This window comes from Ailuropoda melanoleuca, chromosome 3 (genome assembly GCF_002007445.2).
Source record: "Ailuropoda melanoleuca isolate Jingjing chromosome 3, ASM200744v2, whole genome shotgun sequence".
Taxonomy (NCBI): Eukaryota; Metazoa; Chordata; class Mammalia; order Carnivora; family Ursidae; genus Ailuropoda; species Ailuropoda melanoleuca.
This window is the reverse complement of record NC_048220.1, coordinates 112,853,516-112,925,604: the sequence shown is the minus strand read 5'-3', so window position 1 is coordinate 112,925,604 and position 72,089 is coordinate 112,853,516.

Below are 72,089 nucleotides of genomic sequence, written 5' to 3'. Positions count from 1 at the left end.
GCGTGTTGCAGGTTAGCACATTCTTCCTTCCTTTAAAGCACTATGGAGTGGCCTGTTCCAAAGCTGTAGCTAATGGAATAGTTTATGTATTTCTTTGCATATCTGTGTTATATACAGAGTTTCTTTTCCTTTAGGAAATAGATTCTTATTAGTATCAGAATCATTTCTTCTTAATCATAATGAGCCACATCTGCTCACAATCTTCATTTCCTTGAGGTCTATTTTCTTTAAACAAATAAATGAAAAGCAACACAGCTTTGTAGCAGTGACTCTCTTTAAAATAGAAGCAAAGAACATCAGTAACTCCTTCTGGGAAGATTAAAATTTTTCCTTTCTGGGTTTTTGCCCTGAATAAAATATTAATTTGCAAAGCACTGCTTTTTAAACACACATTTAAAACAGCTTCTCATGTACCAGACATCACTAATAATAAGTCTCATAGCTGAGTCAGCTATAACATTTTGGATTCTTCTTCTCTGTTCACATTTGAATGAGAGTCTAACTTGTTCCTGTGAACTTGGGAAGAAAATAAGAAAAACAAAAAGGGAAGGCAAGAAGAAGTTGGGTTTTGCTGAAGGATGTTTGGTATTCTCTAAACTTAAATCTTCATCCAATCCTTCCCCCTCTCTCTCCTATTCCACTTTATGTACTGTGATTGCAGAATCTCAGTCCCTACCCCAGACCAACTAAATCAGACTCGAGTTTAATATGATCCCTCATGATCCAAATGTATATTGAAATTTGTTAATAGTTGTTCTCCAACACACTGAATATCTAAAATTATGATTAACATCAAATAGTCTCACCTGGAAACTCCTATTGCCTTACTCCACCTGCCACTTCCTCTTCCTTTGCCCAGACCTTCTCAATATTAATTTTCTTCTATTTTCAACTCTTGGGAGAAACTATGTAACTTCAATAGCCTTGCATAGAATATCCTGGCTTTTCAGGCCTTTGGCTTTCCCTCTTCCAATCATCTTATCCTCCTCCCTTCTCATGATTTGGTCCCATGATCTTAAAACTCTGAAACTCTGCCATTACTGAAAACTGCTAACTCATCCCAACACCATTTTGAGCACCCCATGTGTTATTATCCTCCACACCCTTTTGGTTTCACTCCTTTTGGTACTACTCAAACATTAATGAATTTTTGATCCCACTAGGATCTCCAATCCATCTGATTCTTCCACTCTTCCATGACTCTTCTCACATCTTGGTGTCCCTCTTATCAGTAGTACATTCCATGGCCCATCAATAATCACTCCTTTGAACCGGTCTTTCATAATCCTGCACTTGGTCTTGTTTTCTCACTCTCACTTTCCAAAAGCTCATCACTGGCTAAATTAAACCCTTCATCTACTCCTTTTAAGCTTTAGCATATTCAGCTTGGCTCATGAAAAACACAAAATCATGCTAATGGTCTTACCTTAAGTTAAAGACCATTAATCACAAATACAACCTTAGGGCTAGCTGACAATTTTGTATTTTTCTGTCCCTTTAGACAACTACTATTCTCTCTCTACTCAAATTTCCAAACATCTTCAGCACATCTTCTTTTCCAATGATCATCTCTTCCCCTATCTTCAGTCTCTGTTGATGACCTCACTCCCTATTTCCTAGATAAAGTACAGAAGCAATGAGAAGGTTTCTCTCCCCCCTACACGTATATCCATATACCTACATCTGATTGCCTTTTTCCTGTTAGGAAATATGAACTGTCCTTACTCCTTTAAGTCCAACCTCTTCACTTGGGCACTAGATGCCATTTTTATATCCTACTTAAAGACTTAGATCTGGAAATTCTCCTCTCTCTGTTACATGATCAATTTTTCTCTTCGTATTGGATTCAACGAACGATGTAGTATGATCTCTCCCATTTCTCTCTAAAACTCAAAACTTGAAAGTTATTATTCCATTTTTCTCCCTATTATAGAAAAACTCCTTGAAGAAGTTATCTGTATTTGCCTCCAATTTCTTCTCTCCTCTTTATTAAATCCCCTCCCATAAGGCTTTAGCTCTCCACTAAAACTTCTTCTTTTGTCAAAGTCATCAATTATCTCATGGTTTCTAAATGCAATAGTCAATACTATTGATAACAGTCAATTATTTTGCTTGATTTATCAGCAGCACTTGACACAAATTGACAATTTGATTGATCTTCCTTGAAACAATTTCTTTAGTTGGCTTTCTGGATATCACTCTCTCCTGGATTTCTTACTTAATTGGCTCTTCTTTCTCAACCAATCTTACTGGCTTCTTACTGTTTCCCTCACTTCTAAATTTTCACATGTCCCATGGCTCAGTCCTTGATCTTTTCTTTATCTGTATTCTCATTCTTAGTGATATCATTCATTCTTAATTTCCTATCTCCAGCCTTGGACTCTTCCCTGATCTCTAAACTTGCACAGGCATCTTCCTACTCGATATCTCCAGTTGGATGCTGAATAGGCATCATGTACTTAACATGTCCAAAACTGGACTCAATCTTTCTCCCCAAATCTCCTTCCACCTACAGTCTTCCACATCTCATTAGCTGGCAATTGCATCTGTCCTGTTGCTCAAGCCAAAGACGATGTCATTCTTGGCTCCTCCACCAGCAGATCTTGTCAGCGCTATCATCAAAATGTATCCCAAACAAGACCACTTTTCTGCTATTACCTCCTGCATCCAAGCCTCCACCATTTCTCACTTGTATTAATGCATAAGTCTCCTGACTAGTTTGCCTACTTTTGCCCTTGTCAACCCACCTTTTAGTCTCCTAATACAGAAGTCACAGTGATCCTTTAAAATAATGTTAGATCCTATATCCCCGCTCTTCAAAATGCCCCCAGTGTATCTGACATACCAGAGAAAAGCTAGACTCTTTACAAGGCTCCAAATGATCTACATCTTGCTGTTTTTCACCTTATTCTGCTCCTTCTATTTTTCATTTTAATCTAGCCACAGATGTCCTGCTTCAGGGCCTTTGTACCTCCTATTTTTGCTACCTGAAACCTTTTTCTCTCAAGTTCCCCCCAACTTTTTGGAAGCTTCGATTTCTCTACTCTAATTTCTCTTTATTGTATTTATCACACTAGTATCTGTCTATATATATCTCTGTCTATATCCATATCAATAACTATTCTTATTTAAGATCTGCCTCCATTGTCAGAATTCAACCTCCACACAGTAATGGTTTAAGAAAATTTTGTTCACTGCTATATTCTCAGTCCTTTGTTCAGTACCAGACATGTATTTGTGTTCACTATATATATATATATTTTTTTTTTAGTTGATAGAATGAATATATAAATTATCTATTAGCCTAGTTCTGAAGTGCTAGAATTGATTATGGCCCAGACTTTCTGAGTTATTCCAAGATTTCCCGCAATCATAGACATATATTTTTTTTTAACTTTGTAAGTTATCTAATTCAATACCTCTTAGTGATGAAATATTTAAAGGTCTGTTTTCTTTGATTGGGCATTGAACAGAATTGTTTAATGGCTGCTCACTGGTGGCTGTCCTCTTCTGTATGTACTCAGCATTGATGAGCCACGGGGAGCTCAATGTTACTTTGGTGGAGAAAATCTCTGTTATTAATATATGGATTTTTACAAGAACCTAGTAAAGTGCTGTGTACTCTGTGGGTGCTTAATAAATAGTTGAGTAATACTGACTACAGTAATTTAATCCACCTGAAATTAATTATTCTTATCTTGATCATTATTTCTCCAGTTTGACAACAAGGCAAGCCTGTTGCAATTTGTTTTTAGTTGTTATATACATGCATAATGTTCCCTGGAGATCCCAAATATATGTTAATTGATGATAAGGTGGATAGTACTCTTACTGGCATCTGTTATGGATTTTCAAAGAAATTTCCCTAGTATATTATCATAGAATTTATTAAATCTAGAAACATTTCCAAAACATATGTTTATAGTTTTATATTTTGAACTGTTCCAAGAATGAATTCTCCTCACTGGTGTTCCACCCTCCTGACTGTCTCCCCTCCAATCCATCCTTACATCCTTGTTGAGTTACATTCCCGAGTCTTGGCTTCAATCAAGCCATTTTCCTGCTGGAACAGTGTTGATAGTCCCCTATTAAATGTCAAATAAAGTCCAAATTCATCAACATACATGTAAAGTGATGAGCCCAGTAGCGACTCCATTGCTTATATCCAGTATTGTCCAAACTCTGTTTTATAAAACACTTGAGTCACATGGGATGTTAACAGCTATTCTGTGAAAAAATGATTAGAAGCCAAATAAATTTGGGAGCTGCTGGGTTAACATGAAGCCAGCTTCTTGACTTCAGGACTTTTCATAGCCTTTAAAATTCTCAGTGTGAATCACTGAAAGGAGATTATTTTCACTATAGAAGTTTTTTCCCCCCAAGAGAACCTGCTGTATTCTGTAGAATTCTAGTCATCCTCTGTAACACAGTTTGGAAGATGCTAACCATAACTTAACTCTCAGCTTATTATCATGCAGTACAAGATTCTGCTCATTACCTAACCAACTTGCCCCACTCCTGATACTTTTCATAGCCTTTTAGAGATACTAAAAGGCTATTCATAGAATAGTACTTTACGCTTCTATCTGAAATGACTTACAATCATTGGGTTAATTTATACTCACCTTCAAGCATTTGGCCAGAGATAAACTCATCGTGTAAGCCTTTCTTGAAACCAATATGTGTCATAATACCTCTTATCAGAGATCTTACCACATTAGATTGACACCTTTTTAGGTGTTCATTTCCTCCACTGCCTCCAGCACACTGGGAACAGGGATTGTGTTTTATTCATATTCACGTACTTATTGCCTAATACAGTATCTGGAAAATAGCAGGCACTTCATAATAATTTGTTGAACTAAACTAAAGATAGCAGATGACTTATATATTTGGAAAAGTGGAGTATGGGAACTACTTGTAAGTGATACTTTACACACACAAATACATTCTCCAGTTTTATGGCTATATGTCTTTGTGAAAATGGAGGGAATTAGGATAAATAAAATCATTGCTAGCAAATGTACTCCTATGTAAGGTAGGCACACCGTATTTCAATAATTTGTCATAGTTCTTTCCTTTTGGGATGTGCATTGTGGGTATTGATAAAAGAGCACTGAATGTTATTGAAAAATGTTTTGCAGTGCTTCAGAAACCATGTCCTTGGACTAAGGTTGCTAATAAGTTTAGTAGGCAGTGATATCATCAGCTCTTTTGCAGCAGTGACCTAAGATGATTTGGCAGATGGTGGAAGAGAAAAAGGTAATGGTGATAGCTAAAGCAGCTACTCTTTTTGTTGCTTCTTAAAGCTTGGCTGAAGCTTGAATGCAGAGCGTAGATGTAGGAGACCCAAGCTGCAAATCTTTTCTTGCTTGGTGGAATGATTCCCAATATTCCCAAGCCGAGGGTACCCACTGTGTTCAAGAATATTTCTCCTGTACCACGAAGGCATCATGATCTGATATCAGAAAACCAAAAAGTAATTCCTTAACTCTATGACAGTTGGGTTTGACTGTGATAATTCTGAAAATTATTATTTCTCATACTTTCTAAATAAACCTGTGTTTAATGATGTGGGAGACTCAAAGATGGGCTAAATAATTTCTGCCCTCAAAGAACTTCAATGTTAATTGGGGAAATAGGGTAAAACCTCAAATAACTACAAAGCAATGCAGCATAATATACCTGCATTTTGAATGATACAGAATGCTTAAGAATTCAGTGCATGGGAATTGTTTCCATATGGACTTCTCAGGGAAGTCTTTGTGGAAGAGACTTTGTACCAGATTGTGGTTCCAGTTGGTTATAGAAATTTGAAGACTGAAGAGGGAATTGAAGGCAGAAGTAGAGAATAGATACAGGCATAGAGATGGTAAATGATGGAACACGTCTAGGAAATATTCTGTAATCTAGTTCTTTTGAAGTGTATATTTTGAATAGGGGCATAGTGGAAAGTCAGATTGGAAGATGCATTAGATTAACATTGATTACATGTTAGACTTAAACAATAGACTAATTTCATGCTTTTTTTTATTTTCAAGAAACTATGAAGCCATTAAGATAGTAAGGGGAAAATTTTTTTATTATCTTAGCAGGTACCAGAGTTTCCTTTAAGACAAGGATTGTCTGTGATTGGAAAAACACCATGACTTCTGAAAAAGGATGGCAGAAAAAAAATATGCTAAAAGTTCTACCTCCCACAACAAATATATAATAATGCTAAATGAGGGCGTTGGGGGAATTGTGGTGGCAGTTGGGCCATGTTAAGATGTAAAATAGCGCAAAATTCTCCACTCTTTTTTTAAATAGGGACACTGGTTTTTTAAAAGAAATATGTTAATCTCCAAATTTAGAATATAAAAGTAATAATTAGTGTTTTTATAAATAGATTGGTAGAGGAAAATACGGCTAATTCAATAGATGCTAAAAAAGGAGTAAAGCAAATTCTTATTAGTACCTTTTAAAGTAACAATAAAAATCCATTATATGTTGATATAAATAACTTTTTTTGAGAAGTGACTGTATTTCCAGTACAAACAATAGATTAGTGTGAGGAGTTGCATTAGTTAACATTTTTGCAAATCTTTCATTTCTTAGTTTATGTAGGATAACTGGATTCTCATATCTGTGTCTACATTCAGTATGCTGTCATGTTACTTGTCATGCAGTCTCTGAAAACTCCACTGTTACTGGTGAGACACTGAGAATAAAAGAGACAAAGAACATCTTAATATTATTAACAAAACAGTTTTTCACCCATACAACTTCTGAAAGAGTCTTAGTGACACCCAGGAATCATAGGACCACACTTTGAAGTGCTAATTTTAAAAAAGCTGGAGGGCAATATAAATGGCAGAATCATATTTAATGTGAAAAACATTAAAAAGAACAAAGGGGAAGAATTTTGGTGCATAAGTGAAGTAATCCACCAAGAAGATGTGATTATTACTAGATGTTCATGGACCTAATATCAGAAACTGCAAATAAATGTATCAAGAAATATTTAGCAGTTACAGAGAATTAATTAGAACTTCATAATCATTCTAGGCGATTACAATCTCACAGAATCAGCAGGTAAGAAACAAATATTGACATCAGTGGCTTAGCGATATGATTGATAACTCTGACCTGATAGATACACGTAGATATTTTAAGGGTCCAAACAGAGCACACGTTGTGTAAAAACATACCTGAAAAATTTTTTATGTGTATACATTTGAAAACCTAGATAACACCGGCAATTTTCTAGAAACATGGACTTTACTAAACAGGTTAACATGTTTAAAAAAATACAAAACTTGATGGTATATTAGGCCCTAAAGGGAATCCCAACAAATTCAAAATATTAGACTTTTACAAATTACTTTTTCTGAACATGATGCTTTAAAATTAAATACCAACAACTATAAGATAGTGATGAAATTCCCTATACATTTGAAACTTTATGGACTTCTCAATGACGCATGGTTTAAATAAAAAATCATTAGGATGATTATGTGATCTTTATATCATTTTAGAGTAAAATTATTACCTTAAATTTATTTCTTAGGAAACAAGAAATACTGATAACAAATAAGCTGAACATTCAACTCAAGAAGTCAGTGGCATTGAAAATAAATAGAATTTTTAAAAAGGAGTAAATATTAAGGATTAATGAACAAACTAACAAATACAAAAGCAATTGGTAACAAAACCAAAAGCCCTTTGTTTTTCTTAAACAATCAGAGACAAAACTGGCAAGATTGCAAAAAAATAAATATAAAAGAATGGAGACAAATAATATTAGGAAGAAAATGGGTTGCACAGGAAAAGTAGTGCAGAAATTTAGAAAAAGGGGATATTGTAAACAACTTTGTATGTGTGAAAAACTAGATGAAATCAACAAGTTTTTGGAAACATGTAAATTACCAAAATTGATAAACATGTTTTTAAAAACCTGAATGAACAAACCAACATATAAGAATTGAGTCGGTAGCCAACAATCTTTCCGTTTTTTGGCCTGCCAAGATGAAATGGTGCTATAGGTAAGTTTTGGTAAAATTTCAGGGATGGAATTTCTGTTACATCTAACATATTTTCTAGATAAGGAAAGAAAGGAGAGCTACAAAGTCAACTTAGCAGGACAGCATGACCTTGATAGTCAAACCAGATAACACCGGTTAGCCAATTTCATTTAACGAAAGTCCTGACTAAAATGTTAAATTAAATCCAACCATATGTTAACAACACGCAGACTCATATGCACACGCACATATACCACATTACCTAATAGACTATATCCTAGGAATACATGGATGACACAGTATTTTAAAAAAAATCCATCAATATAATTCACTATATTCAGAGATGATCAGAAAAAAACATACTATCATAATAGACCAAGACTTTGAAAAAGACAGTAATTATTTATTGCAAGAACTCCAAACAAATAAGAGCTAAGGGGAACTTCTTAGCCTTGTAAAATGTAGCAACTAATAACCTATAATAAAAGACACACTTTTTTTTTAAAGATTTTATTTATTTATTTGATGGAGATAGAGACAGCCAGCAAGAGAGGGAACACAAGCAGGGGGAGTGGGAGAGGAAGAAGCAGGCTTCCAATTGAGGAGCCTGATGTGGGGCTCGATCCCAGAACTCCGGGATCATGCCCTGAGCCGAAGGCAGACACTTAACAACTGAGCCACCCAGGCGCCCCAAAAGACACACTTTCTAGTGAAACTCTGGAAGCATTTCTATTAAACTCAGGAATAAGATAAAATTACACCTTTACTGAAACAAGTCCACTAGTATATGGGGGATGAAGAGGTAAAGAAAATGAAAGAAATAGATAAAATTAATATTATTTTAGGTAATATCTACATAGAAAACCCAAGATCATAAATGATTGAAACCAGAAATTATTAGAGAATTTGGAAAAGTGATCTGTGCAAAATCAACATAAAAATAAAAATAATAGCACTTCTGTATGAACATGAATACTGCTCACTGCTTTTCCTTTCCTTCTTAGATAACTCAAAGAACTGTATTTCCCCAGCTTTCCTACAGTTAAACAGTTGCATTAGACTATATCTTATTTTTCCCAGAAATGTTATTTTTCCCAGAAATCCTTCCCAGAAACAGGACTTGTTTTATTTTTGACTGACAAATTCCACATACCTGGCTCATCACTTTAGGAACAATTCTCTTCTGGGAGGCTCTTCAAGCCTAAAGCAAAAGAAATTTTGTAGAACTCTTTCGGACCCCACCAATTAACGTTCAGACATACTTAACCCTAGCAAGTGGATATAGTTTCAGTTCCATCTGGTAAACTTGGTTCTGACCCGTTTCAACATTCCTACCAAAATAGAGTTAAAGACTCTAAATACAAGCAACAAATTGAGAGTTAATCTGGGAGTTTTCCTTAAGAAGCTTTCCAGTAAAAGCACTTATAAATTTGAATGCAAAAATCTATTGTGAGGTCAAGCATACAGTGTATGCCCTTAAATGACAAACACATGTTTACCTTTAATGGATATAAGTGGCTGTGGCACAATGTAAACCACAGAAAAAAATTTATTTTAAAACCTCAGCATTATTAAAAGTCAACAGATTCATAATATCTGGTGTTGGCTTGCTTTTCTCTCCTAATTCTACTCCTAGTTGTAGTTGCTTTGTTTCTGTATTCTGTAGCTTTTCAAGACGTTTGGTTGTGCAAGTTAGTTGAGATTCCTTAGGGATGCCAAGGCAGAGTCAACGTTTATTTTCTTAATCACTGTGGAAAAGATGACTACTGGTTTTAAAAGATGCTTGCCGTGGCTATATTTGAGCCACTTGGGATGTGAACATTAGTTAGTGTGGGGGGCAGAATGCTAAAAATGTCCCCCCTCAAGTTACTCATTCAATATCTAGGCACTGCTGTGAAGGGACTTTGCAGATGGAATTAAGATTACTAATCAACTGACATTAAAACAGATTATCCTGGATTCTCTGTGTAAGCGCAATGTCTCTTAGGAGCTCTTAAAAGCGGAAGAGGGTGGCTGTCAGTGAGATGTGCAGAAGGGGAATGAGAAGGACTGAGGGCACTATCGCTGATCTGAGGTGGGGAGGCCCAGGTGCAAGAACTGAAGAGAAGCCTCTAGGAGCTGAAGGTGACCCCATCTGACAACCAGCAAAGAAATGACATCTCAGTTCTATAACCACAAGGAACTGGATGCTGCCAATGACCTGAATGAGCTTAGAAGCAAATTCTGAGAGACAGTGAGCTGACCCAACTGATAATGTCCTCATGGGATCTGGAGCAGAGAGACCAATGGAGCCAGCCCAGATTCGGACCTATATGGAGCCATGAGAATTAACGGGAAGTTGTTTTAAGCCCTTACATTTGTGGTAATTTGTTACGGCAGCAGTAGGAAACTAATACAACAGGCATCACATCACTTTGAGGCAGAGTATGAGACAAACGAATATGGTAGTCGATGTCATTATGGGAGAAATTATAATAAACCTTTCTTTTACTGAAGAAAACCACAAGTGAGAATGCAGTTAACTTAATACCTATCATTTGATTAAGTACATAAGTATAGCTCAACTTTGTATATCAATTTGATATGTGAAAACCCAGATAAAAAAATTAGGGAAGTGCTTTCTTTTCCCCCCTGCGGGTTTATTTGTATAAAATATTCACTCTTGGGGCACCAGGATGGCTCAGTCAGTTAAGTGTCTGCCTTTGGCTCGGGTCATGATCCCAGGGTTCTGGGATTGAGCCCCACCCACATCAGGCTCCCAGCTCAGCAGGGAGTCTGCTTCTCCCTCTGCCCCTGCCCTGGCTTGTGCTCTCTCTCTCATTCACTCTCTCTCTCAAATAAATAAATGCAATTTTATTTTTTTTAAAGATTTTTTATTTATTTATCTAAAGAGATAGAGACAGCCAGCAAGAGAGGGAACACAAGCAGGGGGAGTGGGAGAGGAAGAAGCAGTCTCCTAGCAGAGAAGCCTGATGTGGGGCTTGATCCCATAACGCCAGGATCACGCCCTGGGCTGAAGGCAGACGCTTAACCGCTGTGCCACCCAGGCGCCCCAATAAATGCAATTTTAAAAAAATAAACAAAAAAATAAAATATTCATTTTTTCTAAGAATCATTTTGGATTCCCTGTACCACTGAATATCCTTAATGCATTGAATATGATTCTTTTTTCAAAATTTATATTTGTTCATAACTTTTTGAAACATATCTATTGAATATGATTTGCCAGTTTGTGTCTAGTTCTAATATTCATTATTTTTCAAAGTGCTTGACTTTTGAAAATTAGTTACAAAAAAGGAAGAAGAAAGTAAATGTACTAATTTTACTGATTGCTGAATGTTGTGGCACTATATCTAGAATTATTGGTTAAAATAAAATTCAAATATCTATTTTTATTTTTATCTAAAGGGGAAAGTATTTGCTTTACCAATGTTTTAAAAAAGTATGAACTATTTATATGTTGATTGCACAAACAGATTAAAGACTCTACGCGAATCTTTAATGTTAAAAATGCAAATAAAGGGAAGTATCTGCTCATATAGCTTAGTGACCATTTTAGTTAGGTACTTAAGTCAACTTGACTGAAGCAAATGCTTGTGTCACTAGTAATTATATGAGCAGACTCTTTCAATGGTGCTGGACTACCCCGGGGAGTAATTGGCAGAATTGTTTGCTGGCCTGTGGGGTAACCTGCACTTTCTGACTTTACTCCATTTCCTGTACCTCTAAAGAAAATATGACCTGACGTGCTTAGAAACTCTGTCTACTGATTATGACCTTGTATAATGTGAGTTTGCTGGGCCTGCTTTGAAGAGGTGGCCTGACTCTGAGCAGATCCCCTTGACTTAAAAAAGAAAGCTAATTAGGTCCTAAGAAAAGTCTCATTCTTTTGAGACTGAAAGAAATCTATTTAGTTTGTTCACATTCAATGGTCTGACTTAATAGTGGTTTTTTTTTAAGAATGTCTCATTGAAAACTAATAAAGATTTTGCATTTATTTGGGTTATTAGAAGAAATAAATTTGAAATCTATTTTCCTAGTACATACTCAAATTTAAGGGTAATCTACTCTATCTAGGACAGCTATCTTGACATCAGTTACTTTCTTAGTAAGTGCATCAGGTTTTTTCATTTGATCTAAAATGTGAATGAATCATTGACTAAGTTAAGATGTATAGCTTTGTTTTGCTTTGCATACCAAACATACTGAGAAAAGTTAGGTAAAATTCTCTGCCTAAAGGCATGGAGGTAAGGGAGATTTTCAGAAATTGTGTAATAAAGCAGATCAGAACAAATAGTCTTTTAACATTAACAATGTCTTCTATTTCCTTCTGTTTTCCTTCAAAAGACCTTAACAGATATCAGAGGACATATCTTATTAAAATGTCTATATGAGAATTGTAAAGGAGAAAGACCATTTACCTCATTTTAAAGCTAGAGAAACTTAGGTACTAGGAGATTTCTGTTATATAAAATAAATATTAGATACTTTTTTGGTCTATTCTTAGAGAAACTGTTGGTCTGATTGTAAATTTTAGCCTGTTTCTGCATGAGATGACCTAATGAAATCTGATCAAAGCTTCCCATTTGACCAGTCAGCCTGCCCTTCCTCTACAGCTCTCTGTTTACTTCCAATTAAAGCTGGTGTCAAGCTCTCCCTGGCTGATGACACAGATATTTCTACACTTAATCTTGCCTGAAATGGATGAGGATGAAGTTTCTATTCTGTCCTTCTTGGCCTGTTCCTTTGATGAGCAATGGGCCCTGGTTCTAATTATCGCAGAGGTCCTCCATCTTTATCCACCGCGGAGGTCCAGTGCCTGGACAGACAAACATAAGAAGGCCCCTTTCTCCTTCATTTGATTTATTTTTCAACTTTTAATAAAAGTTTTTATCACTATCACTTTTTTTTAGTTTTATTGAGAAATAATTGACATATAACTATAAATTTAAGGTGTCCAGCATGATTTGATTTATATGTTTTGTGAAATGATTAACACAAAATAAGTTCAGCTAATATCTGTCTTCTCATATAGGTACAATAAAAAGAAAAAAAAAGGAAGAAACAAGGAAAACATTTCTCCTTGTCTTTTTTTAAAGATTTTATTTATTTATTTATTTAAGAGAGAGAGAGTGCGAGCGAAAGAACCCAAGCAGGGGGAACAGCAGAGGGAGAGGGAGAAGCAGTCTCCCCTGCTGAGCAGAAAGCCTCATGAGTGGCTTGATCCCAGGACCTGAGCTAAAGACAGCCACTTAACCGACTGAACCACCCAGGTGCCCCAATACTTCTCCTTGTGATGAGAATTCTTAAGATTCACTCTCATAGGCCAAGTTGGCAAGTAACTCAGACCGTGGAAATTTGCTATGGAGCATTAAGGCACTACGTAAGTTACCAAGGGAGGTAGGGTGTATGATACAGTCCATTACAAAAGGACCATACTTTTAGCTGGTCAAGCATACACACGGAATCCTGAAGAAGGGTTAGTCCTTCCTTCTCTCCATGTTTAAGTTCCTTCTCTTTATGGGCCACCTGATACAGAGTCCCCAGTGTGGTACAGATTAATTGGAGACCTCTCTATACTATAGTCCTTGCTCCTGAAAGGCATTGGGACATCAGGTTTCATGTTACTCTCTTCAAGAGCCACAGATTGCCACTCCTGTTTGACAAGAAACACTGCTTCCTCTGGACCTTCTCTCTTTCATCCTCCCCACAGTGCTCTAGTTCAGGCTTCTGTCATTCTGCCTCCATTATCTGCTCTGTGTATGGCAACTGTTGGAGCAAGGGAGTGGGAGATGGGACGAGGTGAGCCTGAAAGGAGGAGTTCAGATTCTGAAGGAAGTGGAAGGGAAGAAGAAGGCTTTGAGATGATTTAGCCTCAGGAAGGAGTACCTACAGCAATCTGGACTTTAACTCTCAAAAATTGAACATCAGGCTCAACCTTAAGATAAAAAAGCATGTCTGTGGAGCATCTTTCCTGGCTTTAACTTAGATAACAGAAGGAAGTGGGATTGGATATGGGGGCGATTGTATACTCAGTGAGAAAGAAAAGGACAGTAGTGCTACAGCATTTGCCGGTGGTTTACATAACTTGCATTACTTATGTTATATATGAATGCAAACATTTGAAGTAGGCCGTACATTTGTAGGCATACTCTTGACTCTCGGAATCATTAAGAGCCAAGTGATATACTTGGCTAGAATTGTAAAATAAAAGGAAAAGCTGAGACCTCCGAAGAGACCTCTGTATTTTGCCACAATAGAGTATTTCCAGAATACTTCTGGAGGCTGGAGGTCTAAGATCAACATGTCCACAGGTTTGTTTCCTCCTGAGGCCTCTTTGGCTTATAGCTGGCGTCTTTCTTGCTGTGTCCTCACATGGCCTTTTCTCTGTATGCCTGCATCCTGGAGTCTCTTCTTCTTATAAGGATCTGGTCATACTGGATTAGGGCCCAATCCTTCAAGAACCCTATATCTAAATACAGTCACCCTGAGGGTTAGGGCTTCAACATATGAATTTGGGGGGATGACACAACTCAGTCCACACAACCCCTCACTCTCTCACTGTACACTGCTAGGTTACTGTTTCTGCAAATCTCAGAGTGATTCATGCCTGGACCTTATTTCCTGAGTCTTGCCATCTAATACTTGTAAAAGGAATCCTCTGATTCCTACTTATGACAACAACAGTCACTGGAGACAAATTCTACATGATCCTTGGTTTTAACCTGGAAGGGAATTCTGTAGTCTTGGATCAGAGCCAACTTGGGCCACCCTGTGACAATGGAATATTTCCATTCGTGAAATTTGCAGGCTTCTAAAATGATCAATTAGTACCCAAATTCATACATGGCACATTTGAAGAGTCAAAATGTCAAAGGAATCTCTGTTGGTATTTCTCTCATTCTGTGGGAAAACATGGGAGAGGAGAGAAGCTCATACATGATTTGGGAAGAAGTGACTATTGACAAGAATCTATTCTCATGGAAAATGCTATTGTAGCATTACCATGTCTTACCACGAGGAATATTTCAGAGATTTAAAAAAAAAATCTATCTGGATGTAATCAGAATAGGTTAATCTGGAAATCAGCAGAAAGCCGTATTTTATCACTTAGAAGTTGTTGGACGCTGAGATTTGTGCCAGGCCATGATATAGAAAAGTGAGCCAATTGGATGAAATCCTAACTCCTTGTTATGCTTTATTAGTATTGTTTCACATAGGTAAAATATAAAAGCATATTTGGTAAAAAGTAATCAGTGATATTTTCCAATTGTAAATGATAAAATAAATACTATTATGCACAGAGAGATAAAGATCCAGAGTGATGATGAAGGTTCATTTTGTGATGAGAGTTTAAGTTGAGGTTGATAGTGAATTGAAGGAATGGCAGAAGTAGAATTCAGAGCAATTACCCTTTTTAAACTATACTCTAAGAATAGGGAAATATATTTAATAGGAAATAAAGAGTGTTTTCTAGGGGCTGTTGTGAGAGTTACCCATCTGAATGTTTATTGCTTAACACTTCTATGGCTTGGTTGTGATTAATTCTAGGGGACACATAATTTCTTTATACAGTATATCACTAAATTGTATTAATCTATTAAATCTTATTAACTTATTGTTATAATTTTATTAACAATATTAATAATCTTTTGTGAACTCTGCTGGCTTTATTGCTAGCAAAGAAGAGGGGAAAGTATTTATTAGTTCTGCAGTGTCTATGTCTTTTTTGGAAATTCCTTCTATCTTCCCTGCTACTCTGACCTAGATTTTAAAAACAAATAAAAGAAAAGCCATGTTCAATTCTCGATCCCAGAGTTGACAGTCAAAACATTTATATCCCAGGAAAGCAAGGGCAACAGTCCATCAGGATGGGGCACTGAACAGCTAGGCTTGGTGCCAGCTGTAGGCAACCATTGTGGCCGAGCGAAAGCTTACTGGCTGATTACCAGCTTGGCAAATGGCACCTCTCATTTTGTTTCAGTATTTTGCACTCTTCCAAACAAATGAAACAGAAATTAATGTCAGATTCTGCCCTTAGCTGCCTTTTGTTAGAAGTCAGGGTTGGGGGGAAAGCTTTTGTTGATTTCAGTAAAAATAGCCTTTGTCTTCATACAAGAGAGGGTAGAATTTGGCATCAAAAGGCCTGACTCCCTGTGTATGCATTATCAGCAGCTGTCTGCTACCAATCTTGATGAACATTTGATGTAGCAATATTAATAAACAAGGCATTCTTCCAAATACAAAATGCTTCTTGCTTCACAGATTTCAGAAATAAATAAGAAAATGTAGAAAAAATATTAGTGGATAGCAAAGCAGTTTCTATTTGAAGCAGAGAATATTATAAAATTCTAAGCCAGGTTTTAATAATAGAAACACATACACACACACACAAGGATCTGTCTTCTTCTTCCTTAAGTTCTTTGCATCACATGCATTCTCATGTTTGCTTAAGGAGGACACTAGTACCTTTCAAATATCCAATAAACAGATGAAAGAAAACCTTTTAAAAAATCTTCTGTAATTATAACATTATTTGTTTGTAATTGCAAAATATATTGCTATTAAATATATCCATATTTATGTCCATTTCCACATCTACAAGTACAAATCCATCTACACCTACATCTATATCTGTATCTACATCTAACTACACATTTAGAAATAAGGCTTATTGATTCAGTGCTTGGTGACTCTATTGATAGGACATGAAAACAGGTTTGTGAAATTTTATCCCTATTTTACCCTAAATCCTCTCGTGAGACTGGATACAGGCCCTGGTTTCACAGCCAAGGAATATAACCCCTGGCCCTCAACAGAGTCAACTATTTTTCCTTCATTTTCTAACCAAGCGAAGGAAACACTTGGAGATTAATAAAATTGTGATAGGGATCAATTTTATTTGCACAGTGCGTCTTGGAAAGTGAGTCAGATCATATCACTTCCCTGGTCAGCTCTTCAAAGGGGCTTCTCATCTTACTCGGAGTTAAAGGTATATCCTGTAGTGACTTAAGGCCCTACGTGATCGTGCCCCTTACCCTATTGCATGTCACATCAACTACTCCTCTTCTCCCTTGACCACTTGCTTGCTCAGCCATACTGGCCTGCTTGCTGTTCCTGGAACAGGGTGTGCATGCTTCCACCTTAGACCTTTGCCTCTGCTATCCCTTTGGCCTGAAAAACTTTTGCTCTGTATGGCTGCTCCCTCTTCTCCCTCAGGTGTTTACTTTAATGCCAACTTCTCAGACACTTTCTGGGCTACTTTATCAAATTTATGTCACTCATCTTACTTCTCTTTCCTGCTTTGTTTTTCTCCTTAGACTTTATCACTAACGCCCAGTGCCTTTAACTTATTTGTTTTCTGTTTCCCCCACTATAATGTAGAAGACTTCATGTGGGCTTCATGAGAACAATACTGCAATGTTTTGTTCACTGCTGTGTTCTTCGTGCCTAGAACAGTGACTGTCACATGTAAGTGATCAGTCGGTAACTATGAAATCCATCCTCTGCTCTTTGACCCTGTATTTCCCATAGGGTATTCCCTGCTATGCTACTAGGGTAATAAAATATCCATGGTGGGTTTTTAAGAAGATTTTATTTACTTATTTGAGAGAGCGAGAGAGAGCATGAGTGGGGAGGAGAGACAGAGGGAGAGGGAGAAGCAGACTCCCTGCCAAGCAGGGAGCCCAACTCAGGGCTCAATCCCAGGACCCTGGGATCATCACCTGAGCTGAAGGCAGACGCTTAACTGACTGAGCCACCTGGGTGCCCCTATCCATAGTGGTTTTATTTCAAATTTTGATAACTTGTTCACCATTGATTTTTTTTGCATTAATTTTTATTTTTAAAAATATTGTATCAAAATATCATTTATATTACTGAGTTTTTTGGTGTCCCCTTAAATTTTATGCCTGAGGGAAGAGCCTCATTTGTCTCATTCCTTTCTCCATAGTCATAGCCCTTGATGAAAAAAGGATTCCTTGGTCTAGTGCTGGGTTAGATAATCAGTCTTCAAAATACTAATCTTCACTTTGACTTCTTCTAAACCTTGCTTTCATTTGGAACCCTCCAACATGGCATGTCTTGTGAAGCTGGGACACCTTGATCTTTCAAACCAATATTCTCCTTTATTCTGCTCAAATTCTAGGTCTTTTATTGTCTTTGTAAGAAAATTAAAAAAAAAAACTATTGTTGAACAAATAGCTGAAGGATAAAGCTAAAGAATAACAGATTTAGGAGGATGTGTAAGTGACACAGTTATTAATGAGAGTTGTGAAACATAATTTGTTTTATACCCTCAATATATACACACAGGAATAGCTGAAGTGAACCTCTACAAACCTGCAGCTGGGGCCTACCCTACCTCTCAGTTCTTTACACATCAGGAAAATAGCTCAAAATCCTCCAACCTCTGTGATTCAGAAATTATTTTGATACACACAGGGGAAGGAGTCCCTTGTATTCAAATACAAACAAACTTATACATTTGAAAAATAATTCAAGTTTACAAGAGAGTAGTAGTAAACAGGTGAAATATACATTCAAAAGGAGATTAGATATATATTAGAAACCAAGAGGAGTCACGGTAAACAAGGTGATATATACATCTAAAAGACTATTCAGATATACATCTGAAACATAAGAGAATTATAGCATATTTTCAGAAGAGAAAGGGGTGCTTTGCACCGAGGAAGTAAATTATTGGTTGAAGCTTTAATTTTTGGAATACTTTACCTGACTATGGAGGGGATGATTTTTATTTTTTCCATCATTGTCCCCTCAGTGGATGGGCAAATCATTAGGTTATCATTGCACTGTAAGAGATGCTGAAGGAGGGAGTCAAGGTGGTGGGTTGGGAAGGAAGACCTACCTTCCTTCTAGGCAGCAGGAAGACTATTAATCCTCCTATTAGGATTATTCATGATTTCCCTGGCCTTACCAGTAGTCTCGAGGTTATTTACTCTCTATCTTCCTAGTTCTCAAAGACTTCATTTTGGTCTTCATTCAGTCTTAGGTATTACAAATTAGCCTCTTCGTTTTCTTCTTCTAGTCAATGGCAGCGCTTGCCTTCCTATAGGGAAAGCCTTGGAACATTGGAAGAATACCCATCGTGCAGCTGGACATGGGAATAACCTATTTCCTATTTAGAGTCAATAAAATCAATTTGCAGCAGGTTGAAGGACCCTAACCTCTCAATTGTACTTGATCTTGTTTTTCAGTGTTACAAGAAGCAGAAGTAGCTAGGGCCCATAATGAGAAACAGCCCTATTGGAAAACCCAGGAGCACATCCAATATTTTTAAGTGCTATGTAACCCTTCTTTTTGAATACAATGTCTGGATTCAGATAGGGAGGAAGAATGTGAGGCCATGGGATGCTAGTCTGGGTATACCCAAAGTTCATTTAGATTTAGTCTGATGACAGTAGGGCAGATACTTACAAATCTGCCATTGAACAGTCTAATCATTGTTCAGTAAAGAGTAAGAAAAAGGCAGTTTAAGAAGAAATGGAAAAATCTTATGGGTAGTTATAGTTAAATAGAAAATGTTTACATTTATTTAATTATCTTAACACTTACATCACTAGTATTTGTTTTGTATTACTGCCATAACAAATCACCATACTTTAATGGCTTAAAACAGTTTATGTTCTTAAACATAAGAAGAATGCTTATAATTCTTCAATAAATATTCTTTGGATACAGAATAAACTCCAAACCTCTAAGTGACAGAGATTTCTCATAATCTGTATAATAGCTAGACTTCCATCACAAGGCTCTCTAATATACAACCTTCTATTATCTCACATTTCTTTTTTTTTTAAGATTTTATTTATTCACTTGATAGAGCAAGTGAGCACTAGAAGGGGGAGAGACAGAGGGACATGGAGAAGACTCCCCACTGACAGGGAGCCCCAGCTCAATCCCAGGACTCTGGGATCATGACCTGAGCGGAAAGCAGACGCTTAACCAACTGAGCCACCCAGGTGCCCCTATTTCATGCTTCTATGGGTTAGGTGCTTTCTCTGCTTCAGATCTCACAAGGCAGAAATCAAAGCTGTGTTTCATTCTGGTGGCTCTATGTCCCTTTCCTTGAGGACTCTCAGCTGTGGCCATTCCCAGCTTCTGGATTCTACCCAGATTCCTTGGTTTGTGGCCTCCTTCATCTTCAAAGACAGCAACAGCAGGGCAAGTCCACCTCATTCATTTCTCCTGCCTCTTCTGTTACATTTCTTTGACTTCAGAGGGGGAAGGCCGTATGAGTTGGCTTTCAGAAAGTTAAAAATGGCCTTATAAAAATTGATTAAACTTGCTTGGAAAAATCTGAGCATTTATATACTAATCATTGGACACGTATCCCAGGGAATTCTATATAATTAAATCTTAACTAATGAGCAGAATAGAAGTCTGGACACGATTTTAAATATTCTAGAAAAACCAGGAAAATTTTAGGATGTTGCCAATGGGAACAAAGTGTAACTCCACAAATTGGAAGATCTACATTCTAAATACCCCCTATCTTTGAAGGCCCCTAGAATTATAGCAGGGACTATAAACTTTCCAACCCCAGTCTCTATTTCTCAGGTCACCTTTTGTACCATCACCAAACTAATTTTTAAAATTTAATTCAATGCTTTCTCTTTCCTGCTTATAATTCTTCAATAAATATTCTTTGGATACAGAATAAACTCCACACCTCTAAGTGACAGATAGAGATTTCTCATATTCTGTATAATACCTAGACTTCTATCACAAGGCTCTCTAATATACAACCTACACTCTAACTGCCCCAAGCTTCTTGCCTTTCATGAAATGTGTCATGTTTACTCAGAACTCATTCCTTTGCAGATGTCACTTTTTGTTTTAGTAGAAATGAATAAGAACATCTCCCATTCCTTTTTTTGTTTGTTTCAATATTCAGCAAACTTACTGTCCATCAACTTGGTGCCAGACACTGAGAATACAAATCAAAGACACACTTGTTCCATAAAGAGGCACAGTAGAATGTGAATAACATCTGTGGTAGGCAGAATAATGGTCCCCCTAAAGATGTCCGCATGTTTACTTGTTTGGCAAAAGAGACTTTGAAGATGTGATTAAATTAAGGGTCTTGAAATAGAGAGCTTAAACTCAATTATCCAGGTGGGTTCCATCTAATCATATGGGTCCTTAAAAGTGGAGGATGTTTCCCAACTGTGGTCAGAGAAGGAGATGTCCTGATGGAAGGAGGATCAGAGAGTTGCTGTGTTTCTGGCTTTGAAGATGGAAGAAAGGGGCTAAAACAAAGCCAAGAGGCAAGGGAGACCTCTAGGAGCTGGAAAAGGCAAGAAAATAGATTCTTTCTTAGAGCTTACAGAAAAGAATGCACTTGCTGACTGCTTGATTTTAGCCCAGTAAGACCATCATTGCACTTCTGATCTACACAGCTGTAAGATAATTGGTTTGTGTTGTTTTAAGCCAGTACGTTTGTGATAGTTTGTTTGAGTAGCCATGAGAAAACCAACGCAGGCTTTGTAATAGAGTTTATATTTACTGTACTTCATTGATTCCAACATAGACTTTCCCGCCCATGTCGAACAGCTGTGAAATTGGGCCCTGTCTTCCAGTTGCTGTAATCCAGGAAACACTTATGACACAGTTGAAATTATTATTGCCTGCCCATCAGAATTTGTAGAATAGGCGTCAGTGGCTTGCAAGAGAATCCTGAAAATGACGTCAGACTATATTTAAAAGAAATGTTTTATTACCAATGCTCTTGATGGAGCAGAGGACACTACTATGTGGAAAAATACTGCTACTGATAACTCTGAGTAGGAAAGTGATTACAGAAATTGAACTTAAAATGTGAAAAAGTTATAGAGAAAAGCTGAGCCAGTTTTATTTCACTTATATTTTTAAATATATACACTAGAAATATATTACAAACGATATAAATAAGTCTAAATGAGCCCTTTCATAGGTATTAAAATTCTAAGTGATAAAGCACTGTATAGTAAGTAGTGTATTTTGCAGTGTTAGTTACTGTCTGTATTTGATAACTAGTAATATCTATAAAAGTAACCACCTTGTTATGGGTTGAATTGTGCCTCTCCCCAAATTTATATTTTGAAGTCCTGACCCCAGCACCTCAGAATGTGACCTTTTTTGGAGACAGGCTCATTGCAGATGTTAATTAGTTAAGATGAGATCACACTGGAGTAGGGTGGGCCCCTAATCCAATATGACTAGGATCCTTATAGAAAAAGGAATTGTGGGGGCGCCTGAATGGCTCAGTTGGTTAAGTGTCTGACTCTGGATTTCAGCTCAGGTCATGATCTCAGGGTCATGGGATTGAGCCCCACAGCAGCAGGCTCTGTACTCAGCAGGGAATCTGCTTGAGATTCTCTCTCTCCCTCTTCCTCTGCCCCTCCCCCTACTGGTGCATGTGTGTGAGCACACTCTCTCTCTCTCTAAAAAAATAAATAAATCTTTTTTAAAAAGAAAGAACAAGGAATTGTGGGCACAGAGACAGAAAAACAAACAGGGAGCATGCTCCCCTCCCTAAACCCTCTGTTGACTGATGGGTTTGGGAGGAAAGCTGGCAAATGTTTCAGTCTTTTTCTCGTCACCTGTCTGGTTGCAGGAACATGGGTTCCTACTTGTTTCTGGCCAAGTAGTGAGCTTCTCAGCTAGGCTCTGTCCCTGTGCCAGCTCGTGCTGCCTATTTCATGAGTACATGTAATTGAGAGGTAAAATATTAAAAAGCCCACCTGGCACACAGGTCTGAACCATATTCCTTTATATCACTTTCATTAACTAAAAGGGTGATATGTTGACCTCTGTCTGCTTGAATTCTGTGCTTGTCAGTTGGTTTTGACAGGCAGGGAAAAGGGAGCGCCATTTATGACCTTTCTGACCATCAGCATAGGCTCTCAAACACAGTGTGCAGAACAGAGATATAAATCCACTGATAGAATATAATATAAAACAGAAATATGTAAAAGGGCCAAAGAGATATCAATGAAGGTAGAGGTAACTTCTGTAGGGAATGTAGAAAAAGGTTTTCCAGAGGAGGTGAAATTTGACACTAGAATGATGACTAGGAATTCTTCAGATGGAGAAAAGGGTAAAGATAATCTAGGATGAAGGAACAAACAACAAAGTCATAACACACACACACACACACACACACACACACACACACACAGGGCTGGGCATCTCCAGAAAACATGGACAAATTCATTGTGACTGAACCAAAGCTCAGATAAGATGTGATTGGTATGAGGCAGGGTGAAGCAGGAAAGATGGGTGCAAGAAACCACGAAGCACTTTGAAATAAGAAATAGTAAGATTAAGTTACACTGGCGATAAAAAATTCTGGCAGCAATGGGCTGTAGTATAGGAGACAAGGAAGGGTGGCTAGTCCAGGAAATGCCGTAGGGCACTTGCTGCTGCTGATTTGCTCTTAAGTGGTGATGGGGTGATACCATGGGGAGTAACACTTCTGCCACTCAGGAATATTTGGTTGGTTTTATTCTTTTTCAACAAAGGAACAGAGAAAACAGTGAGGTAAACTTTTCATGGAATGATATTTTAAAAATTTTACTTGTGAGGATTTTTGCCTACAAATATCTGTAGGTTCATGATGACTAGGGTTTGGCTGGAGGCAGACTGTATGTGGCTTGGTAGGCGAATAGCCACGGTGCTCTTGTTCCAGTGACCACAACGAAACACAATTTTAAAATTTTTATATGTGGTATGAAACTGAGCCTCATAGTTAACGCAACTTTCCCTGAAGAAACAGCAACAACAACAACAACAACAACAATTGTCTGCCACCTAAAGATGGTAGATGGAAGGAGGGCTCTCTAGGTAATTGTTAGCATGATACCAGACATGCTTGGAGATGACCATCCCACCACATCAAAACAGAGCAGAGAAAGAAAAACAAAGAAGAAAATCTTCGCAAGTAGCATGAAGTGTACAGAGCATTATGAGGTAATTTCAAAGCAGAGCCTGTCCTAACCAGGTAAAGCGCAGAACTCAGAACAAATGGGAGAGAAGGTAGTTCTTAAAGTCTCCGCTAGAAAAGAGCAGTCATGGGAGAAGTGAGAGATTGGAGTCCTTGTTAGCAATTGACGAGAAAGAAGGTGGAACTGGAGAAAGGAGAGTCCAGGAAGAGGAAATTCAAATTCACACTGCAGCTTGCCCATGTTTCATTGGGTAAAACTTTAAAGCTGGAAAACTGGACGTCATGTTGCCAAGTCAGAAAATTTTTTATGTGCTTTCGGAATCCAATGACTCCTGGCTAAAGTAATAGTAAATCTTTTTTTACCTTCTCTCTGGGACTATCAGCTGTGCTCTCATGCTGGCTTTTTAGTGACCTTGTAACTAATATTAGTATTTCAGAAGAGGCAGTGCTGAGGCTGGATGTCACTATTTATATCATTTTAAAATAATGATGCAGCATTCTGATGAATCTAATGGTCCCAATAGGCTAGAGTTTTTGTTGATCATTGTCCTTTGCCTTTTCGAATTTTTCTTTTTCTTTTCTTTCTTTTTCTTTCTTTCTTTCTTTTTCTTTCTTTCTTTCTTTCTTTCTTTCTTTCTTTCTTTCTTTTCTTTTCTTTTCTTCTCTTTCACGTGCAATTTCTCCAATGTAGTAATTTAATATAATCGAATCTTTTCCCATTCACAGGAATTACTCATACATGTAAAGGCTATTCCCCTAAGTGAATTTTAAATTTTAAAAATTTTTAAAAAGTAATCTCTACACCCATGGGGCTCAAACTCATGACCCTGAAATCAAGAGTCATGCTCTATCGCCTGAGCCAGCCAGGCACCCCCCAAAATGAACATTTTTAATTATCTTTCGAGGCCTGGAACTGTTTTAACATTAACGGTTTTATCTGTTAATAAGTAAAATTTTTAAAAAGAAAATCTCAATTTTACTTGTATATAATTTCAGTTGTTTCAACTAATATAACCAGGGAAAATGAATGTGTAGGAGTTTATACCCATTTTAAAATTTATATTGGAAAATACCTTAGTGTGCTATAACTACTACCAATTACTCATTATATGAATATCATGATATTATCCCAAATCAATATTTTGGAAGAATGATTGCTGCCTTTGATGAGATATTATTACAATTTAATTATGAGAAGATTCTTTAAAAGGCACAGAGTTCATTGTAGGAAATCCTTTTTGTAAATGATAATGAAATTATTTCTAGCATAGGTTACAAAATAACTTGTACATTACCTTTTGTTCTCCATTTTTTGGTAAAAGAGTCTGTCCCTTAAGATTCACCAAATACTACTATCCAGACTAGATTTACAGAACCTTCAGAACTAGAAAAAGAAGACTTTTAGACTGTGGTCCACATTTCTCAAGATGAGATTCTGTAAAGCACATTATTCCTGAGAAGTGTTCCTTTAAAGACATTTTGCGTTTAAAAGAGTTTGGGAATCACTGAATATAATATACTTGGACACCTGCAGTGTTCATTTGCATAGTAAAGATTATAAGAAGTTCTGTTATGAAATTGGATTTAATTTATTTTCCTCCAGTGTTTCTCAAACCTGCTGGACCACTGAAAACTTTTCTAATGGCTCTAGCAGTAATATCTTGTAGGGCAAAATCTGGGAAAAAACAGTTCAGCCCCATAATAATGTGATTGAGGATGATCTCCAGCAAGGTTAAGCAGATGATTCAAGGTGGTACCACTGGTATATACGAGGATCTAGAATAATTTATAAATTTCCAAATTACCAGTGATTAACAATGAGTGTTCCTATTGGCATGGGGACATTATGATTCTTTATTTTTAAAAAAGTGCTTTATAATTTTCTTTTAAATCTCCTGGTAACTGATGAGATTAGGTGATATCACACATTCCTCCTTTCATTTTTTTTCCATATCATAAATGATGTAACAACATAGCTAAGAGACAATGGGTGAGTTTACCTCCAAGCCCTGGTTCATTTGACCAAAATGAAAATGTTCCCTTCTCATCTATTACACTTACTCCAATTCAAAAGGCACAAAGACTCTCATAATTCTCATTCTCTCCCTTTCATTCATCCCCACACACATATCTGAGAAACAATTTGGTTTTGGTTCCAGTGTTTCCTGATAGGTTGTAGGGCATCTGTAGACACACAGTGCTGCTCTAGCTGATTGTTCTAGATGAGGTTGTATGATTATATTCTTTTTCAACTACTTTTCTCAAGGTGAGAGTTGAGAAGATTGTTCCCTGGTCTTCTCCTTCATCCTTATGCTGCGTGACTTTGGGCTGTGGTCAACATGACCATTGAACCTTTGCAATGAATTCATCATTTGAAAGGAATAATTGTTACAGAGCCTGGGTACCAGAGTTTCACCATGGAATAGACACTTATTCTTTGCATATCTGTATCTATCCCATCAATCTCTGGCAGTTGAGCTTACCAGGATGGGCCTCCATCCCCAGATCCAGTGCATGGCATATGATCTAATTCTTTCATGTTAAGAATCAATAAGACTCAATTCATGGGCTTTTTTTTTTTAAGATTTTTTTTTTTTTAATTTTAGGGAGAGAGAGCAGGGGCGGGGGCGGGGGCAGAAGGAGAGAGAAACTCAGGATGACTCCCACTGAGTGTGGAGCCCCACATGGGGATCAGTCTCAAGACCCTGAGATCACAACCTGAGCAAAAAACAAGAGGGGGGCACTCATCCGACTGCACCACCCAGGCCCCCTTAAGGAATTTTATTTTGAGCAAATGGAGAGGGAAGCTCTCTTTCCTGCAGGACATGGACCTGAAATCCTAGTGAGCTACTATAGCTATAGTCATTTTTTAACCATGAGGGAAGAATTTGAGAATCTGAAAATATGAGAAAGGAGCAAAGATAGCATAAAGTAGATCCAAGAAATGGAGAGAGAGAAATGAGGTCCTGCTGATATTGTCTGATCAAGTGGTACTTGAAACCAGTTACCCTCAAATTTTTAATGACGGGAACCAATAAATCTTTTTTCCCCTCTAGGACGTGTGGGTGGGTTTTGTCTTATTTACAACAGAAATCTTAACTGAAACATACCACTTGCTCTACCACTACATATCTTTGTGGTCTTCAGCTTCTTAGGTTGCATCATTTTCAAAATAAAGGTCATAAACTATTGCCTGAATGATTCCTAATTTCCTTCCAGTTGTAATTTTCCATGGCTCCTCCATAGCCAGTAGCAGAATTAATGGCTTTTTAACTTTCAAGTCTGGGCTCAGAATGTACTCCTTAAAAATCCCTTTAATTGTGGTAAGAGATATGGAGGGCTTTTGCTTTATAAAGTTTACACAATTCTGTTCATTGACCCTCAGGTTAGAGAACTGGGATTAATAATTTTTAATTTCTATATCAGAAAACAATGCAGTTATTTATGAACATGATTTTAAGGTTGCTTAGCCAGGCCTCAGTCCTGTACAAAACTTGGGATAATTAGAAGCAAAGAAAATTAGTTATTTTTAATAATATCTGCTATGTATTCTGATAGTCTGATGCCATTTGGTCCATTTCAAGGAAGCATATCCATGTTTTAGCATCCACCCTGACAGCAGAAACAAAACAAAACAAAACAAAGCAATAACAAAACAATAACTTCTGGGCAAAGGAGATGATTTCTTTCCTCCTTCCTTCTCTTCCTCCTGTTGCATTTAAGGTGGTAGGCACCCAGCAAACTATTAAAGAAACAACAGTGCAAAACAATGAGAGATATTTTCCTGGAAACTTACAGTCTAGTGAGGGAAAGAGATACAATCAAATAAGCAAACGAACCATTATTACACATAATGAGTCTTTCTTTGAGGGAAATGTGCAGGGTGCTATGTACATGTGAGACTGGGAACTGACATGGTGTAGAAGGATTTCCATAAAGAGTGCTATTTGAGCTAGGATCCACAGCAAAATTGGAATGGAATGATGAAGGAGATACTGGTGCTCATGCACTAGGCAGAGGGAAGAACATGCATGACTCTGAGATAAGAAGGAGCATAGTATGTTTAAGAGATTAAAATAGAATAGTCCAATGTGGTTGGAGTACAGACAAGAAAAGAAAGAGAGCAAAGCCGAGGCTGCAGTCTGAGGCAGGAGGTCTTGCAGGACTGTGTGGTGTCTTTTCCAGAGGACGAGGAGAAGACATTAACATTGAAAACTGGGAGGGACACCATCAAGCTGGCATTACACATGATCACTTTGTAGTGTAAAAAATGACTTAAGGGGACTGTACTGAGAGTGGATGCTTTGAGATCAATGAGAACATTCTAGCAGTTCAGGCTAGAGATAGAGGGGTCAGACTTGGGGAACATGGGGTGGGTGGGAAGAAAGTATGTCAAGCTATACTGAGGACATAAATGGAGAGGACTTCTTAAGGTTTTGTGTTTCATTTACCTTTGAACCCTAAGAATCTAGCACAATGCCCAATTTCAAACACTGAACAAAATAATTATTGAGTATAAATATAGTGATTCATGTACTATTTAAGGATAGCTAACTCAAGAGATAATTATTTAAATAAATATTGACATATTCAACACAGTTATTCCCTTTAGGAAATGTTAATATAGGCCTAATAAACCATAGAATTGAATTATTATCATGTGTAAACAGCCAATGTGGCTTACTTAGATCCAAATCCCTACATTTTACTTTTAGCTGTGTAGACAGTTACTGGCTGTGGTTTTCAGCTTAAGTAGTCAAGAGTTCCTTGCTTAGATGATGACTCTTCTGGAAACTATTCTAAATTCATTTACTTTAAACATAAGGAACCATTTCCAGGAAATAACAGTCTTTTTGGCAGGAATTTTTATCACCAGAAACTCAAGACATTTTACAGAATGTAACAAATAAGTAGTATAAATATGGCATATTCAAAGGGAATTTTAATTTTAATTAAAGTCTACCCCCATTTTTAAACAAATCTTGTTAAAAATATTTCTTCCCCTTAAGATGGTTGTAATTTTAGAGTAATGTTCTCTAACAAAAGCCAGAAGTATCTGTGATCCAATGTAAATGTAACATCTTAAGTGCAAAAGTAAAGCAAAATTCAATGAATGACAGTATTTTAGACCTGAATATGGTCTGGAACATTTTAGTGAATAGATTTACAACATTTATTTCTTTGGTAAATTAGTTGAAAAGGAGTCTCTCTTTTCCGATATATATATGAGATTTATCTCTAATAAGCGACAACGTTTAACATAAAGTTGTATTAAGGTGTTAACTCTAAAGGCTAAATATCAAGCCATACATGCATATCTGCATGAAGACTCAAGAATTTCAGGTCCCCGTTAGTTTACAAACCCTTTCCTTTCACTGCAATTATCAGCACGTTCTTTTTTCCCTAGGATATTATGTGAAACTTAGTCATAACATATACAGATTTTCGTTGATTCTCAAATTCATAGCGAAATGTGCCTTCATTGGATTAGAAAGTTTCCCCAAAGCTAACCACTTGCACACTGACTATCCAGGAAAACCCTCCCTATCTACACGTGATGATCTATTATTTATGCTATTGTAGGTTTCTCGAAGTGGGAAGGCATTTCACCTCTTCTCATTGCACATCCCAAGGATCTTTGTTTCACACGGAACTCTGTGATTGCTACTTTTTTCTGTCAACTTGCCTGGGCTAAGGGATGCCCAGAGAGCTGGTACAGCTTTATTTCTGAGTGTGTCTGGGAGGGTGTTTCTGGAAGAGATTAGCATTTGAATCAGTAGACTGAATAAAATAGATCTACTCTCACCAATGTAGGTAGAATCATCTAATACCTTGAGGACCTTAAAGGAACAAAACCAGGGAGAATGGGTGAATTCTCTCTCTTTTCTTGAGCTGGGGACCTCCACCTTCTCCTGCCCTTGTTTCTTGGGTCTTCAGACTCTGGACTTACACCAGCAGTCCTCCCAGTTCTCAGGCCTTCACCCTCAGACTGGGACTTATATATACCATTTGCTCCCCTGGTGCTCAGGTCTTTGGACTCATGAAATTGTACTGTTGGCTTTCCTGATTCTGCAGCTTGCAGAAGGCAAATTGTGGGACCTCTCAGCTTCCAAGACCATGTAAGCCAATTCTTATAATAAATCTCCTCTTTTCTATCTATCATCTCTCTCTCTCATCTTCTATTCTGTTTCTTTTGAGAATCTGACTAACACATACACTTTAGGCTCAACTATGAGAAACCAAAGGCAATGTCATAAAGGCAACCCTTTTGGATCCCATTACATGCTAAGTAAGATCTAAAGACATTTACTGCCATGTACCCTCTTATTTCTTCTAATCCTCTTTGATGTCTCATGGTCTCCAACTTTTTCAACTAGTAAGGTTGTTTGCATTTTCTTCTTCCAACATTTTCTCCCCAGTGTATGTATAAAATTTATCAATTCAAAATGCATGTCTTTCTTTTTTTCTTTCTTTTCTTTCTTTTTTAAAGATTTTTATTTATTTAGTTGAAAGAGTGAGAGAGCAGAGAGGGAGAAGGAGAAGCAGACCCCCCACTTAGAAGAGAACCCAATGCAGGGCTCAATTCCAGGATCCCAAGATCATGACCCAAGCCAAAGGCAGATGCTTAACTAACTGTGCCACCCAGGCACCCAGGCGTTCTTTCTTTTGCTATAGCTTATTTCTAAAATCTAAGAGACATTCTAATTTAATCTCCTTTTTTTAAATTAAAAAAAAATTTAATGAGGAAACTTAGGCACAAAGAATGAAGATAGCTCACTTAAGGTCACAAAGTGAATTGATAGCAGGCCTAGGACTGCAACACACATTTCCCTGTTCTGTAAAAATTTACTTAGATAAGCAAAGAAGCATCTTAAAGTCATAGAGCTAAGAAAAAAGTTAAACAGATTGATACATGTGTAACATAACATCATTTATATAAATTAAAAGTTTAGGTATTAAAGCGACAGTACACATAAAATAAGTTAGGGTATTTGCCTTTGGGGTGGAGGGAAGGGAATGGGAGTGAACATGGGGAAAAAGTATAACAAATAACTAGAAACATGAGAGAAAATTGCATGTATCAAATATGATAATGAGCCATGAACTGAGTATAATTTTCTATTGATCTTTTCCTTAGGGTGCCTTTTATTGCCAAGAATTGATCTATCTTTCTGTCACTCATGGCTAAGCAATCCTACCAACTGCAACTTATATCTAAAACTTTTATACAAGTTTACAAAATTAATTGGTCATCTAAACCAAATGAAGTGTGTAGAACTCAACTTGGGAGTAGGGGAAAAGGAAAGAAAGGTGCTGGTGAAGAGGAGGGGGGAAATACTACCATCATTTATAGCAGAAGACCATATTGGTTTTGCTGGTTGGTAGAGTCATGATGCGTGAGCATTAATGGTGGATTAGAAAGGGATCTTACTTAAAATGACATGAAGCGTCACAAATACGTTGTATGTGTTTTTACTAAAGGAAAAATATTTAAAGTTTTAATCAAGAGCAAAAAGATACACTCTATTCAAAGATATGCTTCTGAAGAGCTTTTTGTAAACTAATTTTTAAAAATTTTATTTAGCACAAAACAAAGTTCTTTGCTTCTATATGGAAAATAAATAAATATGACAAATATATTTTTAAATAACTGAAGAAAATAAAGATAAAAGATTTTAACTAGCATTGACTTTTTTGATACACCTCAGGAATACTATTTCTACTTTACAGTTGATCAAATCAACAGAGAAGACTATTGGTGCACCTGAGGTTATATAGAAAACGTAATTTAAACCGCAAAGTCTCAAAATGAATTCTGAAAGATCACCTTAGGGATGCCTGAGTGGCTCAATCAGTTCAGTGGCCGATGATTGGTTTCAGCTCAGTCATGATCTCAGGGTCCTGGGATTGAGCCCCTCCTTGGGCTCTGCGGAGAGTCTGCTTCAAAGATTCTCTCCCTCTGTCCCGCCCACTACTGATGCGCGCATGTGCACAAATGCACTCTCTTTCTCTCTAAAATGAACAATAAATCTTTAAAATATCACCTTAATGTCTATGATATGATAGGAAATTAGTTCTCTATTACAAAGATAAGAAATTTTTAGCTCCGGGGCGCCTGGGTGGCACAGCGGTTAAGCGTCTGCCTTGGGCTCAGGGAGTGATCCCGTTGTTATGGGATCGAGCCCCACATTAGGCTCCTCCGCTATGAGCCTGCTTCTTCCTCTCCCACTTCCCCTGCTTGTGTTCCCTCTCTCGCTGGCTGTCTCTATCTCTGTCAAATAAATAAATAAAATCTTTAAAAAAAAAAAGAAATTTTTAGCTCCTCTTAGATATTCTGTGACTAGGTAATCCTTTCTGTGAGCTTTAAATAATTTATAAACCATTTGACTGAAATTATAGATGCCACTCCAAAACACTCACTGGTTTGAGCTTTAAAAAGTACGAGTCTCTCTCTTTCTTGCCTTTTAAACAAATTTCTACCTGTGAGTACATTTTTTTCTACTCAATACTTTTCCCTAGAAAATGCTGCTTCTAGATTTTGACCTATTCCCTAATTTGCTATGAAATGTACTAGATAAGCTACTATTTTTAACCTGCTTGCAGAAAGATCAAACATTCCAATTTTCTAAGGTATCCACTCAAATATGTGTATTTAATGACTTTTAGTTAAGTTCTGACACCAGCAGTGTTGTCCTTTGGACAAAAAAAAAAATCCAATTCCTAAAATCAATGGCGATTGAAATGCAGGAAAGAAAAGTTGCAGTGGCAACAAAAACAAGAATACTGGAGGATCTATTGTGCCATTAAAATCACCCCAATACTATAGGTTTTATTTAATTAGAAGCCCTTAATGTTATTATGCATGCATGTTGTTTCTTCCACATGTGGTAGTTTCAGGGTGCTTTATTTAGGTTTGCCTTCAGGCCTAGCATGCTGTATTTTGTTTGAAGTTAAGATTGCACCAAATCCTTTTGCAGACCTGCATATTTCCTAATCACCCTTTGTTAAGTAGTGTTAATACAATCATATATTATGAGATACTGTAATATGAAGCAGGAAAGAGGCCAAAGGATATTTCTGCTAGAGAATGCAGAGACTTTGGCATGTTTTTACATTTGCAAATGTTATTTATTTGTTTAAAGATTATTATCTTTTAAAGGTTTGTAGGGAAAATCTTTGGATTTCTATTGGATTTTCTATGTAAATCCAATAGTTTGAATCTGGAAGATTACATATAAGAACATTCTCCTTGGTCTCTTTTCTACATTAGTGACCTAGGGCAAACCATTTAACATCTGTAAACCTCGGTTACCCCATTTGAAATGGAGGGAAATCCTCCTAATATTAGTCTTAACAAACATTCATGTAGTTTATATATGTGAACAATATAGTAACTTTTTGGGTCCAGAACTTCTTTTCAAGATGATATGGCTCAAAAATCCTCATCCTGAATGAAAAAAATTGTGACCCTGAGATAAAAATGAATGTATTTTACACGTTAGAAACCAAAATGACTTCAAGAATATTTGATTTAATAAGGACCTTTATTATTAAGCTATGAGGGATTACCTCACCTTTATATGGAATTATTCTATAGTAATTTATGGAAGCATGTTTTCAATTGTATTTGACATAATAATCAAAACTGCTCACTAAAATATGAAGTAAATAAATGTCACCTTGAGCTTTGTATAACTCTGATCTGAGACCCATAAACTATTTAGAATTCATTAATACCATAATTCTGTTTGTTTCATATTGGATTTCCATTCCTCAGTAAAAATGTAATCTCTATAGAGTTATTAAAAGTCATATAGATTTGTGTTATTTCTTCTTTTATGGTAGAAAAACAAAGATATGTTTGGCAGCATGTTCTAATTTATATTATTTATTACAAATTAAACTCAGGTGTCTTTTATTACCTGGGCAAATTCCAAATAGCTTACTCTTTCTTTTTCTTTGGTCACCAAAATTATTACCTTGGGGAACAGAGTGAGCTGTTCTAGAACAATTCTGGAAGCACCTCTTTCCATTAAACAAATCCAATAAAGAGTCCAGGGAAACCTAGTTGAGATGCCATAGGTAATGGCTCATGAGTAAATTTGATTATAGGACTTTTAAATGATTCCCATGGTGGAGGGGAGCAAAATGAATCATGAGCTGTTCACCAGCATTTTTTTATTGTTGTGGTATATTATACTCTTCTTTTCCCTGGACATTTTGTTTTTTTTTTTTATGTGTATGTTTTTTTCTAATTTATTTGTTTGTTTGTTTTAAATTCCAGTATAATTAACATATGGTGTTATATTGTTTCAGGTGCACAATATAGTAATTCTACAATTCCATACATTACTCAGTGCTCATCAAAATAAGTATATCTTAATCACCTTTATCTATTTCACCTATCCCCTCACCCACATCCCCTCGGGTTATCACCAGTTTGTTCTCTGTAGTTAAGTCTGCTTTTTCATTTGTCTCTTTCTTCCTTGCTCATTTGTTATGTTTCTAAAATTCCCCCATATGAGGGAAATTGTATGGTCATTTGTCTTTCTCTGAGTGTCTTCTTTCATTTAGCATTACACCCTCTAGATCCACTATGTTGTTGCAATTGACAAGATTTTATTCTTTATTGTTTATTATTATGGCTGAGTAATATTTCATTGTGTGTGTGTGTGTACACTTTTTTATCCTTTCATCTATTGATGGACACTTGAGATGCTTCCATATTTTGACTATTATAAGTAATGCTGCAATAAACATGGGGTGGGTGCATGTATGTTTTCATATTCTTTGGGTAAATACTAGTGGAATTACTAGATCATATGGTAATTCTATTTTTAATTTTTTGAGGAACCTCTATACCATTTTTTTTTAAAGATTTTATTTATTTATTTGACAGAGATAGAGACAGCCAGCGAGAGAGGGAACACAGGCAGGGGGGAGTGGGAGAGGAAGAAGCAGGCTCATAGCAGAGGAGCCTGATGTGGGGCTCGATCCCAGAACGCCGGGATCACGCCCTGAGCCGAAGGCAGATGCTTAACCGCTGTGCCACCCAGGCACCCCCCTCTATACCATTTTTGACAGTGTCTGCACCAATTCGCATTCCCACCAACAGTGCACAAGGGTTCCTTTTTCTCCACATCCTCACTAGCACCTGTTGTTTCTTGTGTTTTTGATTTTAGCCATTCTGACAGGTGTGAGGTGATATCACATTGTAATTTTGATTTGCATTTCCCTGATGATGAGTGATGTTGACCATCTTTTCATGTTTATGTTGCCCATCTGTATGTCTTCTTTGGAGAAATACCTGTTCCTGTCTTCTGCCCATTTTTTAATTGGATTATTTGGTGTGGTTTTTTTTTTTTTTTTTTTTTTTTTTTTTTTGCTGTTGAGTGGTATAAGTTCTTTATATATTTGGGACACCAACCTCTTATTAGGTATATCATTTGCAAAAATCTTCTCCCATTCAGTAGGTTATCTTTTAGCTTTGTTGATTGCTTCCTTCACTGTACAGAAGCTTTTTATTTTGATGTAGTCTCAATAGTTTATTTTTGCTTTTGTTTGCTTGCCTCAGAAGACATACCTAGAAAAATGTTGTCTGATGTCAAAGACATTACTGCCTGTGCTCTGTTCTAGGATTTTTATAGTATCAGCCCTCACACTTAGGTCTTTAAACCATTTGAATTTATTATTGTGTATGGTATAAGAAAGTGGTCCAGTTTCATTCTTTTGCATGTAGCTCTCTACCTTTCCCAACACCGTTTATTGAAGAGACTGTCTTTTTCCCATTGTGTATTCTTGCCTCCTTTGTTGTGGATTAATTGACCATATAATTGTGAGTTTCTTTCTGGGCTCTCTATTCTGTTTCATGATCTGTATGTCTATTTTTGTGCTAGTACTGCACTGTTTTGATTACTACAGCTTTGTAGTATATCTTGAAATCTGGGGTTGTGATACTTTTTTTGTTCTTTTTCAAGATTGCCTTGGCTATTGAGAGTGGTTCCATACAAATGTTAGGGTTATATGTTTTAGTTCTGTGAAAAATGCTCTTGGTATTTTGATAGAGATTGCATTAAATCTGTAGATTGCTTTGGGTAGTATGAACATTTTAACGATATTTGTTCTCCCAGTCCATGAGCATGGAATATCTTTCCATTTATTTGTGTTGTAATCAATTTCTTTGACCAGTTTTATAGTTTTCAGAGTACAGATCTTTCACCTCTGTGGTTAAGTTTATTCCTAGGTATTTTATTATTTTTGGTGCAATTGTAAATAGGATTATTTTCTTAAAATCTCTTTCTGCTGCTTCATTATTAGTGTATAGAAATGCAACAGATTTCTGTATATTGTTTGTATCCTGTGACTTTACTGAATTCATTTATTCGTTCTAGTAGTTTTCTGGTGGAGTCTTTAAATTTTTTTATATAAAGCATTGTGTCATCTGCAAAAAGTGGAAATTTTACTTCTTTCTTACCAATTTGGATGCCTTTTATTTCTTTTTTTTTTTTTGGCCTGATTATTAGGACTTCCATACCATGTTGGAAAAAAAGTAGTGAGAGAAGACATCCTTATCTTGTTCCTGATTTTAGGGGGAAAGTTTTCAGTTTTTCACCATTGAATATGATGTTAGCTGTGAGTTTTTAATGTAGGGACTTTATTATATTAAGGTATGTTTCCTCTAAACCTACTTTATTAAGGGTTTTTATCATAAATGGGTGTTGTACTCTGTCAATGCTTTTTCTGCGTTTCTATTGAAATGATTGTACAGTTTTTATCCTATCTCTTAATGTGATGTATCGTGTTGATTAATTTGCAAATAATGAGCCACCCTTGCATCACAGGAATAAAGCCTACCTGATCACAGTGAGTGGTTTTTTTAATGTATTGCTATATTTGATTTGCTAATATTTTGTTGAGGAATTTTGCATCTATGTTCATCAGAGATATTGGCTTGTAGTTATCATTTTGTGCCTGTGGTTTTTGTCTGGTTTTGGTACCAGGGTAATGCCAGCTTCATAAAATGAATTTGGAAGATTTCCCTCCCCTTCTCTTTTTTGTAATAGTTTGAGGAAAAAAGGGGTTAACTCTTCTTCAAATGTTGGGTAGAATTCACCTATGAAGCCATCTGGTCCTGGACTTCTGTTTGTTGGGAGTTTTTTGACTACTGATTCAATTTCATTGCTGGTAATCAGTCTGTTCAAATTTTCTTCCTGATTCAGTTTTTGAAGGTTATATGTTTCCAGGAATTTATCCATTTCTTCTAGGTTGTCCAGTTTGTAAGCATATTATTTTTCATAGTATTCTCTTATAATCCTTTATAATTCTGCAGTGTCATTTGTTATTCTCTTCATTTCTAATTTTATTTGAGTCCTCCCTCTCTCTTTCTCTCTTTTGATGAATCTGGCTAAAAGTTTATCGATTTTGTTGGTCTTTTCAAAGAACCACCTTCTGGTTTCATCAATCTTTTCTATTTTGTTTTTTGTTTTGTCTTGTTTTTAGTTTTTATTTCATTTATTTCTACTCTAATCTTTATTATTTCCTTCTCTCTACTTGCTTTGTTTTTGTTGTTGTTGTTGTTGTTGCTCTTTTTTTTTTTTTCTTGCTCCTTTAGGTGTAAGGTTAAGTTGTTTATTTGAGATTTCTCTTGCTTCTTGACCTGTACTGCTATAAACTTTCCCCTTACAACAGCTTTTATTGCATCCCAAAGATTTTGGACCTTTGTGTCTTCATTTCCATTTGTTTCCATTTATGTTTTGATTTCTTCTTTTATCTCTTGGTTGACCTGTTCATTGTTCAGTAGCATATTGTTTAATCACCATGTATTTGTGTTCTCTCCAGATTTTTTCTTGTTATTGATTTCTAGTTTCACAGTATTGTGTTTGGAAAAGATGCATGGTATGACTTCAGTCTTTTTTAATTTGTTGAGACTTGTTCTGTGGCCTAATGTGATCTATTCTGGAGAATGTTCTATGTACATTTGAAAAGAATGTGTATTCCACTGTTTCAGGCTGGAATGTTCTGACTGTATCTGTTAGATCCATCTGGTCCAATGTGTCATTCAAAACCAATGTTTCTTTATTGGTTTTCTTGTTGGATGATCTATCCATTGATGTAAGTGGAGTACTAAAGTCTCCTACAGTTATTGAATTACTATCAATTATTTCCTTTATGTTTGGTAATAAGTGCTTTATGTATTTGGGTGCTCCCATGTTGAGTACATAACTATTTACAGTTGTTATATCTTCTTGTTGAATTGTTCCTTTTTTGATTATGTAGTGTCCTTCTTTGTTTTAGTCTTTGTTTTAAAGTCTGTTTTGTTGATATAAGTATTGGTACCCCAGCTTTCTTCACTTCCATTTCCATGGTAAATGTTTTTACATCCCTTCATTTTTGATCTTTGTGTGTCTTGAGGTCTGCAATGACTCTCTCTTTTTTTTTTTAAGATTTTATTTATTTATTTATTTATTTATTTATTTATTTATTTGAGAGAGAGTGAGAGAATGAGCAGGAGGAGGGGCAGAGGTAGAGGGAGAAACAGACTCCCCACTGAGCAGGGAGCCCAATACAGGGCTTGATCCCAGGACCCAGAGATCATGAGCTGAGCTAAGGCAGACACTTAACCAACTGAGCCACCCAAATGCCCCTGAAATGAGTCTCTTGTAGGCAGCATATAGATGGGTCTTGCTTTTTTATCTATTTATCTTTTTGAGCTGAGCTAAGGCAGACACTTAACCAACTGAGCCACCCAAATGCCCCTGAAATGAGTCTCTTGTAGGCAGCATATAGATGGGTCTTGCTTTTTTATCTATTTATCTTTTTGAGCTGAGCTAAGGCAGACACTTAACCAACTGAGCCACCCAAATGCCCCTGAAATGAGTCTCTTGTAGGCAGCATATAGATGGGTCTTGCTTTTTTATCTATTTATCTTTTTGAGCTGAGCTAAGGCAGACACTTAACCAACTGAGCCACCCAAATGCCCCTGAAATGAGTCTCTTGTAGGCAGCATATAGATGGGTCTTGCTTTTTTATCTATTTATCTTTTTGAGCTGAGCTAAGGCAGACACTTAACCAACTGAGCCACCCAAATGCCCCTGAAATGAGTCTCTTGTAGGCAGCATATAGATGGGTCTTGCTTTTTTATCTATTTATCTTTTTGAGCTGAGCTAAGGCAGACACTTAACCAACTGAGCCACCCAAATGCCCCTGAAATGAGTCTCTTGTAGGCAGCATATAGATGGGTCTTGCTTTTTTATCTATTTATCTTTTTGAGCTGAGCTAAGGCAGACACTTAACCAACTGAGCCACCCAAATGCCCCTGAAATGAGTCTCTTGTAGGCAGCATATAGATGGGTCTTGCTTTTTTATCTATTTATCTTTTAGCTGAGCTAAGGCAGACACTTAACCAACTGAGCCACCCAAATGCCCCTGAAATGAGTCTCTTGTAGGCAGCATATAGATGGGTCTTGCTTTTTTATCTATTTATCTTTTGATTGTAACATTTAGTATATTTACATTCAAAATTATTATTGATAGGGATGGACTTTTTGCCATTTTGTTGCTTGTTTATGGTTGTTTTTGTAGTTCTTTTCTGTTCCTTTCCTCTTTTGCTCTCTTCTCTTATGGTTTGCTGGTTTCCTTTAGTGATATTCTTAGATTCCTTTTCTCTATTTTTTGCATGTCAATTGCTGGGTTTTGATTTGTTGTTACCATTAAGTTTATATATATCTTGTGCATATAACAGTCTATATTAAGTTGATGGTCACTTAAGTTTGAACCTATTCTAAAGGCACTACATTTTCACTCCCCTCCACATTTTAGGTATATGATGTCATACTTCACATCCTTTAATTTTATGAATCTCTTGACTGATTTTTATAGATGTACTTAATTTTACTGCTTTTATGCTTCCCACTTTTCTTATTCCTGTTTATGGTCTTTCCTTTCCACTCAAAGAATCCCCACAACATTTCTTGTAAGACTGGTTTAGTGGTGATGAATTACTTTAAATTTTGTTTGTCTGGGAAACTTTTTAATTTCTCCTTCTATTCTGAATGGTAGTCTTGCTGGATGGAGTATTCTAGGCTGCAAATTTTTTCCTTTCAGCACTTCGAATATATCATGCCACCCCCTTCTAGCCTTTAAAATTTCGCTGAAAAATCAGCTGATAGCCTTATGGGTTTTCCCTTGTATGTAACTTTTTTCCTTTTCCTTGCTGTTTTTAAAATGCTCTCTTTATCAGTCCTTCTGGAATCCCTATAATGCAAATGTTGTGATGCTTGATGGTGTTGCTGAGTTCCCTTAATCTATTTTCATCTTTCATTAATCTTTTTTCTTTCTCCTGTTCAGCTTGATTACTTTCCATTACTCCATCCTTCAGGTCACTGATCCATTCTTCTGTCTCCTCTAGTCTACTGTTTTTTCCCTCTAGTGTATTTTTAATTTGAGTAATTGAGTTCTTCATCTCTGATTTGTTCTTTTTATGTTTTCTATCTTTTCATTGAGGTCTCACTGAGGTCCTCTACCCTTTCTCAATCCAGTGAGTATCTTTATGACTATTACTTTAAACTCTCTCTCAGACTTATTACTTATCTCCATTTCATTGTGCTCTCTTGCTATGATTTTGTCCCGTTCTTTCATTTGGGGCATATTCCTCTGTCTCGTCATTTTGTCTAACTCTGTGTGTTTGTTTCTGTGTGTTAGGAAAGTCAGCTACATCTTCTGCTCTAGCAAATAGTGGCCTTATGAAGGAAATGTCCTATATTGCCCTACGGTGCAATGTCCCCTGTTCACCAGAACTTGGCATTTCAGGGTTATCTCCTATGTATGTTGCGTGTGCCCTAGTATTGTGGCTGAGCCACATTTGCCTTCAGTCCAGTAATCTGCAATGGCTCTCTTTACCTGTTGTGGGGAGAGTTTGGTCCCTGTATTGTTAATGGGCCAGTCTGGGGCCGCCTTGATCATGAGTTGGGTCATACCAGGTGTTTGCCAGACCTACGGTCACAGTAAACTGCAGGATACTCTCTCTTTGTTGTCCCCTGAGAAGCCTTCATTGGTGGGCAGGGTCTGCCATCAGACCAAATGTCAGCCCACAGCTCATTCTGGGGCCATAGTTGAACTGATGTGTGTGGTTATCTGCCCCTCTTCCTGACGCTAGAGTCACTTTGGAGTGATGCTGGCTCCTATTGGGGTTGCTTGCACAATGCCAAACTTGTTTGCCAAGATGTTTTTTAAATGTGTTGTGGTAGTCTATTGAAGCATATACACTTTTTAAAAATATATATTTTATTTATTTATTTGAGAGAGACAGAGAGAGAGAGCATATGGGGAGGAGCAGAGGGAGAGGGATAAGCAGACTCCTCACTGAGCATGGAGCTAGATGCAGGGCCCAATCTCACAACCCATGAGATCATGACCTGAGCCAAAACCAAGAGCTGGACACTCAACCAACTAAGCCACCCAGATACCCATAAAGCATACATTTTTTACTGAAGTTATTCCATCACCCCACATATTGAGAGAGTAATTTATATGTAAGTTCAGCGGCTTTCCAACTTTTGATCATAATCCATTTAATAAATTCATTTTGTATTGCAGACTAATACATACATATGTGAATATATGAGTGCATATCTGTATATAGGTAAAAACAAAAATTTAAAGAAAATGATATCCTTACAATGTCCAATACAACTTTATATCCTCTATTATATTCTATTCCATTATAATACAATGTGCTGTAATAACTTTATGAACTGATGGGTCATAAATATATTAGTTTGAAATACTGACCCCAAATTTGAGAGAAAGGTACTGGAATTTGTTTCTTTTCTAGTCAGAACTAGTATTAGGGTAACCAAAAATGTGAAATTGGGTATTTTGTGTCTAGCAACTGCTTTCCCCTCTTTACCCTAAATGTGATTACCTTTCTCCCCCTCCTCCACACTCAAGTTCAAACAACAAGTACACACCTCAAATGGAGAGCTGGGGTAGTGGGACCTAAAGTTGAAGTAGACATACTTTTTCTATTGAAGGATCTCATGAAGAGATACATCCAACACTGCTATATCTAGCCTGCTTTTCAGACTTTGGAAGAGGCAAGGCCTTTGCCCCCATCATTGGTCTCTTTGGAATACTCTTGTCATACATTTTTCATTTTGCTAAGTAGTCTGTCTAACATGTCAGTAAGACAGAGATGCTAACATATGGTCTTTGAATGCTACTTTGTTTTTGCATTGATGACACCTCAACGTGTGGGTCTGTTGTCTGTTACTAGAAGCATTTCTGTCCCTGGTATGTATGCATGCTTGTGGCTTGGCATTGCATAGATAATAGTGCCCCTTAAAACTTCAGTTTTAAACAATTTGACCAAACTTCATGCTAGAAAGAAATGGAGAGTTGCTTTTTTTAATAATAATATTTTTTATCATATTATGTTAGTCACCATACAGTACATCCCTGGTTTTTTATGTAAAGTTCGATGATTCATTAGTTGCGTATAACACCCCAGTGCACATGCAATACGTGCCCTCCTTACTACCCATCACCAGCTTATCCCATTCCCCCACCCCCCTCCCCTCTGAAGCCCTCAGTTTGTTTCTCAGAGTGAGAGCTGCATTTTTTCCCCCAGATAGTGGTCAGCTAAATTATAATCATATAATTTTATCATTTGAGATTTTTCAGAGTAAAATTAATGAATTAGAATTAAAGGTACACACAAGTTTAAAAAAATCTTCCATTCTTTTAACTATTGATGACAGTAATAAGAGTAATTTTAGTGGCATAGCAGGGGTGGAATTCAATTAGAGGTGAGTTAAAGAATGAATAGGTAATAAGTAAATGAAGGTGAATGTCAAGACTTTGATAAAACATCAACTGTGAAGAGAAGACAGATTTAAGGAGGTGACTTGAGATGGACAGAAGCAATATAAAGTGAGACAAATTCAGGGGAGGAGGAATAGAAATATAAAGATTAGGCAGCAGGTCCACCTCTTTCTCTCAGATCAGAGAAGAAAGGCAAAAATTGTATGGACATGGATAAGTATGTATATTGTAGTGAAATTATGGGAAAGTTGAAGCTGAACACCTTCGTTAATGGCTGAAGGTCTTTCTTTCTTTCTTTCTTTCTTTCTTTCTTTCTTTCTTTCTTCTTTCTTCTCTTTTCTTTTCTTTTCTTCTTCTTCTTCTTCTTTCTTCTTCTTCTTCTTCTCTTTTTAAGTAGAAGTGCTAGTAAGTGAAGGAGATCTGGGTGGGGCGCGGTGCTAGGAGAGATGAGGCCTTTCTGCAGGTCTCCCACATGAGCCCTTACCATTCCTTATTCTCTAATTTCTCTTGTGATTTCTACATATTAGTTATTGTTCTGCATTTGCATATGTGTCAGTCTACAACATCTGTTAATATGTTATACCTTTCTCTATTTTACTTCCCAAAATGGATTTATTTTTTGATCTTATTACCAAACCAAAAAGAAATAAGACACCAGTAAAAATGAAAACATAACTTTGGTTATGCCTAATTTATCTGATATATAGTTAAAGAATGCTTACAGCTATGAATATAGTTTTTCATATAACTGAAACATAACCCAAGCTAGAAAAGCAGAACTAGAAGATAAGAAAAAATAATTTGTGATGGAAAACTTTTTAAAGGTTGCTAACGTTGGCCTCACATGTCAGTAATTTTGGGAATGTACTTTTCTACCTGAGCTCTTTCACTTTTTCCCTGGCTACTTCATAAAAGGTGCTGTCAAGTGCCAGGTGTGTAACCATGTTAGGACTTGCATGAAGCTGACACACAAAACTAACAAGATAGGAACACAATGTCTGGTTTACAAATAACATTAAATTACTACCTATTTATAATAAATATCAACATATAGCTAATAGATGTCTCTAATACCCACATTATATAATGTATATCCCCCAAATGTTAAAAATCACTGTTATTTACTTCAGAGTACCTTTTTATAAGACAGTGACAGTCTTAGATATCTGCCCACAGGCTACCTGCCAAAACTCTCCCCATCATCTTTGCAAATATTCTTAATAATCAGAAGTTAATATTCTTAATAATCACTTGAAAATCTTGTTAGCAGTTAGGATGCATAGGCACTAACAGAAGTTCTAATATCAGAAAACTGCTCTTGTTAGCAGAAATTTGGCTATATATGTAGGTCTTAGAACACACATATAGTTGGCTAGTATCTTCTATTTATCCATATCCACTTAGCTGGAAGTGGGCTAAATATGTTCCTTTTCATTATCACACATCAGTAGCCTAATGTTTTTAAAACCAATTGGCAATTTTTCTCATAGACAATTTCCAGTTATCTTCTGCTAAGACCTAGTCCCTGCTCTGGGGCTGTTCTATTGTACAGCATTAAACATTCTATACTTCGTTGTGTCATTTCATTCATATACATCTTATAACATCTTATGCATAACACTTATTTACTTGTTTTCCAATGACATAAAATTCACACTAAATTCAAGGTGATTTAAAATGTGTTCTACACTTCCTTACCTTTTTAAACAAAATAAACTCAACATAATTTAAATGACTCTTATTAGCATCCATTGTTAAACTATTAGGCAATATAATTTCTTCTTTTACATTTTCTGTGCCATCCTTTAACGTAAGATTGTCAGCTGTTATTTTTTCTGCTGGTGTTATGTCTGCTTCATGGAGTCTACTTAAGAATTCTCTTTCAAGAATCCATAGGATGTTTCTATATTGATTTTATGTCACTTTCCACATTTAACAATACCTTTTTATACATGTTTTAACATTCCCAATATATTATAAACATTTTGAGAAAAGAAATTCTGAATAAATAATCTTTATATTTCTCTGATACCCAACAGTGTCTTGCCCATGGTAGGTGCTCAGTAAATACCTGTGGTATAATCAAGTTAAATAATAATAAATAAATGGTATATGGTAAATAAATGGTAAGTAAAAAATCAAAAAGGCTATGAGTGAGGGGCTAGCACTAAAGTGTATGTATATCTTTAGTGCAGGAAATTTATTACATATCTTTAGGATACTAAGAACATCTTTGGTGTTACTGAGTTTCAGAAAGTTAAGATTGATGAAAGACTGAATTATTTTTAAGTGTTGTAGTTCTATTTTTTGTTCATTAAAAATAGATATGTTCTAGATATTTGCAAATGATATATCCAAAGGGGTTAATATCCAAAATATATAAAGAGCTTATACAACTAAACACCAAAAAATCCCCAAATAACCCAACTAAAAAATGGGCAGAGGACACAAATAGACATTTTTCCAAAGAAGACATACAGAGACCAACAGACATCAGTAATCATCAGGGAAATGCAAATCAAAACCACAGTAAGGTGAAAACCTTAAATCTGTTAGAATAGCTAGTATCAAGAAGACAAGAAATAACAACTCTTGGCAAGGATATGGAGAAAAGGAACCCTTATGCACTGTTGGTAGAAACCCTGTGGAAAACAGTATGGAGTTTCCTCAAAAAACTAAAAATAGAAATACAATATGATTCAGTAATTCCACTGAATTTACCCAAAGAATACAAAAACACTAATTCAAAAAAATATATGTACTCCTATGTTTATCACAGCATAAATTTACAATAGCTGAGATATGGAAGCAACCTAAGTGTCATCAGTGGATGAATGAATAAAGAAAATATGGTACACACACACAGGAATATTATTCATCCATAAAAAAGAATGAGATCTTGCCAGTTACAACAATGGGAATAGACCTAGCGGGTATTATGCTAAGTGAAATAAGAAAGAGAAAGACCAATACCATATGATTTCACTTACACGTAGAATCTAAAAAACAAAACAAATGAACAAACAAAAAACAGAGACTGAATCATTAATATAGAAAACAAATTGGTGGTTGCCAGAGGGGAGGTGGATGGGGAATGGGTGAAATAGGTGAAGGGACTGAGGAATAAACTTCCAGTTAGTAAATATAAGTCAAGGGGATGTAAAGTACAACATAGGAAATATAGTCAATAATACTTTAATAATACTTTAACAGATGGTAGCTACACTTGTTGTGGTGAGCATATGTAATGTATAGAATTGTCAAATCACTGTTGTACACCTGAAACTAATGTAATATTTTGTCAGTTATACCTCAAAAAGATGTGTTCTTTATCTACACACCTTTTATATAAACACTTTCATTTTGTGAGTCAATTTCCTCTTCATTCTTTATTTGGAAACAAAAATTAATTATTTGTAAAATTGATTTGCGTAAATAAGCAAATAAACAGAGCAAATTTTTAAAAAATATAACCTCTTTGTATAAATATGTATACAAGTAGATCTTTATATCCCCTTAATAATTTCTTATCACATTGCAGAAAATAGCCTATCATCACTCCATAACATAAAACTTTTGTCCTTGAGGAAAGCACTGTTTATTCCTCAAGCTTGAGGAAATGGCAAATATCATTCATATTTACTAATCTAAAGCTCAAGAATATGTCTTATATTTATGTATTATTTGTTATAAAAACTCACATTTAGATTTCACTTTAGATGTCATCTTTGACACACTTTTTTTAAATTTTTTATTATGTTATGTTAGTCACCATACAGTACATCCTTGGTTTTTGATGTAGTGTTCCATGATTCATTGTTTGCGTATAACGCCCAGTGCTCCATCAATACGTGCCCTCTTTAATACCTATCACTGGCCTATCCCAATCCCGCACCCCCCTCCCCTCTGAAGCCCTCAGTTGTTTCCCAGAGTCCATAGCGTCTCTTGGTTCATTCCCCCTTCTGTTTACCCCCCCATTCTTCCCTTCTTTCTCCTACCGATCCCCTTGCTATTTCTTATGTTCCATAAATGAGTGATACCATATGATAATTGTCTTTCTCTGCTTGACTTATTTCACTTAGCATAATCTCCTCCAGTCCCATCCATGTTGCTGCAAATGCTGGGTAATCGTTCTTTCTGATGGCTGAGTAATATTCCATCGTATATATGGACCACATCTTCTTTAACCATTCATCTGTTGAAGGGCATCTTGGCTCCTTCCACAGTTTAGCTGTTGTGGACAATGCTGCTATGAACACTGGGGTGCATATGGCCCTTCTCTTCACTACTTCTGTATCTTTGGAGTAAATACTCAGTAGTGCAATTGCTGGGTCATAGGGTAGCTCTATTTTTAACTTTTTGAGGGACCTCCACACTGTTTTCCAAAGTGGCTGTACCAACTTGCATTCCCACCAACAATGTAAGAGGGATAAAGGGATCCCCTTTCTCCATGTCCTCTCCAACATTAGTTGTTTCTTGCCTTGTCAATTTTTGCCATTCTAACTGGCGTAAGGTGGTATCTCAAGGTGGTTTTGATTTGAATTTCCCTGATGGCTAATGATTTTGAACATTTTTTCATGTGTCTGTTAGCCATTTGTATGTCATCATTGGAAAAGTGTCTGTTCATATCTTCTGCCCATTTTATGATTTGTTTATTTGTTTCTCGTGTATTGAGTTTGAGAANTGTATTGAGTTTGAGAAGTTCTTTGTAGATCTTGGATACCAGTCTTTTATCTGTAGTGTCATTTGCAAATATATTCTCCCATTCCGTGGGCTGCCTCTTAGTTTTTTTGACTGTTTCCTTGGCTGTGCAGAAGCTTTTTATCTTGATGAAGTCCCACAAGTTCATTTTATCTTTTGTTTCTCTTGCCTTTGGAGATGTGTCATGAGAGAAGTTGCTGTGGCCATTGTCAAAGAGATTACAGCCTATGTTCTCCTCTATGATTTTGATGAATTCTTGTCTCACATCGAGGTCTTTCATCCATTTGGAGTTTATCTTTGTGTATGGTGTGAGAGAGTGGTCAGGTTTCATTCTTTTGCATGTAGCTGTCCAATTTTCCCAGCACCATTTATTGAAGAGACTGTCTTTTTTCCACTGGATGTTTTTTCCTGCTTTGTCGAAGATTAGTTGACCATAGAGTTGAGGGTCCATATCTTGGCTCTCTATTCTCTTCCATTGGTCTATATGTCTGTTTTTGTGCCAGTACCATGCTGTCTTGGTGATCACAGCTTTGTGGTATAGCTTGAAACCAGGCAACGTGATGCCCCAGCTTTGTTTTTCCTTTTCAACATTTCCTTGGCAATTTGGAGCCTTTTATTGTTCAACACAAATTTAAGGGCTGTTTGTATCAGTTCTTTGAAAAATGTCATTGGTATTTTGATCGGGATGGCATTGAAAGTGTAGATTGCTCTGGGTAGCATAGACATTTTAACTATGTTTATTCTTCCAATCCATGAGCTTGGAATGTTTTTCTATCTTTTTGTGTCTTCTTCAATGTCTTTCAAAAGTGATCTGTGGTTTCTAGAATATAGATCCTTTACCTCTCTGGTTAAGTTAATTCCAAGATAGCATATGATTTTTGGTGCTATTGTAAATGGAATCAATTCCCTAATTTCTCTTTCTTCCATCTCATTGTTTGTGTATAGAAATGCAACTGATTTCTGATAATTGATTTTGTATCCTGCCACATTACTGAATTGTTCTGTAAGTTCTGGTAATTTGGGGATGGTCTTCTGGGTTTTCCATATAGAGTATCATGTCATCTGCAAAGAGAGACAGTTTGACTTCTTCTTTGCCAATTTGAATGCCTTTTTTTCCTTTTTGTTGTCTGATTGCTTTTGCAAGGACTTCTAATACCATGTTGAATAATAATGGCGAGAGTGGGCATCCTTGTCGTGGTCCTGATCTTAAGGGAAAGGTTTTCAGCTTTTCCCCATTCAGAATGATATTTGCTGTAGGCTTTTTGTAGATGGTTTTTATGAAATTGAGGAACGTGCCCTCTATCCCTACACTCCGAAGGGTTTTAATCAGGAAAGGATGCTGTATTTCTTTGACATGGTTTCTTAATTGAGATCATTAGCATTCCTACACAATGAGCCATATTTTATAATATGAATGTTTGATGCTGTAATTTAAAATTTTTGAGCTGCCAATTCATAGGAACCTGTTATTTACATTAATGTGAGTTACTGATCTGCATCTCTCCCTGGTTGTTTGTTTATTGGAAGAGAAGAAGGAAGATGGCACATAAATAAGTCTTTTCCTCCACATTTGTTTACTCACAAGTAAAGAGTCATAAGTTCAAATGAGAAATAATTCGAGTATTATTAGAAGTTCCCTAAATCAGGAATGAATTGTTACCTTTAATATAAAGTTATATTCAAATAATTTAATGACTCGTTCATGTATGCTGCCCACTTCTTATGTAGGAATACAAATCATTGGAAAAGAAAAGAAAATTCACAATATTGATTATTGTACTTGACGTTTCTTTTTGAAACCCTGAATCTTTCTTATTTTTTCCTTTAAAAAGTAGAAATAATTGATAAATGTAATTCAATTCAAGTGAATAGTCATTAAGATTAATACTGAGTTCTCTATGCATCTCTTGATATGCTCCAGGTTAGCATAAACCTTATGATTTCTCTTTTTTATTGAGTGGTTACAGAGAAGCTGTTATAATTATGCAGAACCACACCCTTCATATAAAGCACACATTCTACAGTTCTTAGATATAAAAAACATGTAGCACCATTTTGATTTAGACAAGGCAAGGCATTCTCAAGTTATCCAATAGTTTAGGGTGACCATTATAAAAACCTGAACTAGATTCATGCACCTAAAATCTGCCTCTGCCTGTCCTTTGCTATTACCAAAGGGGATTAGGGATGGGTGAACCCAGCCATGATTTGGGTTCATCAAACATCTTGAAATACTTTTCCAATGTTCTGGGTTAGGCAAAACCCAAAATGTGTTTTGCCAAGCACATTTTCTCTTAATTCTTAAACCCAGGAGTATTTTAAGGTAAATTTAATCCATATGCTTCTGATTCATTTACACTAAACTCATCAAAATGTTCTGTCTTAAGAGCTGTTTGATGTGCGAGAAGCTTTTTGAATATTTTATAAGCCTTTTAAAGTCCAATTCATTGGACTTTTACATTCAGCTTGGCCAAGAGCAAGTGACCTCAAACCCTCAAATGATCAAGTTTGGTTGCAAAGTCTTAAACATCAAGGTTTGCAAATGTTCTAAACTTGGCTGTGCATATTTGATCCTTGGTAAGAATATATATTAACATTATTTTTGCAGAATGTAGATTGTGTAACACAATGAATAGTGAATAAAATGCAAAAAAAGGGCATGGAAATATAAAGAAGCCAAGTGACAAATAATTCAAAGCAGATTGAATGTCTGTTCTTTAGCAAGAACCATGCACGAGCTAACATAATGGAGGATGACACTGCATCTGTTTTCATTTTTCTTTCTTTTGGGAAAACTTTCTTCTTTTTGGACTGTATTTGGACTTTTCTGCAAGTTCTCTCCCATTTCTATCTTTTGGACAGTCACAGAATTTATAGCTAGCATTGTAGTGCTAACATTAAATAGAAGAACATGTTTAATGTCATTTAAAAGGGTTAGGTTTTCTCATGGAGAAGTGAAAATGGATTACCAATTTTATTTCTTCAGATGTCATTGTCCCATTGTAACTTTTAAGTTTGAAAACGAATAACAAACAGGTTAAGCTTCATTAGGAAATTTACAAATCAAATTCAGCATAAAGTACCAGCTCATAAATTTAGACTGAATAATGCTTATTAAAATTTGTAATAAATAATATTCCATTTGGTTATAGCATAAGTAAAATTCATTACCTCTCTCATTGTTATTTCTATGTGCTATTTCTATGTGAAGACCAGACTATATTTAAGATAGATTTATACGTAGCACTAGTCCAGGGCTTAGCTATATAAATAAGAAACTGAAGTGGTAGGGCAGAGGATGAGGAGGTGGAAGAAAAAACTGTCATTGAGAAATCATTTATTACCTGCTAAAAAGCTGAAACCTTGTTTTTACTTTCCAGTCATGAACATTTCTAGAAACCAGACCCAGACATTGAAAAGAGTTAAACAAAAACCGATAATAATTTTGACATAGGCTTTGATAGTTGCACGTGTGAAAAGTTTGTTTTTCCTACTGTTGTTGGCTAAAACATTTTTTTGTGGCTTCCAAAATATTCTGTTGTAATAAGACACAAATGATAATAAATATCTTTATAATCATTATCTCAATCATCCTATATTCACTTTTAGCCCTTCCTCAGGAATATTGGGTAGTGACGCAGATGAACACAGTGATGGAGAGGGGAGGTGAAAACAAGGGCATTGAAACGAGAGACTGAAATTCCTTACTAAGGTGACATACTTGAACATTTATTTTTCCCCCTTTCTCTAGATGCCAATTTCTTATTTAACAACGCCATACTAAGATTATAATTTTTAAGAGTTACAGCTTTGGAATGAGTATATTTTAGTTTTTAATCCTCACTAGCTGGTTAACATTGAAAGCTATTTAACTTTAAGTTTCTCTTCTGTAAAATGAGGACAAAACACAGGATTCCTAAAATTATTGAAAATGGTAAAATACATGGGAAGCTTAAAATCAGACAGTTCTATCCACTCTTAGAAAAGGTAGTGGACATTCCATTTGTTCAGGTCTTTTTTGCTGTGTCAACTCTGCTAGATTACAGCTAGATTACTCAGGCACCTATCTAAGTGTTTTTATGAAGTTATTTTACAGATGTGATTAAGGTCCATAATCAGTGAGGGAAGAGAAATCAGTATTGGCCTTTAGGTAATAGAAATTATTTGAGGCAACTTGAGTGGACCTGATTCAATCAGTTGAAATACATGAAGAGCAAGTTAAGACTTCCCTGATGGAAAAGAAATTTTCCTGAGGACAGCACCATGAGCCCTGGACCAAGAGTTCTAACGGCCCTTTCCTGACAGCGTGCCCTATGGATTTTGGACACACCTAGCCAGTCTTCACTGGCATAAGACAATACACCGCAATAAATCTCTTAATACAGATCTCCTATTGGCTCTGCTTCTCTGCTTGAAGTCTGGCTGATTTAAGGCCCATGCATGAATTCATTAGGCAAATACTTCACAAGGTTTTTCTGTATACCAAGTATTATTCCCGGTACCAAGGACTGTAGAGAACAAATTAGATATTGCCTCTATTATCATTGAACCAATAGAGGTTTTTTCCTTAAATTATAGTATAAATAAATGTTTAAATTAAAATAAGTGCTTTAGAGTAGAAGTACAAAGAGATAGAACTTCATTTTCACATTAGCTTTTTCAATTTTCATATGGAAATAGTTAAAAACTTTTTTAGTGAATTTAAATGAGACGTATCTTAATTCAGTGATGGATTTTTGTTTCTATGAGTCTAGAGTTTCTATTAAAAAGGGAAATATAAATTTTCTTCTAAGCAAAAAAAATAAATACTTAATCTTTCTGGGTTTAATACAGTCATTAAACAAACAATGATTAAGCGCTTGTAGGTACATGAAACTGAGGTGAACAGGGCATAGAAGGGCCATTTTACCTGCTTTGGAATCTGTTGTGTTGCCCAAGTGATCATCATTGTCAACATACATCTTTTTATTGTCATGTAGTTAATATGGCATGCTCATTCATGTGACTGCAACTAGAAAAACAATACTTTCAGTGGGAAATATTTAGTCATTAAGAGTGTTTAACCAGAGCAAGAAAAAGATGCTTTAAAAAGTAAAAAGAGTTTGGGGTACGAGGGTGGGTCAGTCGGTTAAGCGCCTGACTCTTGATTTTGGCTCAGGTGATAATCTCAGTGTTGTGAGGTCAAGCCCCATGTCGGGCTCCATGCTGGGCATGGGCCCACTTAAGATTTTCTCTCTCTTCCCTCTCCCCCCCTAAAAAAAAAGTAAAAAGAGTTTTCATCATTAACGTTGGAAATAAATATTAAAAATTAGAAATCTGTGGTCACCCTTTATATGTGTTTTTTATTTAAATCTTGAAGGAAATAAACACACTGTTAGTAAGCAAATTTGAAAAGGGTGCAACCTTTCAAATAGAAAATGCTACAACTAATTTTTCTATTAAAAACATTGTTTTCAGCTTTTTCCACACTATTCCAATATTATACTCCAGTTAGCCTTTAACTCATATGTTTTTAAATTCACAAAAGTTCATTACTGTTTCTCAATTTCAATTTCACAGAATTATCCAGAAATTAGCTGTTTGGGAAAAAATTTAATGAATTTTTCCTTTTCATTGATTGTTGAATGCCTGTCTCTTGCTACAACAAGCAATTAATATGATCATTAAAATATAGGAGCATTTTACACATGTCTATTTAAATTTCAAATTGCCCAGTCCTTTAGTGGCCAAGTCCTGGCCTGGAATTTCAACAGATATCAAGCAGATTTTAAAAATAAGGGTTTTCTTTAATCACAAATGGAAATGCTTTCTTACTGAACCAGATCAGGATAAGATAAAATTAATACATGTTTTCACTTTTAAAACCATAGTTTTGGTAACTGAGAAAGCAAGAAAGTTTGCAACAGCATTTTAAACATGAATGCTCAATTTGCAATTTTTAAAAAATTAATTTTCACAAACATGTTTTAAAGTTATCCTGAATAGAAAGGAAATATAATATGGGAATTTCTCATTTCCCAGACGTTATTAATTTTCAAGTTTGAAAACAAGTGCTGTATTGTGAATTTCCTTTTAAGAAAAAAACATTTGCTATACAATTGGCAACTGTCAGCAGATTTCCAGGAGGAATATTAAAGGAACAAACTTTTCCACACTTTAGGATTACCCATATATAGCCAAATAATTTAATTATCATAGAAATTGGAGCCAGTACAGTTGGTAATTGATATCATTAAGACTATTGCTTGTTGCAGATGTTTAGTAATTGCCATGAATGAGCTGTTGGTGCACCAGTCATCAGAAATCTTAAAGTCTCTGAGTATTTTACTTCTACAAGCAATTTTACATTTATTTATGAAGATTCAAATATTTGTTTAATTATATAATATAAAGTGTTATGAGTTAATTTTATTATGCCTTATATAAACATTCTTAGATCCTCTCGGTTTGCTTCACTCTGCCCTACAATTAGTTCGTTTTCTATCTGAGCTATGATGAACCCATCATTTTATCGTATAAACCCTCTGATTCAACACGCTCTTCATTAATTAACCTAGTTTTATTGTGCTTTGAAAATGCAAGTACCCACGAACTAATGATGCAGAAATTCTTAGTAATTTTTGTGAAAAGCACCTCATTTAAATGCTGTGTTACTTGCAAGAAACAAAGTGATTGTACAGGTTACTTCCCTTCAGGTTTTCTTCTTTGTAAACATGCCCAAATCAATAAAATGTTTATGTACAACAAAGCAAAGGAGCAATATGGAGTAAAGTAAGAGAGAAAATATTGAAGGACAATCTGTAAGCAGTTAGAAGACAATGGGATTTTGAACCTTAAGCAGCAGGGTCTGTAATGAACAAATCATGCCAGACCATGATAATAGCCTTTTTGATAGAGTTACAAAACTAATTGAATGAAGAGGGTGGAACAGACGTCATGTATTTGGGCTCCAGTGAAGCATTTGAAACAGTGCATCATGAACTTTTACTTGCAAATTAATTATAATTGTTTTGGATGAGAACAGAGTCACATGGATTTGGAATTGGCTAAAAGATCATAAACAAAAATAATAGATGGCAATGAATCCAGTTGGAGAATAACTGCATCAGGTTTTCACAATGGTCAACGTTTTATAAATCTCTATTTATTGGTTGTTAAAGAGGATTTTCCTCAGTAATTTTGAAGTAGAAATGTTTTCATAGGTACCAAATACAGTAACCAGAGAAAGCTAATTGCTAAATTAAGCTAACTGCTAAATAGATGATTTTACATGGATCAATATCTAATTTAGAATTTATACTTAAGGGGCGCCTGGGTGGCTCAGTCAGGTAAGCGTCTGCCTTCAGCTCAGGTCATGATATCAGGGTCCGGGGATCGAGACCTAGTCAGGATCTCTGCTCAGCAGGGATCCTACTTCTCCCTCTCTCTCCCTCTGCCGCTCCCCCTGCTTGTGCTTTCTCTCTCTGTGTCAAATAAATAAATAAATAAAATCTTAAAAAAAAAAAAGAATTTATACCAAAGTCGACTTTTGAAAATGTTATGTAAAAAAATATAAGTGCATAATATTCAGGCAATAACTAGTGTCAATAAAATAAAGTATTTTAAATAGTACCAGTTGCTGTTTAAATATTATTAATTATGTACCTTAACTGCTTATTAAAGTAGGTTCAATAGCACCTCCATTAGAAACATATCAAAGAAATCAACATATCGTCTAATTTTTACAAATCATGCTTGTAATTTCTCTGTATTTGTTAAAATTAAATAGATTTTATAGTAATAAGAGGACAGGATAACAAATCTAAAGTAAATATAATACAGATTTTAACTGGTAGGCTATCAAAAACTACCTCTGAAAGAGTCCTTTATTAAAGAAGAACTAAACTGTAGATTTACAATGGAATATTGTAGAATACTTTTTCCAAAATGTCGGCTACAAGATATTTTAGGAGTTATGTGATAATGTTTTAAGTTGTTTGCATTTATGTGTATTAGGAAAAATCGAACCATGACATAAATGTTACTTAAAAATATATTTTAGTTAAAACAAGTATTTCATCTCAAACTAAGTATTCAGTTATAAATGCCACAGCAATATAAAGTATTCCCCAAATTCAGGAAATTGGTACACAGAAGATTAATGTTTGGGAAATGTTACAGATAAAAGGCTGATATTGTCTCATTCATTCAACCAAAAATATTTTTAATTACATGAAAGGTAACATATTGAAACAATACAGGCAAGATTTTTCTCAGCTCCAGCTGACAGCTCAATTGACCAGTATTCAATGAAAAATGTTTGCATCACAGCAAATGAACATGAAGTCTCTTGAGGTTTACTAAGATTTAATCTACTGAAGTGACAAATGCTAACTTATTTACCCCTTCCAATTTTTAAACATCAATGGAATGAAATAAAAATATATTAAGAAAAAAAATCACTGTTTAAATGGAAAGAGTAAATTTGCTTCTCATAACTCTTAGGTTAAATGAAAACTACTGCTCCAAGATTATATCACCACTTTTTTAATATATAAAATCTAAAAAGAAAGAAGCATGAGAGAGCTAGAGTAAAGGAAAATGCAGATTTTAAAGGATTTTATTCCAAGTAGAAGCAACGAAAACTTTTGGTTTGCACAATAGCCTCCCGAGGGTAAAGGTGGTATTTACATCACTGGTTGTACTTAAAAGTCACCCTGATGAGCATTGAGGCCAGCATTTAAGAGAGTATTCTCACAGGAGAGATTAGATGACCTATCATGCCTTTTCCATTTCTTATTTACTTGATTTTGTTGTCCTAACAATCACTCTTTTGGAAAACAATTTGCTGGCAACTTGAGTGTTTTTAGTTGTATCCTTGGGAGTTGTTTGGCTGTGTTCAGCTAGAGCTGAACTGTCATCTCCAAACATGGTGAAATTAGGAATGGCACACCATAGATCCTACTCTTTCCTTGAACATTTCTACTAGTAGAGGCAGTGTTAATAAGTATCAGCTTTTGAAGATAAAGAATAAGCACTACAATTTACCTTACAGATGGAATAGTAATAATGACATTAACCCTGTCTATGAATATTTCCTACTTCACCATGGTTCTTGGCTTTAATGTGGTCATAACCCTTGTCTTACCTTATGTTTGCCTGAACATTAGCATATATTCATTGATCCATTAATTCCCTCATTTAGGAAATGTTTTCTATGTATCTACTCTGGATATTAATGACACAGTAATAAAAATATAAATGTTCTTGATGCCACTGGAGGGCATAATCAGACAAATGAGTAATTATAATAAAAGTAATAAGTGCTCTGATTAGGAAGTAACAGGTGTTTGGGGAATTATATTGAAGGGACACCCAGTCTACCCTTGGCAGTGATCATGGGGATGATGACATAGAGTATTTCAGAGCGAATTATGTGCGTGTGTGTGTGTGTAACATATATAATATACATATAGTGGCATATATACAAGTATTAAACATTTATGGACTTAAAAAAATGTTTAGTATTCTACTGAGTAGAGTTTGAAAGGAGGATGATGAAAGATGAGGCTGGAAGGGCTTCCGAATGTTGTCTACTCCACAGCTTCAGGGGGACCATTCATGTAGACTATTTCAAGAAGGTGAAGGAAGTAGTGATCTAAGTTAGACTAGAAGCTGTGAAGATGGAAAGAAGGTAGTTGAGCCAAGAAATATTTAAGAGACAAATAAGACTTAGTGATTGGTCTGAGGAGTGGGAGAGGAGGGCAGAAGTTATTTTTCTTGGTCAGTTGGGTGGATAGATGTTGCTTCTATTAGCTAAGATGAGAAACATAGAAGGAAGAGTCAATTCCAGATGAAGAAACTTCTCTAAGGTAGTTTAAACTTGTTGATTTGAGGTATGCATAAGAACTCTAAGTGACTATTTCTAGCAGACCGTTGTAGGGTTGCAGTTCAGGAGAAGAATCTGGATTAGAGGTGTGTTTTGAATAGATGATAATTGAAGCCATGGGAATTAAGAAAAAAGTGAAAGGAAGACTAATCTTTTTTTCTGATTTTGGATAGAGTTGTAGCTATATAATCCTAGCTTTATAATAATTTTTAAAGGGTATCTACAGGAGTATATTCTGTAATTTGCTTTGATAATCCAGGTTTTAGTTTAATATCCATATAATTTATTAAGATCCCCTTTTCCAAAATAGTATAGAAATGTAGAAACTGCAAGTAAACAGAGGAAGCCAGCCAGGTGTTTTTCCATATACATATATATGTATATATTTATGAAGTATAAAAATATGTATATTTATGAAATAAAATATGTTTCTATTTTCCACAATGAATGTATAATATTTTATATAAGCTGAGATAAGTAAATGCCACTAAAAGTTTTTCTAAATTATTTATTTTGGGGAATGGATAATTGGCTCATTTTTGATAGTTGAAACAGTATTTGTTTTCAAGAAATTAAATGAAAACATGAATGAATAAAAAGAAACTCCCAATTTATTTAATCAAAATACTGATATTGACCTTAAACACTTAGTAGGGCCCCTGAAAATACCAATATGGGTTTCCATTCTTTCTTTCTCAGCACACCGTATTGTGGAAATTACAATGTAATAATAAAATGCCGCACTATTAACACAAGGAAGAAAAACAAAGAAGTCAAAATAATGAATAGGTTATTTGCATTGTGGGCAAGTGATAATTATTAGCCCGTAACTGATGTTGGTTGGTATTTTGGGAAAATGGGAATTAAAATTGACTTAAGTAGACAGATTGTTCTTAACATAGATTGCTATGAGCAACATAGCATCGTCCTGTACATTGCTCTGAATTTGAAGATGATGCTTTATTTTTGACCACTGGCATGTGGCTATGTATATAGAAATCCAAAACAAGTGAAGTAATCAGTCCATCAATTGGTTATTTTGTTTATACAAAATCAAGAGTTAGCTTGACTGATTCCCCCTCCTTGCATGTTTGGGCATTAAATATGTAACCCAGATGTCAGCCGGGGCCACCTTGTCCTCCTTGAAATCTAGATAAAATTGTCTTGAATCTTGATACCCACCTCATGGAAGGCTGAAACGCTTTTCAAAATGTCAGTTTCATCTGGGTAGCTTGAGTTCTAACAGTTACTCTTCCTTCAGCCTCCTGTGTTCCCTGTGTCTTTTATCTGCCCTATCAATTCAGATTTGCACTTTCAACTTTTTTTATGTCACAAAACAAAAATATAGCCTACTCATATGAGACATTCATGAGTGTAGAGAACTTTTTGGAAGATTGCGACAAGGCGGGTGTAAGAGGGCAAAAGCATTTGCACTGGGCAAGAAGGAGGCCTTCACAGGGGGTATCAGGCCATCCTGACGCCTTCAGCCTTCCTCTTCATGGCATTTCATTTCTGCCAGTCCTTCAGCTCCTCTGGAAAGGTGCTTCCAAATAAATTCATGAATTTGTATATACACCCCAAGATGTAGATAATAATGTGGTTTTTAATTGCAAAAATTGGAAACAAAGTTTCCTTATTTAAAAAGCCTGATTCAATCAATCAGGATAATTCATACAGTGTGATATCAAGCCATCATTTAAAACCAATGAAAGGGGCGCCTGAGTGGCACAGTGGTTAAGGCGTCTGCCTTCGGCTCAGGGCGTGATTCCGGCGTTATGGGATCGAGCCCCACATCAGGCTCCTCTGCTATGAGCCTGCTTCTTCCTCTCCCACTCCCCCTGCTTGTGTTCCTTCTCTCGCTGAATGTCTCTGTCAAGTAAATAAATAAAATCTTTTNGATCGAGCCCCACATCAGGCTCCTCCGCTATGAGCCTGCTTCTTCCTCTCCCACTCCCCCTGCTTGTGTTACTTCTCTCGCTGAATGTCTCTGTCAAGTAAATAAATAAAATCTTTAAAAAAAAAATGAAAACATGTACACTCGTGAAAGAAAGTCTCCAAAAGATGCTACAAAGTAAAAAACCAAGGTGCAAAGTGATGTCTGTGTTATGTTTCCGTTTTTGGAAGTAAATAAATATATTTTGAAGTGGAAGGATACCCCAAATTTATAACAGCTGTTCCTTTTAGGGAGAGTTCCTGGGTTAATGGGAATGTCTTTCCTTTCAGTTTTATACCTCAGTATGGTTTATTTTAAATTAATTGATAGTACATGAATTAATTAATTTTTTTATTTTTTTATTATTGAGAGAGAGAGCAAGCACAAGTGGGGGGGGGCAGAAGGAGAAGCTGATTCCCTGCTGAGCAGGGAGGTGCATGGATTAAATAAATCTTCTTATTATAACATTTAGAATAGCTTAACCTTTCTTTTATGATTATTAGAAAAAGTTGCTATTAGAAAAAAATCTAAAGTCCTTCATCCCCAAACTCTGGCTCCCCCCGTCCTCCTCCTGCCCAGCCAACTTGCCAAGTCTGTTCCCACACCAGATGCTTGGTGCTTGCTCTTCCCTCTGCCTCAACTTCTCTTTACCAGCTGCCTCACTTCATTTGGGTCTTGATTTCAGATGTCATCTCTCCAATGCCCTTTGTGCCCATCTTACCATCCTCAGCCCCCAATCCATTTCAGAGTCAAATAGCCACTTTGCCCTCAAAATAAATTCCATTGTGTCTTCCATTAGTTTCTCCCCTCAGTTAACACCAGAAACACAAGCCTCCAAGGCCTTCTGTCATTTTGCAGATTCTTGGGCACACATGACTCTCTACATATTTCTAATCTGATCAAGTCAGGTCATTCCAAATGACTCTCTATACTTCCTATTCTGACCAAATCAGATCATCCCCGGTAGTGGTTTCTCTATTTGTGTTGTCTTAGATCTCCTTTCCAAGAACATAAATGTGTTTTGCTTTAGTCACAGTCGATACTCTTCTCTTGGACTTGAGTTCCATCCTATTCGCATTCATCCAAGGCTGAGAATAATCAAGGTAGAGTGTCCTAAGCCAAGACTGGGGTGGGTGACCCACTCTGAGAAGTGCGCTAAGGTAGAGGAGAGTTTATTGCAGAGAATAGCAGAAATAGAGAATCAGAGAGATGTAGTAGGTCTATATTATTTTCCTTTAAGTAGTTGGGACTGTATTTTCTTTTTCTTCTTAAAGATTGTATTTATTTATTTGAAAGAGAGAGAGCAAGGGAGACAGAGCATGAGTAGGGGGAGATGAGGGGGTTGGGAAGGGCAGAAGGAGAGGGAGAAGCAGGCTCCCCGCTGAGCAGGGAGCCTGATGCTGACCTGGATCCCAGGACCCAGGGATCATGACCTGAGCCCAAGGCAGACAGACACTCAACAGACTGAGCCACACAGGCACCCTGGGACTGTATCTTTAAGCCAAATTTTTAAGGGTGTCTGATTATGATCATCCTGGTAAAAGAGTGGGTGGTGAGCGAAAACTAAGGTTTTAAACCTCTTCAGTGGAACCAGTGTTTGTTGGAGGTGACTAAAGGCAATCTTCATGTGTTTATTTCCAATGCGATTTTTAAAAGATCATTTAGCATTTAAAATTTCTAATTAATATGCCAATCAGTGGAATAAATATTTATCTTCACCACTGTAAGCTAGAAACAAGGTTAAGGGCAGAAAAGTTCATAGTAGCCTGTGGAATAAAACCAGGTTAGTACTCATCTCTCTATCATGAATTCCCAGCATGTGAGGTTTACTGCATGTTCCCTGAGATCAACAGTCATTGAGTGGGTCAGCACCAACTGTCTCATCACAGAGACAACTGGACCTGTCCAAGTCCTGCTCCGTTTCCTGGGAGGCCTATGTCACCCATTCTAAAACCACTGTCTTCCTGTGATGGTCACTAAGCACCTTGACAGGTCTCAGGGCAAGGTGGGAGCACATGTCTGTTGCATGGGGCACTGCTCACCATCCTGTGCCAGTCTGCTACCATTCTGACAGTAAAATGGAAAATGTACTTCTTCTATGGAATTTACATAATAGGGGCGCCTGGGTGGCTCAGTTGGTTAAGCGTCTGTCTTCGGCTCAGGTCATGATCCCAGGGTCCTGGGATGGAGTCCCACTCCTGGGCTCCCCACTCTCCCTCTCCTTCGGCCACTCCCCCTGCTTATGCTCTCTCTGTGTGTCAAATAAACAAATAAATAAATAATCTTTTAAAAAAATGCACGTAATAAGAAATTTTGAATATTGGACACTTCATNTTCGGCCACTCCCCCTGCTTATGCTCTCTCTGTGTGTCAAATAAACAAATAAATAAATAATCTTTTAAAAAATGCACGTAATAAGAAATTTTGAATATTGGACACTTCATGTTAGCAAGAGGTACTGCTGGATTAACTCATTGGTTCTGTGTTGAACTGAGAACAAAGCTCCTCTGGCCTCTTTTGAGCATTTTTTTCTGAAGTCCTTACAAAAATATATTTGATCAGGGGTTTCTTAGCTATACTGGTTTTGATTTGGTGCTCATTCTTTGTTTTTGTTGTGGATGTTTACTCGTGTGGTTAGCCCTGTGAGAATATTCAAGTCAGGCTATTGTTTCCAGACCGATGCTTTGCAATCACACACCTGGCAAGGTTCAGGAGCATCAGCTGGGTGCAGGCCCTCAGCCCTCTTTAATCAGCCATCCTGGAACAAGTGAATGAGGAAGGCCTAGTGAGGAGATGATATCATAGGGTAGTTTCTTTGGCATTTAAGTTAAATTTTGATGCTTTTCTTTAAATTTAAAAAAGTTTTTTTTTTTACATTTGACTGTTTTATGGTAACAATGGGCAATGTTACTGGACATTTTAAGTGATTTCTTTTTTGGCCTAACTTCCATCAACAATGTATTTTGTTTTTACAGGACAGGTTAAATAATTACCTTAAAAACCAGAAATGGATTTTCTTTATTATACACAGAAAATTAAAAATAGCATTTGTTGATGGCTGTGATGAGAGTGACTAGGATGCATAAAATATGATAAATTGTAGCATAAACTAATTTTGCAATTGTTTCATGCTTTGAAAACAGAATGGAACATAATGGTGAGAGCTTCATTTTCTTCTAACTGCACTAAGTTGGTATGTGAATCATGCTCCCTTTAGATCTGGGCAAACAGGGCCTCTGCCCTGGGTCCCATTCCTTAGAGGATCCTATTTTTGTCCTACTATGGGGGCATCCCTCTCCATGGAACACATGAGTCCTTGGAAGAGACCCCACAGCTCTCTTCTAGGTTATACTTTAGGTATCTCTATTCCCAGAATTCTCTGCCTTCCACCCACTTCCAGGACCTGCATGGGGATCTTACCTGGCTCCAGCCTTCTGAAGTAGCTCTTAACTCCTGGGGTGTGTGTACATCCCTAGGACGACAGGGATGCTCAGGGGTAACTCTATTGGATATCTACAGAGCTTTGATGGGCAGCCAGCATGACCACATGCATCCATGAAAAGCCCCTCAGGATGGAATGAAGCCAGGGATGGGAAAAAGGAGGTCAGTGCAGACTGGGGACCGTGTGCCAGGGCAGGCCTTGGAAGAGTCCAGAGTTCTAAGTTCAAACCCAGCCATCCACATCCTTGTGAGTGCATAGATTTGCAAGATTAGAGGTGGAACATATTTCATTTAATAGTTTATTATCACTTTTAATATCTTGTAAATATTTAGAAATTTGATATTTGACCCTTCATTTGTATTCTTGTTTTGGGTCCTGCAAATATCAAGGTGTACTTGTATGTGACTTAGTTCAAATCATCCTTACAATAATCCTATGAGGGGGGTACTATCCCTTTCTCTACTTTATAGAAGAGGAAACTGAGGCACAAAATGGTTAGCCAACTACCTCAGGCCATGTAACTAGTGAGCTCGGTTTTACAAGAGAAGACTGGCTTTGATGTTCTAAGGTACTTTCTCTTAACTGTGATGTTATGCTGCTTCCTAAAAGAATGTGTCAGTAATTCGCACAGAAAATGTCTGGAAACAAGAAAGTAGATTCTAGTAATTCATTGGAATTCACCTTTTATGTTATGAAAATCGCCTAAGTCCATGATACATTTTATGTTGTGAAATTGGTAAACATTTTTATAATCCTTGTAGTTACAAGGTTATTTTGAAAGAAAACATTCAGTGCACAAAAATAAGATTCTTACCTTCTTTAATCATTTACTGAACAGTTTAATGTTATATATTACATAACATTTTTTATCATGTCAGGATATTTATATGTAAATACAAAACTGCTATTGCTGTAAGATAATGAATATGAACATTTACGGTTATTTTCCAAATCTGACTCAGTTCATTGATGTTAAATTGCAGATATTTCAGTTTCCTGTAATCATGTTGGCAATAAATTCTAGAAATTTGCCTTTCCATTTTCATTTGATAAATGCCATTGAGCAAGGTACTGAATTAAGTACTTCAAATGAGACAGAAAAACACTATTTTTGTTTGTTTTCTAATACAGTTAATCCTATTTAGCTAGTTACTTCTTCAACAAGATTTTATCATCCTGCATATCTTACCAATATCTTTAAAGAGCCAAATGGATTTAATCTGACAAAGCTTCGCTTATGACTGGAAATAGTGTCCGGAATGAAGCTGAAATATTTGAACTTAACATTAAAGCAAAATAATATGACTGTTTCAAGACACTGAATGGGTGGGTATCTGGCAGATAAATACTAATGTATCTGAAATTTTATAAAATACATATATCATTAACTATTTTATAGTGTTACAAATACATTTAAATTTTATTTTCTGTTTAATAGCAAATATTGCCAACCAAGGAATCTATTTCTTCACTCTCCAGATTGGATAATTACTGGAGAAATGTGAACTTATAAACCTTGTAGTATGACTTAGAAACAAACTTTACCTTTAAATGTTCTTTTCAGCTTCTGAGTCTGTTTAATTGAACAAATTGTCTGTATGATTCAGAATTTTCTTGGTACTATAATCCAAGTAAAACATAGATGGTTTCAGACATTGAGGCTGTAACGGTCATGCGTAAGTGTTCTCACTCATTGATACCGTAAGGAGTAAACTATAAACTTGAATCTTTTGTAACATTATGTTTATACAGTATCACTTTTGTTTCATTTGTGGAACCTCATGGGACTCGTTAAACATATAGCTCTGCTGTTCAAATACTGGAAGAGAAAGTGGAGACCAAGCCGAGGATATGCAGTTTAGGCAAGAGTTGAGGGGTGAGGACCAGAACCAGAGTTGAGGGGCAGGGATGGAAGAAAAGGAAACTGGAGCACCAGAGCCTAATGAAGTCGCCCCATAACTGTCTCTAAGTAGTGTAACTCTTCTAGCAGCTACTTGCTAATTTGTCCTGATTTACCAAGAAAAGACTGGACAGTCACTAAAGAGAATTACCATGTTTATTCTAAAACCGAGCAACATAAGCATCACATAAAAGTCCTTTCTTCCAGGCTGGCTGACCATTTGAGCACATGGAATTATAGAAGGAGAAAATAGTCAGGTCTATTGTGTCTCCTTAAGTGACGGAAAGTTGCCTGATCACGAGAACACTCCAGTGCCTTCGTGTTCCTTTATTCTTCACTCAACACACATTTGTCCTTTTATTAGCAGCCCCTCACGAAGTGAAGAGCCTGCAGCACCTCATACAAAGGAAACTTTTATCGCCCCGCTTCATTGACTGGCAACAAATGTATCCTTTCAAACCTTTACAAACAAATAAAATTTTAGTTTAATAAGCAAGTAAAGTAAACAAGCAATACCACTTTCGTATGTATTTCCCTATTTTTCTCAATTGTCTCCTCAAAAACAAGGAGTCTTGATACTCAAAAACCGGTGAATGGAAGAAAGTCAAACTGCAGTCTCCCAGATATTTAGTGCACCCCAGTGTCTGTCTCCTCTCCTCAGAGGCACTGACTGGGGGATGGACCCTCCTCTCATTTCCCCTGCCCCGCCACCCACCATCCCCACCCCAAGCAAGGCTCTGTTCTCTTGAAGGAAATTTTACTGCCCAAATTCTATTTGGTGGAATATTATGGGTTTGCTTTTCATTTAGGTTAGGATTACACTTGCATTCAGTGGGTGCACATCACATTAAATCAGAAGAAAGGTTGTGAGTATTGGACAAAGGGACTGCTCTGAAGGTAGAAAGAGAGAAAGAGAGAAAGCAAACATTGCTGATATGACCTCCTATCTCCAAACTCCATGGCCATTAACTCAAGACAAAGACTCCCCATTTCGGCAGGCCCCTCGCGTTGAATCTAATGTCAAATCATGAGTATCTCAAGTACTCCACTTTCTTTTTAACGGGAAAGAAATAAAACCATTTGTAGTTTAACTGGGGCGACTGCCTCTCAGCTTTCACGCTGGCTGTGACTATGTGCGGGCTGCGCATTTGAAACTGGAACCGGTATCTCTAGTGTCGTTAAAATCTCACTTTGGCTGAGGATAAATTTGAACACACCAAATAGTTGACTTTTTCAATTTATAGAAAGCCTCCGTGAGTTAAAACATCAAGGGATATATTTTTATTCTTCTAAATGGGTTTATTGAGCTCCTTACTGAGTGTATTTTTTCCTCACTTAGTAAGTGAGGTATTATCTGAGGCAACCCAGTGCCAAGAATGTTTATTTACCAGATGGGGAGGATAAGGCACCCAAGGTCCTACCCCTGACTTGCCGCAGTTGGGGTGTGCCCTTCCTCGGGTTCTTCAGCAGCTACTAAATCCTGCTGTGCTTCCTCTTGCTGGCTGACAAGAAACAGAAGCCTCTTCCCAAAAGTGACTGGTGGCAGATGGATCAAGCCACGGAAACGCTACACCCCAGACTTTCATCTGCCCAACTGAACTGGGTCATTGCAAAGTGTGCTTTCACACATTGCTTCTCTTAAGGCTGTGGTGTATGTGTAGTGTGAGCAATAGTTAATTTCGCAAGTTTGTTTTAGACATTTACTCTATGCCTCGTAGCATGCTGTTTGCTTTCCAAAGGTTAAAAAAGACATGGATACCACATATTAGCTTGGTGTGTTTCTTTCTTTCTTTCTTTTTTTTCCCCCCTGCCTGGTGTGTTTCATTTTTAAAAGGAGTAATGAATGTAAATCTAGGAAGACATATCACTGAAATAAATCAAGGTCATTTGGTCCTCAATTTTCCTGTAAATTAACAAATTCTTTTAGGGGCAATTAGTGAACAAAGCAATCAGAAAGAGAAATGAATGGAATAAACATTAGAGGTATTTGGGCAAAGACAGTAATAAATTTTAAAGCCTTAAAATTTTTATTACACATATTGAAATTGAAGTAATGGGTATTACTATTTATTTGGGAGGTTTAGATACAAAACTATAGAGCAGGGCAGTTTCGTTTAGTTCTTATTTCTTTAAAGCTTCTATCCACCTACCTTTCAATCTGTCTCTCCACTATTCATCCATCCATCTGATCACTTATTTTGTATTTAAAATTTTATTTGATGAAATCTGAGTTTCTTAAACATTTATCATATAAATCACAATTAAACATTTTTATTTAAAGCTGGTGACTGAGGAAATATTGCCTAGGATTTCCATTCTAAGAAAGTCAGCTGGTGGGCAGTACTGCCTCAAAAGGAGGCTGGCAAAAGTATCCAAAAAAAACAAAGAAAAATCTTATTCTGAAGCTTTTATGAGCCCACAAAGCCCTTAGGCACTTTGGGAGACACAAACTGGAAAACATCATCTGATTTCAGACTTGCACTATAGCCCAAGGGAGGATGAAAAATTGGGGGCAGTTTTGTGGACTTGTTTTCTAGATGCAAGTACGGGAATGTCTTGTTCATCCAACCCAGAACTAGCTGAGTATTTTTTTGAGAAAACCCAACAAGTGGACAAATTTGTGGACAAATTGAATAAAATGCAAGTTATATTTGCTGTTTTACAGACCATTAGCTATCCAAGTACCCAGCAATAAAACACACGGTCTGTCCTCTTAGTTTTAGATGAATATGTGAGTTTAAAGACTCCTAAGATTACTTTATCTGAGGTTTAATGCAAAATATATGTCAATTACATTTATGTGAAGTTCAATTCAATTAATGTGTGAAATATGACTCTGTAAAACCTTAACACATTAACACTATTTGTTTTTCAAAACAAAATGAACATGGTCAGGCACATTTTGGTGTAATGGTACATATTCTTTCCAAGTTAGTGCTTTGAAAAAGAAACGAAAAGCTTTCTACTGAAAGAAAAGTCAGGTAGAAGTGCCACAGCAATCTGAGTATGAAGTATAAAAGGTGACCTGAGTGAGAGTTATCTTTTATTGGCTAATTCACTGCTTTATATTTTTTTTAAGTTTTTATTCATTTATTTGACAGAGAGAGAGGAGTGCACACAAGCTGGAGGAAAGGGCAGAGGCAGAGAGAGGCAGGCTCTCTGCTGAGCAGGGAGCCCAATGTGGGGCTCGATCCCAGGACCCTGGGATCATGACCTGAGCCAAAGGCAGATACCTAACAGACTGAGCACGCAGGCACCCCAGTTAATTCACTGCTTTATTTTTTTATTTTTATTTTTTTATAATAACTTTTTATTATGTTATGTTAGTCAACATACAGTACATCCCTAGTTTTTGATGTAAAGTTCCATGATTCATTACTTGCGTATAATACCCAGTGCGCTGCTTTAAATATCTTAACAGTCATAGATTGGTTCTTGAGTTTTCTGTGGCAAATGACGTGAAGCTGATAAATTTTGTTGTAATTTTGAAATACCTGCGTCCAGTTCCTTGCCTTGTGGGCATTGAAGATGATATCTGAGTTTTCTGAATTGGCAGATTTCGCCCAGGAATTCGGTCTCAGTAGGTCTGGCAGAGCCTGGGAATCTATATTTCTATAATTGCTGCAGACAAGTCTGGGAATTCTGCCAAACTTTGCCAGGATATATATGTAATTTGTGACTAGTTTGTGAACTGAAATACAATCTATTTAATGTGCAGTCCCATTTTCCTAATGGCTTTGACTCCTCTGTTGTATCCAACTATTAGTGCCTATTTAAAAAATACTGTCTAAAAATAATTCCCATCTTTTTCATACTTTCTTCTTCTAGAAACCTATTTATCCTTTTGAGTTGATACAAATGCCACCACCTCCAGGTAGCCTTCCATGATCATTGTAGCTGAAAGTAACCCGTCCCTACACTAACCAGGCTTGGTCTGCTACAGAAATGATTTCAGTAATATGCTTTTTGGTGTGATATGTGTGTCTATTTGAGGAACATACCTTTCATATTATTGTGGAGTCTACTCTAAGGATTTTCTTAAGGACATTACCACATAGTGTCGTTTTGAAGATCAGAATGATTTTCCCTCATATGAATTCTTATATTTTTCTGCAGGTAGTATGGCAGAAGAATTAGGAACATAGACTTTGTTTGTTTATTTGTTTTATGATTTATTTATTTGAGAGAAAGAGTGTGAGCAGGGGGATGGACAGAGGGAAAGGGAGAGAGAATCTCAAGCAGACTCCCCATTGAGCGCAGCGTGGGGGGTGGGGGGGGAGTCTCCATCTCACGACCCTGATATCATGACCTGAGCAAAAATCAAGAGTAGGGCACTTAATTGACTGAGCCACCCAGGCTCCCCAGGAACATAGACTTTGAAACCAGACTGCATATATCGATATCTCAGTGTCATTATTTACAAGCCACATGACTTTGGGCAAGTTACTTAATCTTTTTTGTCTCAATTTCATCACCTGTAAAATAAGGATAAATACAATGCCTATCTCATAGGATTACGATGAGGATTAAAAGTTTTTAGTTGATATGTGTAAACTGATCAGAATAACACCCAGCATTTTATATTAGATATTTGCTATTATTATTATTTGTCATAAGTGGTTTGCTTTTATATTATGAATTCTGAGAATTAATCAGTTTTCTCTCTTCACATTGATTGTGACAGCTATAAAACCAAGTTTGTGACCTGACCATAATAAAGCAGGGAGCATTTTTAGCCTTGTTACTGTCCCCACTTTTTATCTCTTCAACAGTATTTCTTATCTCCCATTTGATTTATGTAATCTTGTATAATTTTATGAATTTATGGAAGCTGCTTGATATTCTTTTTGGAAAACCATAGAGCATGTAAAATAAATAAATACACATTTCTTGTTATTTATTCTGGTAATTGAGTTGCACAAAAATATGAAGGAATTAAGGGATAACTTCATTCCAGGACAAAACAAAATATAAAAAGTTAGCATTTAAACAGTGAGTTTGAGAGGGGGAAAATACGTATAGAAGAAACAAGGAAGGTCAATGTGACGCAGTAGACAGTTTTCTTCCTAATTTTCTTTGCTGTCATTTGCAGGAATTTATACGGTTTAGTACAGCTCTCTAGTGTGATCTTCCATAACATTTTCAGTAAAAGGATGCTCCTTTTGTGATCAGGATGCGATTTCATAATCACTGAATGGCTTTATAGTAAAACTAACCTGACAGTTTGGAAGCCCAATGCCGTAATATTCAAATAACCTCTGGGCATGTATAACAGCTATTCATAAGACGGTTTGTTTGTTTTTTTTAATTTCTTAGGTGGCTTTTTAAAACTGCTGTCTTTTGCTGAAAATATTAACTGTAAGAACAACAGAAACAATTTTCTCCTCCCCTTTTATAAATAGCACTGGATGACTAAGGATGGATTTCTACCCTTGAAATCTCTCAAAGGCTCAGAATGTTTTTTGTAAACCACATGAGCACTGCTTTTCCACAGGAGCATTATGTCTGTGGTTTACAATGTCATCTGGTCTTCTTGATTGATTTATAGCACAGTTATCCAGCCATCTCAATTCATTAACATAAGTATTTTCTCAGCTTAAGTCACGTGTCCTGTCAAATCAAGACTTCTCTTTAGTTCCCAGCGATGCCCTGTTGCTGGAATTCTGCAAATGCCAGATTAGGAAAAGGTCTCTCAACTTCAATGATTCATGTCTCCAACTTTTATTGAACAAAACTATTCACCCAAGGGACTTACACCTTGTGAGAACTGGTGACAGCATGTTGGGTTGGAAGGATAAAACTCATATGGCAAAGATCTGCTGATTGAGCACTAGAAATTCTTCCAGATAACAGCAAGCCCCACTTGGAGGGGAGTTCTGTGCCTGCCATCCAGGCCATGAAATGTGAGCATCACGTATGAATTTAATTGCTTACCATTTAAGTCCACTGATTTTTTTTTTCTTATGTGCCAACCATTAGTAAGTACAAAAACCAAGTAAATCTGTCACTTAAAAATGTGTTACTACTATATAGCGATTAGAAGTAATAGAAGTAATTGTAGAATTTACATCCTGGTACACTAAGAAGTGAGATGAGAACATGGTGCATAATAAGCTTCATATTCAAAGTGCAACTGCTCAGTAAAATAACCACGCTAGAACAAAAATGACAACTGGTTAAATTGTAACAATATTCTTGGATACTCACAGTAGGCATTTAGGAAATTACTGTGTAGGGCAAAAAAAAAAAGGATCTGGAAATATTTATTTTTAAAAATTCACAAATATATCAGAGACTTGGCTGCCAAGACATTTATTTCATCTCTTATTTTTCATGCTATTACAACTAGCTCAGAACTTTGACATGGTTCATTTGAAATCTGGGAGCGAATTCTCAATCTACAAACGTTAGTGATCTCATGAAATATCTTGCTTTGCATGTAGACATCTATCTTCTGCCCTGTGTTTTGCTGATCAAGAGTGATGAATGTTTTGATGTAGAATTTTGCTTTTGTAGTTCTGCCTCAAAGAACAATTTTGTCAAAGAGTAAAATTTGGAAAATAATATTAGAAATGCTTGTGAGCATTCTTACTTTCAGAAATTTTATTTACTTTCTACCATCTTTTCCCAAAAGAACTGGATAAAGTGGAGACTGAAATGTTCTTTATCTGTAATAATAGCAATTATGTCTGTACTATTGATGACTTCTCTTTATGTCCCATATTTTAAGTACTAGACATTTGTCTTTGTATAGTTTTTAGGAAAGAGAGTAGAGAGGGTGAAACAGTGCACAGAATATCTGGATTTCAAAAGACAGACATGTACCTTTTGAAAGGCAACTTATGTTTTCAAATACAAATAATCTTTCTGATCTAAAATTTTAAGTTGTTTAATAGTAAAAAGAAAAGCTATTTGTGTTTTCTTTGTTTATGAAATCTGAAACATTAATATCTCACTGAGCCAGTTTTTAATGGGGTAAGTTTATATGTACTCATGTTGATTGAAATTTTATACTTACTAATATTTATGAAAATGCATTTAGAAAAGGAATTAAACATACTTTGCAATTTCAAAAGGAAAAATTATTTGTAGCCCAATCAAAACCACTTATGTAAATTATAATGGAAAGCATGCATCAACTTTATATATATATACTGTTATTCCTAGAAAAATGCCTTGTGAAAAATTACAGCTATGATTTAGAAGAACAAAAAGATATAATACACCCAGTCAGAAAACCCATGGCTGTCCTTTGAGTTAGACGATTCATCTTTTGGTTATAACCTCTGAGCATCTAACTTGCGCATTTTACACTCATGGGATAAATTAACAGTCTTTATGATACTGGATCTGATTACAGCCTACTTGCTGATGGTTAAACATCTTATGATGGGAATATCTTATTATTCTTCACACTCACTTTTTCATCTTAACTGTACCTTGCCTCTTAAATTTCCGGGCATAAGAAAGA